General features: G+C 38.7%; 1 protein-coding gene and 1 long non-coding RNA gene across 2 annotated transcripts; one reads left to right on the top strand and one right to left on the bottom strand.

Annotated features, from left to right (window-relative positions):
* Nucleotides 1–9,536: 9,536 nt before the first annotated feature.
* On the bottom strand, nt 9,537–19,048 carry LOC131699474 (uncharacterized). Its single transcript, XR_009308167.1, has 3 exons — nt 18,801–19,048; nt 12,678–12,733; nt 9,537–10,280 (listed from the first exon to the last, which is right to left on the bottom strand). It is a non-coding gene; the product is annotated as an uncharacterized LOC131699474 (long non-coding RNA).
* A 1,291-nt stretch (nt 19,049–20,339) lies between these two features.
* On the top strand, nt 20,340–52,434 carry LOC117408670 (osteoclast-stimulating factor 1-like). Its single transcript, XM_034013867.3, has 10 exons — nt 20,340–20,535; nt 34,917–34,963; nt 35,255–35,305; nt 35,406–35,469; nt 40,239–40,292; nt 40,516–40,623; nt 41,968–42,017; nt 42,107–42,185; nt 48,899–48,997; nt 52,053–52,434. The coding sequence occupies exons 1-10, from the start codon at nt 20,502–20,504 to the stop codon at nt 52,109–52,111; spliced, it is 645 nt and encodes a 214-aa protein (XP_033869758.1). The 5' UTR covers nt 20,340–20,501; the 3' UTR covers nt 52,112–52,434.
* Nucleotides 52,435–72,089: the final 19,655 nt, after the last annotated feature.

Raw genomic sequence — 72,089 nt, 5'->3', positions numbered from 1 at the left:
ATAAATGTATACTGATTGAGAAAAAGAAGCTGCCTGTTGATGACACAGCAGCAGGCGGCCATGGAGAAAGAGGGCCGGCAGATGGACTATAAGGTCCTTCGTACACCATACTGGTGACGTACAGTCCCGGGGAATGATTTAGTTTAGCTAAGGGGGATTTGGGCACCCCAAGAAAGTATTGAGGAACAGGAGAGCGTCAGTAGAGCTAGTACCTCGCAGGTTAGCGGAGTTGGCGAGACACTGTGTAAAGTGTTTTGTTTTCTGTTTAGATTTTCCCTTTTTGATTATGGATTATTATTTCAACACGTACAGTACCCAAGAGGGATACTATTGTTACCACTCTCTAACTCCTGTGTCATCAGTGAACCACCTACACACCCTCACAGGTATTACAGTATTGATCAGCTGTGTCAAGACAGAAGTTTCAATATCTCAATTAAAATCTACAGCAGCATAGTTTACTTTTTCTCAAAGTAGTTACGTTTAAGTGAGTGAATACATCTGTACATACTCCACATGTTTAATAGTCATTAGTAACAACATTGGAAGCCTACTTAACATCAAATAACATACATTTTTTGTATGAAAATACATTTGTAATGGTGTTGCAATACACCTATTTTACTTATCCCATGCCAAAAATAAACCACTCATCTCTGCTCTACCAACTAACCTGTTAGTAAATATATTTATATTTTAAGCAATATACCAAATTATTCTCTAATTGTGTTCATCTTAAAGTATTTGATTTATTTTATACGATAGAATTTATCTCACCACGTTGTTTTGAGCAAATTATAGATCTTAATACAGTAATACTGTGGTAGTATAGCATATTGTGCAACTTTCAGGGTTCTTTTAAAGTTTTAAAATTCTGATTGTCTTTTAAAAAAATACATAAATTGCCTGCCTTTTTATAGTTTTTAGGTGTAGTAACTCTGGTGAAAAAATCCTATAGGAAATCCTACAAGAAATTTGTATAGGAATCCTTCAGAAATTGAAATAAATCCTGTAGGAATCCTTTTGAAAATCATATGGGAATCTTACACAATTCTTATAGGAATCCTATACAATTCTTATAGGAATCTTATACAATTAGTATAGGAATCCTATATAATTCTTATAGGAATATTATACAATTCTTATAGTAATCCTATACATTTATTATAGGAATCCTATACAATTATTATAGGAATCCTATACAATTATTTTATTTCTCCCATGAGATGACCAGCCAGTACTTAAAAGCCATTCGCTTTCATCTTGGTGGATGATTCATACTTTTAAAAAAGCAACTTTAATGTAGTAACTTGTTTGTATTTGTGTTTAACATTTCCCTTTTCTAAGGCTTTCAGATTTAAATCTTCCTTTAAAAAATTGGGTTAAATCTGAACTTGTGGCTACTAGAGGCCTCATTCCAACTCTTAACATTAGCTGTATTTAAGTAACATTATAAAGGTGGTGTTGTTTTACTTGGGTGATCTACTGTTTGTGATTAGTACCAGGTGAGTGTGGTTAAATTGAATAGAGGTTGATTTGCAATTTGATTGGTTTCCACACAGCGTTTTGTAGTTGTGTGATCCCATTGAAGTGCATTGAAACTATTGTACTGCTCAAGTATTGTCTTTAGCTCAGTTTAGTATAATAGACAGCTAGCACCAGCCAACCGAACAGCCTCTCTACCAAAGAGCCAGGAGTCTAGCTGTGGGAGTCCAGTGAGGAGAGACCTGCGAGGAGAGGCTGTTTGAGAAATTCCTAACCTAGCAGCGCTCTGGAAGATGCCAACTACTAGACAGGTCTGTACCCTCCCCCCACCGCTCCTGTTCCCACTACTACTGTACCTATCTGTCTCATCTGTCCTGCTATGACAGTCTCTCACATCCTTGTTATTCTGTCCTCTCACTCCTGTCCTCTCTCTGCCACTGATCCCCTAACCCCTCTAACCTCATCCCTTTGTCTCTCCCCTCCCACACTCTCTGGTGCTCTCTAGAACTGTCATTCTTCTGCTAACAAAGCTGATTTAATCTCTGTCTTTGCCTCCCACCTCTCTCTCGATTTCCTTGCTCTCACTGAAACCTGGCTCTCTCCTGATAATACTAACTCCTGCCCTGTCCTCTCTCTACGTCCTGTCCCATACTCTGTGTCTCACTGGACGGGGAGGTGGAACTGGTCTTCTCTCTCCATGCTTACTTTTTTCTGTCCCCTCTGACCTCTCCTCACTCTCTGTTAACACCTCTGAATTTCATGCTGTCCAACTAACCTCTCCCTGTCAACTCCTGATAATTGTACTGTACCGTCCCCCTGTACCTCTCACTCGCTTTCTCGATGAACTCAATTATCTTCTCTCCTCCCTCCCCTCTCTGTCTACCCAAACTGTCACCGCTTGCATCCAGTTCAAGACTCTTGTACTCGCCTACCAATGCCTTGACCAGACTGCACCCAGCTACCTCCAGACCCTCATCTCTCCCTACATCCCCACCCGACCTCTCCGTTCCAACTGCACTAGAAGAAGACTGGCTGTACCTCCTCTACGCTCCCCTGCCTCCAGAGCTTGCTTCCTCAACACTGGGTGTGACAGGAGATGGTACAAGATGGGCTGCTGTCCTGTGACAGGGTGGCTGGGCGGTGACGTCAGGAAGCAGGAAGCAGGAAGGAAACTGACACCAGTACTGCAGATCAAAATAAATGACGCGGCGCGCCGTTTTATTTTTAAATAACAAAAATAAATAAAAAGTTCAAACAGAAAAAGACTGTGCTCACAGAGCAAAATAAAAATGTTCAAACAAAACAAAATCACGAACACAAAATACTACAAAACAACAAGGTTGAGGCAACTGCTGTCACTGTTCTTGTATTTAATTTTTAAGTTTTGTTTGCTCGCTCTCGCCTCTCGAGAGCGCTGCAGGCTTTTAGGTGACCATCTCCCGATTAGCAACAAATTAATCACTTAATTAATTCCGGAGATGACCACCTTCTGCACGAGGTTTTTAACCTGCTGTGGATGGGGCTTCCCATCCATGCTACTAAATAAGATAAAACACACGGCTACGCCGTCACATATATTTCTAAATAGATACAAATAAACACACAGCGCCTCGCCGTCATAAATACAAATAAATCATAAAACAAACAAACACAAAACAATAATCTGCACAAGGGTGGACGGGGAGACCCCGTTCTAAAAATAAACAAATAAATACATACAGGGCTCCTCGCCCTGTTACAGATCCATTTTATATAATACATATGTTAACCAATTTTCTTACATCTTATTTGCACATCTTACTAGCAACAATATCACCAATCTTCCTTTCCTTGTGTTGAAGATCTTGTGGTTCTTAGTTAGTTTTATACTATATATGGGATTTTGAGATTCTTCAACTACATATGAAAACATTGTTTTTCCTACTTTTGCCTCAGATATGTCATCTTCGCTATCGGATATTCCACATGGTTTTTTACGTCAGTGTCCTCGTCCTAATGATCTGCATGTGTTCGCACACTGGTTTGTTTCACGTTCCAAGCTTTGCATTTCCTTAATCAGTTCTTTTTTTACTTCCTTAAAAAAACACCATAACCAGTGTTCGAATTACTCTTGGACTCTTGAGGGGGTCTGCAATAATATATACCGTAATTAAATATGTATACGACTGTTTTACCTTAATTTTTCTTTTATTTGGGTATGTACCTGTTAACTAGGAACCTGAGTCATGGACCGTGATTATCACTAATCTTGGACTACCTGATGTTAATGTAGGTAAACTAGTACATAGTACTAAAAAAAGGCATTAAGTAAATTAATGCATAATGCTCTTATTACTAAAATTAATCTTGCACTACTAACATGTTACAATATTATACTTATTATTTTTTTAAGTATAAGTTATAATTGTGTATTACTGTAATTTATACTGTAAGTACAACTATGTTCACCATGAATAAAATGCTCGTTGCAGATGAGTCTTGATGCTGTCGATGTATAGCAGAAAGCCACTTGGCATCCAACAACCACACAAAAATAGGTGGTAACAACTCTTCAATTAATAAAGGAAACAGCGTCTGTCTTAGTTTATTTTCAGCGGCTCCGAAGTTGCTATGTGGTTACTATGCGCGTGACCACCAAATTGCCTGGATGTCCGCGCAAGCCTATAGCATGAACAGTAATACCCCAGTTCCCATTCCTGTACTTTACTGTTAAAGAGATTAAGAGGAGGAGTACATTTTTTTTTCTTGATAGTAGGTGTATGTCATTAACACCTTGTTTTATAAAATTTTAAAAAATCTACAAAAAGCAATGTAGCCAAAAGACCACGTGACAATAAATAGATTAGTATACTTCTAGATACTTATAATTACCTAAATATAGCAGCGGATAATTAAAAGTACAATAATACAAAAAACTATACAACAGACAGCATTAATAAATGTGTCACATGAAACATTTACTTAACCTTATTTACAAAGTTTTCGTTCGAGTGACTGACTGGAAATAACAGTTTATCTTAGGATATAAACTGCTTGTCATGCGCACTACAGATCATCCTAGCACAGATGCTGCAGTACAGTTTCTGTGACAGGAGAACATCTTAACTGCTCAATCAAACCATTCATCTGTGTCTGCTACTGTTTCACCAGGTCTCTTTTTGCTGGGATACTATGGAAGAACCAACATTCTCCCTGTCCAAAAAAAGGTAGGCTTGAATATCCTAATTGTTACAAATAAACTAGGTAAAATAAAAATATATACAGTATTTATAATTGTATTTCTATTGTGTTTTTGATCTGACTGGGCAGTTACCGTAAATGGTGTGTAATTAATAGTTAAATGTGTTTATTTTTACAAATGAAATGCTTAATTTAAAACTGACCATTTTAGTATTTATTTATTGTTGTTTAGAATACGTAAAGCACTTATGTTTGGGATGAGTGTAGTTTTACTTCTCCAGTTCGATAGGAAACTATGGGTTAATTTAGATTTATAAAAATATAGAAACATGTTCTTTATTCTAGGCTAGTGTTGTGTGAAATTTAATTACTTTAAATTTAGAAGGAAGTTGATGTGGAGGTAAATAAGACAATTACTTCACAGAGTAATTTCAAAAGGTCCTTTATTATTTCACACACACACAATTACATACACCGATGTTATGATGCAAATAACGATATCCCCAACGGGACACAACCCAAAACTGATCCTTAGTTGTGTCTCATTGAAGAGACAGCCATCCGCACAAACCTACAGTGTTACATACAAAGGTTATATTAATCACAGATCAATACAACCCATGAGACGCAACTGAACTAATTCTTACCCTTCCAAGCAGATCGGGAGAGCCCCTCGACTCTGGTAAGAGAAAGCAGCTGTCTCCAAAAATACCGAGCAGGACTGCGCAAATCCTCACGGCTGACTCTCATCAGAGTAGGGGAGGAACCCGTTCTTTTATAGCTTACCAAGTTAGGCTTCTGCGTGCGAGAGAGTAATTGGCCAGATCACTTTCTCGAGGCTTGCCCTATTTATCATTTCTGTGAGCCATCCCTTTCCCATAACATTCTGAGAAAAACAAGTTAGATAAGCAGTACAAAAACAAGTTAGATGAGCAGTACAAAAACAAGTTAGAAAAACAAGTTGTATAAGCAGTACAGGTTATTACAGGGCAAGGGCACAGATGGACTCGAACGCATTTCTAGAACTTTCTAGAACACTTTTTTTTTATTTCAGCTAGATTTATCAGGAAAAAAATGAATATATCAGAAGGCCATACAAAAGGTAGATATACTCTAATACTGAATCATTAAGTTTTCATATGTCTGAATTGTGTTTGTGCCATTGGAGAATACATAGGAGAATATATAGCATAGTTCTGAATTAAAATGTTTAAATTGACTAGTTGTGAATGTCAGAATGTGTAACATTTCATATTTGTTTTTGCAGAGTACTAGAGCATGATGCATTTCAATTGTCTTCAACAACAATGTGGCGAAGAAAGAAGGAGTCTAGAATGGTGAATCCTGATGAACATTTCTCTGAAGTAAGCATATAAACATTTATTCACTGGCCAGCCAGTTGTACAGATCTAGATCTATCATGAATCTTAATATTTTATGTGTAAATCATATACCGAAGATTTTTTTTTTTATTAATGGGTGGTTGAAGATGGATCCATGTCTTCAAGTATGGAACTAGATGACAGGGTATAAACACAATTGTTTTGTTATTTAACTTTCAACATTATTCTCACCATAAGCAACAGGTTTTTTTTTGTTTTTTTTATAGATATACTCTGTGCTACACTGCAGATGTATAGTGTAAGTACATTTAGGGCAGCAGTGTGGAGTAATGGTTAGGGCTCTGGACTCTTGACCGGAGGGTCGAGGGTTCAATCCCAGGTGGGGACACTGCTGCTGTACTCTTGAGCAAGGTACTTTACCTAGATTGCTCTAGTAAAAACCCAACTGTATAAATGGGTAATTGTATATAAAAAATAATGTAATTGTATGTAAAAATAATGTGATATCTTGTAACAATTATAAGGATTAAAAAATCCTCATTTAAATGCATGAAACTCTGAGGCACTGACACAACAAAATGTGAAAAAAGTTCAAGGGGGTGTAGACTTTCTATAGGCACTGTGTGTGTGTATGTATATATATATATATATATATATATATATATATATATATATATATATATAATGTAAACAATCCAGTAGCGTGGTGCTGCTGACCACTGATTTCCCGTTCCCACCAACTGGCACAGACTCGATACGTTTGCAGGCAAGTATGTTTTATTTACAATATTTACACAATAAAGCAGTTTCTGCTAAAGGCTAATGCCCTGTACGGGCCACTGACTAACTCACTTCTTCAACCCTCTAAGCTACTTCAAGGCTACTACACTTCTACAGGCTTTGGCCTGTGCACGATCCACTTAGGTGGGACCGAGTCCACTGGAGCGAACCACACTGGCCACTGTAGCCGTGGAGACAGGAGAGTAGTACAGAGATTCCTTCCGCCGAAGTGAGTCAGTCCACAGGTAAGAACAGGGCCAGCTCTCTTCCTTAGAGCTGTCCTGGATCACAGGTATGTACAGGGTAGGCTCCTTCTGCTGGAGTAGTCCTGTAACACAGGTGAACACAGAGCTGGCTCCCCCTTGCTGGAGTAACTCTGCAACACAGGTAAGTATAAGACAGACTCCCTCTGCTGGAATAGTTCCGCCACACAGGCAAGTATACAACAGACTCCCTCTGCTGGAGTGGTCCTGTAACACCGGTAAGTCCAAGACAGACTCCCTCTGCTGGAGTAGTCCTGTAACACAGGTAAGTACAAGACAGGCTTCCTCTGCTGGAGCAATCCTGCAACACAGGTAAGTATAAAACAGACTCCCTCTGCTGGAGTAGTCCTGTAACACAGGTAAGTACAAGACAGGCTTCCTCTGCTGGAGCAATCCTGCAACACAGGTAAGTACAAGACAGGCTCCCTCTGCTGGAGTAGTCCTGTAACACAGGTAAGTGCAAGACAGGCTCCCTCTGCTGGAGCAATCCTGCAACACAGGTAAGTACAAGACAGGCTCCCTCTGCTGGAGTAGTCCTGTAACACAGGTAAGTACAAGACAGGCTCCCTCTGCTGGAGTTGTCCTGGAACAAAGGTAAGTGCAGGTTGGATCCCTTTTAGAGAAGAATCCCAGGAACACAATTGAGATGACCCCAGATGTCCAGAGAAGTAACCCAGATAAAACAAGTTATATCCGAGCTGTGGGGAGGAACCCCTGCAGCCAACTCCTGGTCGTCCTCAGAAACAAATTGTGTCCCAGCTAAAAGCAAGTGTCCACTTTTCCTGTGTAAAGCGTATGCAATGTGTCTTGTATCTGTATTACAAAAAACAATGTCTTGCACATCCCGACTAATAAATCCATTCTTTCTGGTAGTTATTCACTGTTTCTGCAGTGCGTGAATAATCCAATACATTTTCTGGTCGTACGTATAAAACTAAACACAACGCGGAATACTGCGGACCTCTTTTAAATTGCTGAGAAGTAAATTAAACTTCAACTAGCACCACGACAAAAGAAAAATAAATAAACTTACACAAAACCAAAAGGCTACCTCACCAAGAGGAAAATCGTACACCGTTTATACTAAATACTATATTCTAAATACAAATGATCACTTTACCTTACGTTGTTCTAACAACACACTCGAAATTGCAGGCTTCTTCTCTGCAGAACAATAGGGCGCTGTTCCCCACGATCATACAACGCCCTGAAGGTTCTGCCCTGCTTCCTTATGAACCCAGAAACCCCTCCCAATCAGTTTGTAGCACTGTTGCTACATATGTGGGTGTAATTTTCACTCACCTGTCTCTTTAAGTAAAGGCAGTAGCCTGGCCAGGCCAACCTAAAAAAACTACATTTCCCAGTATCCATTTCTTTCTTTCTTTCACCCCATTGGTCCATTCAAAATTTCATCCACCAATCCTCTCACACAGTCAATCTTCACCTGTCTCTTATTTCTCTAATTGTGGGGGGTTGAGAGTGTGTTTTTTTCCTGTAGCTAGCACCTTGGTGTGAGAGTCTGTCTACCTTTTGAAAACCTAATCTTTATACTGTTAGCTAGATATTATTCTTTAGCCTTTGTTTTTCTTTTTGTCTGCTGCTTTAGTTTATTGTCTAGTTACTGTTTTTTGCTTAATTAGGTGGGGTAGTTTCTTTTGTGTTTTTTGCTGGAGTGTGTGGTTGTATGTTTTTGTGCATCTGTTCTGGACTGTTTGCAACCTCAGTTTTCATCAAACATCCATTTCATCGCTCTCAATGTTTTTCATCTCCTGAAGACCTCTACATCATCGTTCACATTCATCCCAAGTAATTAACTGGACTTCCATACCGGTTTGGTGAGCTCTTTCCATTGACTGTGTCATCGTGTTTGTTTTTTTTCTTTTGTTACTTTTTGGGACTTCATTACTATTTTGTTGATTTATATTTTGTGTTGCATTGTTTATTCATTCCGTATATTAATCATCCTCCGTGTCAGTAATTGTTAAATTGTTGTGGTTATATTCTTAAGCTCTGCTGTGTATCTTCATTTATAATCTGTTTTCCTGGGTTTGTTTGCACTTTATTCTCTTCCTTGTCACTCTGTCCCTAATTGAGTTGGTTTCTTCTGTCATTGTTTAGTCTTATTCTTTTTGTCAAGCTTTGTGTTCTTTGGAATAAACCAGAGTTTGTGTAGTTAAATTGACGCATTGTGACGACCCTGTTTTACTGTCAGTCACCCTTACTGACTTATTTAGTTTTAATTATTTGGCCAGTAGTATCTCCTAAGGGAGGACAGTACAGTTGCCTATCAACTGTGTAGGGTGACCGTTACAAGTTGTCACTCGGATTTCTGGGTTGTGTAGTTTCTCCCCTAGCACCGACATTTCTTAAAGGCGACACTACCCTTTCCTCACTATATATATATATATATATATATATATATATATATATATATATATATAATCAGTAAAATCAATAACTGGTTACTGCACCTCACCAACCGAGTACAGTATGGTTTATACAATTGTGTGCACTGTGAAAAAGATGATGAAGCTTCTAAGTCAGAAGACACTGGATGAGACAATCTACTGCAAGGCAAAGTAAATTATCTGGAGAAGGGTCTAGGAGACATGCACATACCCTCAATTTCTTATGTGTCATAGGCAAGATGTTAGATTTTTCTTGGTTGGAAGATCTTCTGGTTGAATCGGGGTGTTTATGCAGAAAACACTGCTGCCAGTCTTCTAGAAGGAAACATATATAGCTGACGCATCCATGCTCACAAGTTGGTCATGCAGGTAATGGAGTGGTTGTCCTGGCAGTCATTCTGCAGCAGTAAGTCACAGCCTATTCAGTTCTTGGAATACATAGCTATGGTGCACATTCTCCTGGATTTCATCCGAGCAGAGAGAGATGGCAACTGGAGCCTCCATCTGAATACAGCTGCTGCCTTGCTTCCCTATGTCTTTGTTTTCCATCTGCAAAACTATTTCCCGGTAGCTCACTTTCTACGTTAGTGATATGCAATTCCTTCCTGAGACTACAGATGAGGTATACGTTCGGTTTCAGGAAGGCCATCATGCCATATCCAGATCAGGAAAGCCTTTCTCTGGTGTTTGCATTGACATGGCCCTTGAACAGTCAGTAAAACAGGATACCAAGTCACCAGGAGGAATCATAGGCATCTCCCAGCAATCCAAGGCTCTGAACAAGTGGCTCCTGACCTTGCACCAAAGATCAGCTACTGTCACTGCAATGAAGCAAATGAGCGACATGAAAGGTGATGATGAATCACAACGAGGCTGGATTTCAAAGGATAAGCCATGATGAAAAAGATGTCCAGCAACTGTACTCTGCAGTCAATGCCCTGATGAGGAACCCTTTTGAACTACAGGAAAACTTTGTACCTCTTAGCAACATTGCAACTGGTATAGCACTCAAGGAGGAGGATGCCTTCAGACTGCTGAGTGCTAAACAGTTGAGAGGAAGCTTGCAACATATTTGTTGAAACCAGGCTTACACAACAGGTCAGCGTCTGTGTTTGATCTCATCAAGAAAACGAGGCTACCTACATTTGCTAATATTAACCAACCAATATGAGGAACGAGAAGACAAAGATGATCAATGCTGATAGGGAGCTCTTGAGCAGATTGCTGATTGCTGCCAGAAAAAGAAAGATTGCGCTCCCTCACATGAGCTGTCCGCTGTTCCCCGCTCACTCCTCTCACCTGGGTTCATACCGCAAAACAGACAAGAGTGCTCTGATGGCTAAACTAGAAAATATTTTTGCAGAAGACATCATCAAAACACTGCCAAACACCAACAAGGCCCCTGTTACAGCATATATAATAGATGCCAGGGAGGTAGTTCAAGTTCAAAAGCCAGCAGTGAATACTACTTTTGGAGTGTATGTTGAGGCATATACAGATATCAATAATTTTTCAAATCTCTCTTCTACCTTGAAAATATTGCTCGTGGTAGGTGATACAAGTTTATTTGTGACAATGGTGAAGTATTGTTCTGGCTTTGTGCTGGCCCTCGGCGACAGCTCTGGAATCGTGTTAGCTATCTATTAATTCAGAAGACAAGACAATTGCAGACAAACAAAACACTCACGGTACGTTTATAGTTGTACAACTGGGGTCTCTCACAGTCCTTCTAGGTTCAGTGCATAAACCAAGCAAAGGAACAGATTGTGATTCTCAGCCCCCTTTTATGCCGTCACACATGACCCCTTAGTAAATGAGTACAACCGCCTCTCCAATCTACAGCTGCCATGACGTTTCCCTTCCGGGTCAATGTGTTAATGCAACGGAGTCCTGCCCCCTTTCTAACTGGCCGACTACCCTTGAACCCTGGGAAAGAACTGTCAGGCCAGCCCGTCCAGGGAACTCTGTTCTCGCTGCTTAGCACCCTCACAGGTCGGGGGGGGGGGGTAGAGATTTACAGCCAAGAATCATTGTATTTCTGTCACATGTACCCATCCTAGAAGGATGTATTAGGACCTTGTCTGTCCCAAAAACACAGAAATAATTAATTATCTGCCGGGGGTTGAGCCTTTACAAGATTTAAAGCTCTTTTTGAATTCAGATGGTAGACTACTTAGAGAAATTGAAGAATACACCTTGAAAAAAAACAAACAAACATGACTCTCCCATTAGACCATATTAAAGTTGATGAGGACACGCATACTTGAATTGCAGTGGGTGTCTCATCTGTTGCTATGAAATTTAAACATCTTGGAAGTTTAGGCAAAAGATGAATGTACTGTTGCAAACAACCCGACATATATGAAACTGACTAAAACCCTTCTTGTATAGATTAAATTATTTATATAATGTGTGTGTATGCATGCCACAGTTTTTATGCCTCATTGAAGGAATGAATTGTATTCCATCTCTAAACATCTATATCCCAAATGTCTATTTGTACATACAATTTACCACTGTATTAATATTCTGTTGCTTTCCTGTTTTACTGTCTTTCAGGGACATTTCAGTTCAGGCATTTGCTTCACTCCAATACTAAATTATAGGAATTGAATGGCATTAACAATTTAGCAGTTTTGTAAAATTGCATATTCTTACAGATGTATTCCACATTTATTTTTCTATAAACAGTGTTACCTGATTCAACACTTCAACACTGATTGTTAATCCAATGTTTAATTTATTATACCTATATTTACTAAATACACACCATAAATTGTAGTACACCACTCATTTAGCAAGTGTGAATAATCCATACTAATTGTATGTAATTGTATTATTATGCTTGTTTGCTTTTCTTGCTATGTAAGTGTATACAGTGTATATTAAAGAGTTAGAAAAATGAAAGTTTTATAGAAACTTGTACCTGCTGTTGATTTAATAATAAAACAAAATAAACAGCACACTTAACTTGCCAACATCTTTGCTATTCACCTTCTCCTTTAAAAGTTCTCCTGAGCTGTGTGGGGAAGCAGCACAAAGGAATATCCACTAGAAACCCTCCCCAGGGCATCAGATGATTCGAGGGCATTTGCCCAGCCCCTCCCACCTTTCACCTCCCAAGCTCCTCCCTTCTCATACACCAGCCCACCCCAAAAATACATCTGCTACAATAACTACATGGCATTTTATGGGGATGATGGCGAACATTACCTTACCTTGGTTGGTGCTCTTTTTTTGCCTTTCATAGGCATCTTAAGGTTTGCTGTTATTCCTGTAACAAACACAAACAGATTAAGTGCTACCCTTATTCAAGTTACCATGGTAATACCCTTGTAAACTGTGGTAAAACCCAGTATACCATAGTAAATCATTGTAAATCACAGAAAGTCAGAGTAAACCATGGTAAATGATAGTATAGCATATTAAAGTAAGGTAAAATATGGTAAATCATGGTAAGAGAAATACATACTGAAAATGGTTATTTACCATAGCCCACAGTCTGTGTGGAGTGAGGCATGTGAGTAATAATGGATTGTCCAGACAGTAATTTGTGTGTAAAAGAATAAATAGTTTTATTATTTTTCTTTACACAACAAAAATAATCAAAAATTAAAAAGAACGGCGTGAGGGAGGGGGTGCTGGAGTAATAATCAAAACAGAGAAGTAGAAACGTCCTTAATCGTCTTCACAGTGTTCCCCAGACATAAAACAAAAAGAACACAAACAGAAAAGAAATTATCAGTGCAGTTTCCATTCGTATCTCCAGAAATTCAAAACAAACCGCCACCAAACTTTCGTTCTCCCTCCGCCCGTTACTCTGCCTATTTTCTCTCAGGACCAACCCCGAACACAGTAGTACGTTCCCTTTTGTATGCAACGTCCCGCCTCTGTAGTCAGTGGAACACCAATCCCCAACTGACAAGTGTCCTTATAACTTGACTCCAATGACTGGAATTTACATACTTGTACTTCCGCCCCTCACCAAGGTGCCGCCCCTCATAAAGATGACTTTCGTCATGGTCACGAGACCTTGGTAAGGGAAGTCCTGAGTTGGTTTGATGCCTTCTACTGTCGGGAGGCTGAATTACAGACCGAAACCCCTTTGACTCATCACAGAAGTATTTAATTCATATTTCATCATTCAGTGTACTGTAATTAATGCAAAATGAGAAATAAGTCACACCTTTTGGGCATACCTTTCATCTTTATTTTTTCAGTTGTGTTCTAGTTTTTAAACATTTTACAGTCTCTATTACTATTTTGTTAATGTAAATGTTTCTTATTTTTTGATTTTGCAATTTTAGTTTTCATTAACTGGAAAAATGCAGTGAATCACCGTATTCATTCTGCAATCATTGTATTAGCAGCTCTCCTATAAAGGGTGTCTGTCTACAGAATTTGGGGGTATTTCAACATCCGAAGCTGTTTACCCAAAAATCTCTGGGCCAAGTCTTGTGTACATATACACACATACATGTTTTCTTTTTGTGGGGATCTGACTTAAAGAAAGTTTTTGTTTTTCTTTGTATACAGCAACTCAACTTGAAAAATCTTAATAATCTTGGCAACTTAAAAAAAAAAAAAAGAATTTAAATGCTGAAACTGAAAAAACAGAAATGGTACCATACACTAGTGTCTAGGGCAAGTACTGGATATACAGATGACCCTTTAAATGTTTAATATTTAACAAAGATTACAACATAAATCATAATAATATGTTAAAATACATACAAGTTCAACATGTTGTACTCACCCCAAAACTAAAAGTTTCATTATTCTAGTTCAAATTTTGGCAGTTGTATTACGTTCAGATTGTCATTATGTTCTAAAAGAAAGGATTTACTCGTAACCATATTGACTCATATTGCAAAAATTTCAGAACATTTAGTAACATGTACAGGAAATGAAAGCAAGTTGTCTTCAACATACGTATCATAAAGTTGCATTTTGGATTTGCTTACTTTCAGTTTATGTACTAACAAATGACATACAGTATGTGTACATATGCAGTGTGCTTCACAAGTGCAGTATGGCTTTAACACAATAAGTTGGTCTATGCTTACAAATGATCCATCAGCCAAAGTGGCACGAGAGTCATTGCGTTTAAATTGTGTACAGTATGAATTTGATGTATATAACTTCCCATTCAGAACATACCTGTTATACTTTTCACAATCCCTTCTCTTTATTTCACCATTCAGTAAAGTTTCAAGTGCTAGGACTTAATTCACACTTAAAATACAAGATGAAGGGCATCCAAGTGCAATTTTCCTCTACACAATTTACATGTGTCAGCATTTGATCATTTCCACTCACCCAACAGTACAAATCATTTACTCTTTCTGGGGCATCTGGCATACGCCTCTTTACAAAAACAATTACCTTCTTGTATGCAAATAAATGCTTAAATATCTGAAGTGGTACACATTGTGTACCATGGAACATCTTTAAGAGTTTACCATTGGCATCCCCAAAAATAAATGCAGAATTACACCACAAAGGACCCCATTGCTTAACACTTGGAAACAAGTGGGTTAAAAGATTATATAACATTATATGACACGTATTCTGGTCCATAAAGATTAGCAACATCCACAACAAATTTGATGCAAGGAAGTTCAGCTTTGTGTATTTCTTCATTTGAAATCTCACAGCCTAAATGTATATGTACTGCATTAACAAACAGTAGCCAATGCTTGTAAAAAGGCAATGGTAACATTTTTCTGAGGACAAAGGGAGAATAAAACAACGGAAAAGCTTGCCATTCATTTGCTTTCCAAAAGTGTCTAAACTCAATTGGTCGTGGAGTTATTGATAAGAGCTGCCTATTTATGTCATCAAATTTGTTCCCTATATAAAAATATTTGTCATGATTGCAAGAATCACATATTACATATACAAATGGTCTTACTACTCCTTGTAAAACACAGTGCATGTACTCAGGGTTGAAGCCTTTAACAACAACAAACAGTGCAAGTAGCATGAAACTATTGGGGCCTTTCACCCATAACAGGTTGACCTACTGTAAATGCATCTTTAGCATGTCTAATCACAGCATTGTGAGTTTTCTCTGGAGGAACCGGGTCTTGCAAGGGGTATGTTCGCACTGTTGCATGCCCTTTAGGAACAACTACCCCTGGATGATAGCAATCGCCACAGCCATACGTACCATTAAACTGTTCTGAAGCATTGCCCTGGCAACGGAGTCACAACAACAAAGTATGATAGCACAACGAATAATATGTTCTAAGTATTCATTAGTCATCCAAATACACACACACACAAACAAAAAAAATAAATAAATACGTACATCAGTCATGAAATGCAGATAAAGTGTATAACCTTCTGCAGTATATATGCACTGTAAACATAAGAACATAAGACAGTTTACAAACGAGAGGAGGCCATTCAGCCCATCTTGCTCATTTGGTTGTTAGTAGCTTATTGATCCCAGAATCTCATCAAGTAGCTTCTTGAAGGATCCCAGGGTGTCAGCTTCAACAACATTACTGCTATTTTCTGTTCTGAATGCCCCTTTATCTAATCTCCATTTGTGACCCCTGGTCCTTGTTTCTTTTTTCAGGTCAAAAAAGTCCCCTGGGTCGACACTGTCAATACCTTTTAGAATTTTGAATGCTTGAATCAGATCACCGCGTAGTCTTCTTTGTTCAAGACTGAATAGATTAGATTCTAATACTAATAGAGTATGAGGTGAAGTCGCATGTGTGCCCGCAGGACGTGGAACTAGACATCTCCCCTCACCATACTGGAATCTGGGAGCTAACACATTTTTACTGGTTTGTGCTTTCTTAGAGTATTCCGCCCTGTGGCAGGGCAGCAGAAAAGCCCTGCACATAATTAGGGGGCAGGACAAAGCCCTGCATGTAAATTAAATGTGTTGTTTGTTTAGCACTGGTGAATGTATTGTTATGATTTTAAATGTATTTTGATGTATTGATGTAATGGGAGAATGTATTATGATTTGTTGTATTTAAATGCATTGTGTGGTTTGTGCGTTGGTGGTGGTTGGCAGGGATGGGCTTAATTCCTATCCCTGCCAAAAACATGTGAGAATGTGGCTGGAGCCGTTTATTGAATTATTGTTTGAGTGTTGTAATTATTGTTAGGTGCACGTGTATATAACCTGGGGCCGTACTTTGAAAGTCTTCTTAGGACAAAACTTAAGAAAGTTCATAAGAAAATAGTTAAGATCTTCCTAAGATTGTTCTTAAGTTCAACTGTTCAATTTTTCATACGATCTTAAATTTAATCTTAAGAACTTCTTAAATATTGTCTTAAGAAAGAAAAAAATCCTGAGTAATAGGGAGGCTGGTAAACTGCGTTGGAACAAAAAACTATCATGACCCAACTCCCATCAGCAGCACAGAGCTTTATTTTTTAACTGACCGAAAATCATGCTTCTACCTCAGGAATCTGCTCGGTTATCTTTCCTTAGAATTACGGCTTCTGAAAACGGAGATAAGCCCTGTGACTAGATCACGGTCTTCTTAAGGGTAAACAGTCCTTAAAGACTGAAAACCTTGCAAAAAGTTTATAAGTTGCAATACTTTAAATAAAACATTCATACACATCTCATCAATATGTAATACAAATTGCATACATATTTTCATTAATTGATATTAAGGATATCATAAATAATCCTTAAAACAATTAACTTGTTAGTTATAGCATGAATTAGGTCTATATTAATGGATATGAAATCTTAAAATACCAGCATACCCATAATGAAAAACAACTGTATTTGGGAATTCATAAGATTCACAATAATATAAAAAAATATGTAAAAATACTCAAAATATTTAAAAAAATATATATTTACATTTCTTTATTAAACTATTAAAACATTAAAACCTTGGCATGTATATTCTTCTGCATACCTGCCAAGAGCTTATTTTAAGACAAGGGTTTAGTTTTCTTAAAGACAATTTTAAAGAAAAAAAATGTAATGTCATTTTGAAGATTACCAATTTTTTTGAAGTTTGTTCTTAAGAAAAAAAAGATAAGTAAAAAGTTAAGAAAATTCCTAAGGATTTTTTTTTTGAGAATAGCAGTTTTTCTTAGTTTTTTTCTTAAGTCCAAAGGCAAGAAAAAAGTTGGATTTAAGAAGATTGGTTTTCTTAAGAACGTTTCAAGAATACGGCCCCAGGGCTGGCAATGGAACATGAAACAAGCAATGTGATTGGTCAAGCTAGGTTCCAGCTGTCTGTATATCGGACGGATAATACATATTTGAAATCACTGCGCTGCCTCACAGAATGTAAAGTATCAGTAGCCATCTTGTTTACAGTTACAGATGTACAGAAACTATAATACTGAGTGATCAATTACCAGCAACCCCCCCCCCCCCCCCCCCAAAAAAAAAAGTAGTAAGTAGACATGGCGATTTGGATGAACTGGAATACATCAACAGGAAGAAAACAAAAATCGCTCTTTGTACTCACTCACCCCGACTGTCATTTCCAATTATGTCTTTTTAGCTGTTTGTAAACACAAAAAGACACGTATCCACCCCTCTGCGACACAGACCTTGAAAAATGACTGAATTCCGAGACGCCATTATTATTATTTTTTTTTACTTCATTTCTGCAGAAACAGCGTCTTGCACTCACAGAAAAAAAAATAATTCAGTGCCGTCTCAACTCCGCCTCCTGGTGGATCTTTTCAATGGCAATGTAAGATTCAACACATCAAAAATAAATATATTTACTTACTTTTGCATGTTTCATTAAATCAATTTACTCAGATTAACTTAGTGTGTAGTTCAACGTTATATATGGTACTACTTTTGTGGTCCCTTTATTGGCATAAGGATATAAAAAAAAATAACAATTTTGTTTTGCCTTAAAAATTACTTCTGCTTTTTTTTTTTTTTTTTTTTGTCAATTCTGGCTTGTGATTGGTTAAAACATCGTCATAGGAGCAAAAGTAGATTTAACTATCGCCCTCACATCCTTAGACCACCGGGCAATAGTCTCCATCTGTCATGCGGTCCAGTGGTTAAAGAAATGGGCTTGTAACTAGGTCCACGGTTCAAATCCCACCTCAGCCACGGACTCATTGTGTGACCCTGAGCAAGTCACTTAACCTCCTTGTGCTCCTTCTTTCAGGTGAGACGTAGTTGTAAGTGACTCTGCAGCTGATGCATAGTTCACACACCCGAGTCTCTGTAAGTTACCTCGGATAAAGGCGTCTGCTAAATAAACAATCATCGACCACGCGGTAGAGCCGCATCGAGAGGGCTCATCGCTATTAGAAAACGTTGTGTTTCTTTATTTTGTTTTAAAACAAAACAAACAAAAAAAAAAAACTATATTTACCTTGAACTTCTGCTATTTCGCCGGGTAACCTTCCGCTGAGGAATAGTCCCTAACATAATTAGAATAGAAAAACGACACACATATAGAAAACGTTATTATTATTCAAATTATTATTATTTGGCTAACATATTTATTTATTGGGGTCTTACTCTTTCTTATTATAATTTAACTGGACATGTACAATTGTTGAACAGTCCATGTAGTATTGAGTCGGACTCAAAACTTGTTGTTGGAGGCGGGGCGTCATTCAAGCTGGCAGGGAGTTGATTGGCTGGTGCGGAAAGAACTGAAGCAGGGTTGGCAGTTTGATTGGCTGGTTAAGGGAGGGCGTTGTTTAGATTCTACTGATGACAGAATTGTGGACCAATCGTATCTTTCCTGTTGATTTGCTGTCCAGTAGCTGCGAATTGAGCCTTCATTACGGTGTCTGATTGCTGATTGGCTGTTCGCATTCAATCGTTTTCTGTCTATTGCCTATTTAGCGTGGTGAAAGTTCTGCGCTGATGATGACCTCATAATCGAAAGGAATAGAGAAATCACCAAATACAACATTTACCCGCTAGATGCTTTCAAAACAAGCCAAACCTGGCTGGAAAAACACCAACCTGGCACCACTGATCAAGGGGGAGTAGCCTTAAAGTCGTTACCAATGTTCAATGTACAAATAAAACGCGAATTCATATAATTTGTTTCTATATTGGGGTTCTGGTACTTTAGGATTTAGGAAGTTACACCCCTGCAGGCAGGCGAGTTTAAGTAGTACTCTAATCTTTAGTTGTGTGTGTGTGTCTATATATATATATATATATATATATATATATATATATATATATATATATATATATATATATATAATCATTTAATTTGAATTGAAGGGCATATGATGTCTTGTCTTGTGAATTTAATATCACATGCGCCTTATTGTGGATATTTATAAATTATCAATGCTTAAATGCTACATTGCCAGAGCTTTTTTTTGTGTTCATACATACATTGTACAAATAGCTCTGTATATACATATACACATGGGAGGGTTCATACGCAAAAACACCCATCATATAATAGACGTATATATCCCCCCAACTCAACACCACACGACCATTATGACAGTAAAAATAGACATAATGAAGCGTTCTTACCTTTGTATAAGTTAGTGATGAGCAAATGTGCCCGGTGCACAAAGTTTTCACTACCTCTACTGTGCAGAATATACATACTGTATATATATGGGTGAATATCGGGACTTTCTTCCTATGCATCGGGACGCGGGACATTTTTTGCTAGGAAATCGGTACTGTCCCGACCATATAGGAACCTTTGGCATGTATGTCCCGAATGCGTATTTATTTAACGGCAGTATCTCTAGTATATTACTGTTTGACCTTTTTTTAGAATGTATTTTAATATACAAAGCAATGTAAAATTACAGCTCCACCACGATCTGTGGAATAGAAATTAATTTACTCTGTTAGATACACTGTTCAAATAACCTGATTTTTTTTTTTTTTTTTTTTTGCATGGCCCAGCATGCATAGCGTTCACCACAACTCTTCCTTATTACGAACTGCTGAACCAGCTGCTCGGATTCAACTTCCTCATTTATTTATCTATCTTACACAGTGGGGAAACAAATCTTTTAACTGTAGAAAATCTGCCTTCGTAATTTTGTTTTCGGTTGTTTGAGGCATTTATTTCGACAAGATGTCCAAGCCGCCACCCAAGCCAGCGAAGCCAGGTAAACCAATTAAATCTCCAAACAAACTACCGCAGGAATTCTAATCTTAATAATACTACACTTTAGTACATTGATAACGTTCTGGTTAATCCTGACTCCTATCACTGAGTTTATCAAACAAAAAAGGCCTTGTATTTTAATAAAATAACGTGGAGTGCTTACTTCATTTATTTGAATTGAATTTTGACGTTTGTTAATTAACACTATTTCAATTTGATTTTGATGGGTTAAGCTGCTGACTTCCTGATTTATTATATTTAAAAATCGTGATAAAGTTTTAATTTAGTTTTAATTTTTTAGTTTGCATTGCATTCTGTGTTGGGGTGGGTGTTGCCGCTCGTGCTGCAGTTGAATGAAGTCAAGATCTATATAATTAACAAACATGCATACCGAGTTTGTTTCTGCATCGTCGTAATTAGACTGAAAGTGAGTTTGTTTTTCTAAAGTAAAGCTTTAGAGCCTCTGTTGGCACATTGAATGTAATACCTAGTAGTACCAGCGTATTATTTTAAATACACCCTCAATTGGCACAGTGTTTTATATTTGATTTAAAACTTGTTCTAAATCAGCAGTTGATTTCCAACAACATCCACAAGTAGGATTGCAACATCCACAAGTAGGTGCACAATAAGGTGGTTCTATACAGGCCTACAATGGGTTGTTGTTGCTAGAGTGATCTCCATTGTATTTTAGGTCGTGAACAACGAACGTTTCGTTTAAATTAAAGGGTCAATTTTGTTTAAATTAAGCTATAATGTAGAAACGGTGTTTGTTTTCACAGTATTCTATTTTGGTTATTAAATACAATACATTATTAACGATTTGCATAAATTGCCCTTTGGAAACATGATGTGACGTTTAAGGACAACACGTTTTACTGTTTGTTGCTGAAATACAAAATTCCAGTTACAGAGAGTCATAAATCGGGGATAGTTCAGAGTTGCCAACCTTTTTGTTTTTACTGATATCATTTATCTCAGATAATAAAATCCATTATAAAATAGGCTATTTTTATGTACTTGCATTTCTTTAGGTCTTATTTACTACTTATGGTCATACATGGACACATTTGCAGACTGGATCATTTGCTTCCTTGGTCTGGAGCTGGTGCTGCTATTACCAGCAGTCTTGATAGTCAGAATTCGAGGCAGAATGTCTGTAGACAGTTCATATCTTACGTCTTTTTACAAGATTCATCTGAGAAAATACTCCTTCTAATTCTGTAGCACTGTGTGGCAAAGCCAACATACTAATGGCAAACTTGGCAAGTGTAGGAAAACGTGGCTCTTTGCTAGGAGTATTCATCAGCCGCCAGATCCTGTCCAAGATCTGTCAAGTCAGTCATTTGGTACTGCAATTTAATTTCTAGGCTATCCAACATACTTCCAAGAACGATTTGCAGGAAAAGCTTTGCAAGCTGGACGATGTCTCCTGAGCTCGCTGTGCTTTGGCTACTTGGTTAAAGAACGCGTATTCTAATTTCAGCACAGTATTGTTAATTGGTATTCTTCTTTTGATACTTTTCACTGCCATCACATACGTCATTTGGTATATGTAATTCGAGCTGATTGGGAAAGCCGCAAATCAATAAAAAATATACCATACCGTATTTAGATCAAAAATCATACATTTTTTGTTGTTTACTGGTAGGGTTCAAATTTGACTTTTTTTTTTTTTTTTTTGACCGTCTGTAAATTTACAGAATTTTAGAAACTATTTTGAGCAAGTCAGTACTTGCCAAATGTGTCTTTGAGTTGACACAGCTAAGCTTTATTCCTGCACATTGTGCCTACCAGGTGCTCTACTTTTGCTGGTTAGTATTTTGAAGAAAAGAAATCCTAGCAAGGTAATGAAGCACATTCAGTCCTCAATCTGCAAAACAAATGTTTATAACTGGTTATATTTGTACATTTGCAAAAATCCAAAATTTTAAATCAGAGTGTTACTGCGTGGAAAAATGACATGAAAAAACATAGGAACTTTTTGATCGCTTAGACTTTCAAATTCTGAAAGAACCAGCTGAAGTTCCAGTTTCCTGAGATTTCAGGAAGTACTCTGATCTAATAATAAATAGTGTGTGCACTCAAGCCTTGGGTCACAACAAAATAAACCTCTTACCTTTTGCTGCTTTTATCTTCTAGCTTTGTCCTTACTAACAGTGTCTGCTCTAGAAATTTCAGCAAATAGTACAGAGAGAAGACCATCATTTCTTAAATATTTACCTTTGTAGTATTTGTTGACTTTACACATACAGGGTAATTTCTGTTCAAATAACCATATTTGTGAAAATAAATCCCTAAGTGACCACCATATATTTTATTGCTGGGACGAACACCAGACTTTCATGTTAGGATATTGGCTCATAATTTATATATTTGTTCCGATATTCGTTTGTTTTTCAAAAAGTAATGAGGGTGTGGCAGTAGCCCCTGTGTGGGCCTTTGTTTTACAGCAAGACCTTACAAAATGTAACATATTAAAGAAGAAAAATGTCCCTGGAGTAAAGAATATGTTGTGTAGGACTTACTTAATCCCAGCGAATTAACTACAAAACAAAGGATGCCAAATGGCAGTTCAATGTACATATATAAATGTTGCAGAAACTACATTGCTTGGGTGGCTAAAAGACGAAGAAAAACGAAGTGTTTTTCTTGATAAGATTGACTCCAAAGAGGTCTGCTCTAGGAAAAAATAAAAGCGCTGCGCTAAAGACAATGAATTAGACTCTGCTTTATTGCTTGGTTTCTGCAGGAATGTAAACAGGGCGGGGACATGAAAGCATATAGGAGGTGCCCACATCAGAGCGAGCAGAGCCGAGTGAGACAAGCTGCTTTGTGAATGTGCTGCTGTGAAAGTGCAAGATTGTTGTTTTTAGTGTGGCCCAGGCTAATGAGCCGGGAATAATCGTCCCAATAAACCATGGATTTGAGTACCAGCAAATTGTTTGTGTCGCCTTCCTTCAATTTCCATCGTATGCTACAAAATCATTTCGGGAACAAAAATAACACACTCCTAATTTTGGACCCTGACAGCCGCATTATAACAGGGTAGCACTGTATGCAATTTGTAGTGTTTTTACAGTGTAGAAATCTTTTATCTTCAGAATTAATGGCTCGGTAGCAAATAGGATGTGGTTAGGAGACATAGAGATTGTTTGATCATGTGTAGATGCAGTTACCAAATTAATGACTTTGTTGATAAACCACAAGCTCAGATCTACTAGTCAAGGGTGTCGATGCAAATCAAATTTAAGGCAACGACATAGTCATTGTAAATGCATAGCAATGGCAGAGCCATAAACTTTGATTTAATTTATGCCCATATTTTCAATTCAGTGTGAAATTCAGTATTTTATATATATATATATATATATATATATATATATATATATATATATATATATATATATATATATATATATATATATAATTTTTTTTTTTTTTTTTTTTTTTTTACCACGACAAATGGAAAACTCAACCAGTAAGAGTCCTAACTATTAATGCTTGGTTTAAGTTCAGTTGAAAAACAAATGAGCCAGTGCCTATTTAACTATGCAGGGAATAATGGAAGATGACTTCTTACTGAGCAGGTTGAGTCATTTCAGGTTTTACTATGAGACTTAATTTCATGTTACTTGTATCAAAGTGTGGTGTGTCTAATTAATCTCATATGTGTAATTCAACTCATACTAAATGCTGGACTGACTCAAACAGATATGCAAAGGGTCTTAAATTATGTCATATTAGACTAGTGCTTCAAAGAAGGGGCTTTGTTGAAAAAATATAATCGCTTGCGAGTCACTGCAAGCATTTGAGATGGAAACATCGGCATAGTTATAAACCTTTGAAAGTAACGAGGCATAGGGTCAGAGCTATTTTTGCCTGTTGTTTTTTATTTATTTTTTTCACAGTTAGATTTGTGGCTATAACTAACTGTAAAGGTTACAGGTACATGTCATACATTAAATTAATCTGCACACACTAGGCTTCCATAAAAAAAGTGAAATAGTCTGAGACTCGCCCTGTTAAGTACAGATAACAAAAACCACAGAAAAGGAAAAAAAAAACATTTACTGTTTGTAAAAAAATATTTTAGCATGGCCAGCTCATCTGACCACAGTAGGGATTCAGGGAAACACATGCTTATGGATTAGGGAGTGGTTAACATATAGAAAACAGAAAGTACTGATTAGAGGAGAAGCCAGTGGAGTACCACAGAGATCAGTATTAGGTCCTCTGCTCTTCCTAATCTACATTAATGACTCAGATTCTGGTATAGTAAGCAAACTTGTTGTTTTTGCAGACGACACAAAAATAGGAGGAGTGGCAAACACCACTGCAGCAGCAATGGTCACTCAAAATAATCTAGACAGCATTCAGAACTGGGCAAACACGTGGCAAATTACATTTAATACTGAAAAGTGTAAGGTACTGCATGCAAGCAATAAAAATGTGCATTTCATACAACAGGAAATGGTTGGGAGTTCCACGCTGCCTCAGCAGAGTGAGACTTTCTGGTAAAGGAATACTGCAGCTACCAGTCTCCGCTCTAACCGAGGAGTTTAAGTGCGCCAACGTCAGACTGGAAATGACATTAGTAGAGTCACGTGACAAATGCGTAAGGGAGGCAGCACCTGTGTTGAAAACTGGAAGAAAGTGGGCGGCAAAGAAAGCTGTGGAGGATGCAAAGGCTGCCCTTCGAATTGGTGAGATCATGGGGCAAGTTCAGCATGGAAGAGGGGGTCTTGGTCTAAGTTCAGCTCCTCCTACATGGCACAAGGCAGCCCCAGCTCAACGGAGGAAGATGGTAGTCAACGAGGTGCAAAAGCAGGAGGAGAGGATGAGGTGCATAAAGGCCATTTCCCAAGCCAAGCAGGGAAAATGGATGAGGTGGGAGTGTGAAACAACGCAAGATTGGCTGGCAAGACCTATGGTCAATGGAACACAGCAGGATCAGTTTCCTCATCAGGTCAACATATGGTATTCTCCCATCACCACAGAACCTAAACCTCTGGGTAGGAGAGGATCCCTCATGCCCTTTGTGTTCATCACCTGCAACATTAAGGCACATTTTGACAGGATGTAAGGTGGCTGTTAGCCAAGGAATCACCGTCGAGCCCTCTTGAGGTGTCGTGGGCTAGTTGGTGAAACACCGAGGATGGAAGGTGCCCACTTGAAGACCCCAGAGATGTACCCTACTTAGCTCAATCCAGACGGTTGTCATGCTGATGCGCTGGGGGAGACCGCACTGTGGTTGATCCCCGGAGCCAGCATCACAGTCGTTGTGTGTGCTGAGGCGCTGGGGAGGCAATAAGCTGATCCCTGGAGCCAGCATTACACTTCAGCCATCAACACCAGACAGAAGGATATCTACATCATCATATGGAAGGAAACGCAAATGGATGGAGACACAGATGGATCACATTAGTTTACTGTAAAGCTACATCTTAGTTGGTGCTTATATTGGCGAGAGCCGAGTTCAAATCAGCTTGAAGTTTCAATATCTACTCTCGTGTAATGGAAATCCATATGGGAGATACTGAAATAGAAGAAGGAATCTATGAAAAAGACCTAGGAGTTTATATTACTCAGAAATGTCTTTATTTAGACAATGTGGGGAAGCTCATCTAGAATATTGTGTTCAGTTCTGGTCACCTCGCTACAAAAAGGATATTGCTGTTCTAGAAAGAGTGCAAAGAAGAGCGACCAGAATTATTCCGGGTTTTAAAGGCATGTCATATGCAGACAGCCTAAAATAATTGAATCTATTCAGTCTTGAACAAAGAAGACTACGCGGCGATCTGATTCAAGCATTCAGAATTCTAAAAGGTATTGACAATGTCGACCCAAGGGACTTTTTTGACCTGAAAAATGAAACAAGGACCAGGGGTCACTAATGGAGATTAGATAATGGGGCATTCAGAACAGAAAATAACTCCCCAGTAATGTTGTTGAAGCTGACACCCTGGGATCCTTCAAGAAGCTGCCTGATAAGATTCTCAGATCAATAAGCTACTAACAACCAAATGAGCAAGATGGGCCAAATGGCCTCCTCTCAATATGTAAACTTATGTTCTTAATGAATCTTCAACATGTAGGGAATAAATAATAATAATAATAATAATAATAATAATAATAATAATAATAAATTATCAAATTAAAATCCTAAATTAAAATGTATTATTTTGATGAAGTATTACCGTAAAAATCCTTTTATAGGTCGCACTGGTGTAAAAGTCGTTCCCCCCCACTTTCTGAGACTTCAGTTTTAGAAGAACACCAATTGATTTTTTTCCCTACATACTCATTAATAATTGAGTGTTTTTCATTTTTAGTTATCTATTCAGTTTTTCAAAATTTCTAAAATTTAAAAAGTAATCATTGACAGCATAAAATCAAGTTATATATCCCATATCACATCTGTTTCAACCTATTTGATTTTAGCTTATCAAGTACCCACTGCGTTACACTGACATGTAGAACAAGTTACAGTATGTATTAAAGTCAATCAGAGTACTCCATTCAAACAAAATGTTTTCTACATTGGGTCATAAACGCTTTCCTCTTATCAGCTCATTTTTCTTTGGCCATTTTAAATTTGTCTTCGTTTCGTCTCCAGTCACGTACTGTTTTTCAGCATTGTGATGTATTTAGGCAAATTCGACCGCGCAATTTCAAACATGTCGAGTAACATTTTTTTTTTCTTTCTTACTGTTCTATTTTAACCAGTCTCAGTCACCTGCATTACTTCGATTTTGATCCTATATTATATTAGATTTTGATCCTAGTGTAAAAAAAAAAGGTATGCACATGAAATAAAACAAAAAGAAAAAAACGTGGGGAGTCTAGCCCTAGTTGTCTGTTTATAATTTACAGGAAACATTTGCCTTAAATAAATAAATGAATACTAATCCTACTGTCTCTCCATTCACTATCTTTATATACAGTGTATATATATGTGTGTGTGTGTTGGGGGATGGGCTCACATCACTGCTTGCTTCTGCGTGCCCACTTTGTTAAAGAATCACCTGCACTACAGCTGTGTGAACAAGGCTAAAGCAGGCTCTATCTGCGACGGGGGATCGGGGGCGATGAATCAGTGATAAAAATATTAATCAATGACAGCAACATTCACGATTAATCGATGAATTAGAATAATCGTTGCAGCACTATACTAGACCATACAAATATGTAGACTAGATGAAGTGTGGGAGTGTGTACTGTACAGCATGTTAATCCTTTCCCCTTTTATTGACCACATTTTGAATTGAATATGTTGCAACTGATAATGGAAACCTACTGGAGCAATCAAACTAATTATTACTTTTCAAACGCTACAAAACAGCCTGCAAAGTCAACTTCAAATTTCTTTGCTTTTTATAGCTATAAACACTAGACTAGAATGATTTGGGTGGGATAAAATCTCCAAGGAAAACAAAAGCACTTTTTGAGACAAGTAAACGCTTCTAGGGGTGTGCTAATTGCATGTATTGGCTACTTTAGGTAGTTTTAAGTTGGGATTTTTAACTGAAATAAACAAATACATTAGTATTTGCTTTCTTTTTGACATGTTGCATATTGAGTTAATTTTCAATGTGACTGCAATCTTTATTTAAAAGCAATTCTTATAAAAATAACTATTTATATTACCTTTCTTTCATAGTGTTAATCTAAAAAGCTGAGTAACATTGAAAGAGCCATACAGAACTTTTTTTTTTTTTTGTCATATGGTGTCCAATTACTTTACATACCCTATAGCAACAGAGATTCAAACAGTGAAGAACCAAGGGAGGTTTAATAGAACAAGCACAGAGTAGCCTTTAATGAATACATCTGTATTTTAGCCTTTAAGTTCCCATACTATCCAACACTATTACTTTACTCTGCAGTACCAGTCCTCGAATGCTACCCCCCCCATACAATACAGTAAAGTGCGCATTGCTGCATTCTAGGTTCAAGCAACTATTCAGAATTCCGTCATAGCTAACGAAAATCTTGCTCTCCGATTGGCTGTCCGCTATACTTTTGAAAGCAACTGTGACGGAGTGTACATTCCCTCTCGCCTAGATGGCGCTGTAACCGCGCTAGAGGAGTTGAGTTCAGACAGCGTCCAGTGATTTAAGGTTGGGATTAAACAGAGGCCATGTTGGGGAGGGCAGTAACTACACAATGATTATTAAAAACACCTGGGGTGCATTCAATAGGCAGAGCGCTCCAGAGCATTACATGGCGCTTTCTATTGAACGACCTGCACGCCGAGAGCGCTTTGTAACATCTTCCCTGCGCTTTTCTGCAAGTTCAAATTGTCAATGAGAGAACAAAAAACAGCAATAAAAAAATCAAGTTGAACTTAAAATACACATTTCTAATCATGTCTAGTCACACTGTCGGTGAGGTTCCCCACAAAAAGTTAATAAAACATTAAAAATATTACTGTCTTACCTTAATATGTCTTGACAGCAACCGGATTAGAGGAAAAAAAACTCTAACGGGGAACACAAGAATAACTATTTACAAGTCCAACGTAACAAAGTCTGTGCTCTCTCCAGAGCTTATCTTCTGTTTTTATTCAGAAATATTATGGCATCCACATTCTCCGGTTCACAAGCATCCCTGCTTTGCTGAACACACGCTCGCTCGGGACCGATGTTGCATACTTAACATGCTCTTTGCCAAGGCTGCTAGGTTGGGAAAGCGTGTCTGGTTATTTTTTCCCACCAAATCAGGGGATCTTTGCTGATGTTTAATGGAGTTTCAGAAGCATACATCGTAAATCTGTTGTTGGACTAAGGTTTTCTTGGAAGTAGTGTGTATTTCTTGCCGTCCACGAAGTAACAATTCCATTGCTTGTTCGGTCTTCGTTTTCTTTTTAACAGGTGAGTCCTCTGTGCTGCACTCACTCGTACAGACACAAGTTCTGTCATTTTCGAGGTTGTCCTCCACCAGCCTCACTAATTTGGAAGACAGTGCTTCAGACACGTGGGCTTTGGCCTGTACGGATAGGAAATCCCAATGGTGAAATCGTGGGGTCAAGATATGACACACAAAGCAGTGACATAACCTCCTGATTTGGGTCATTCAGCTGATGTAAACAAAATCGGCGAGACAAATTACGCACTAGCTTATCTCTCAAACTCCATTTAACTGGAATTAGCAAATCAGTTGATTAAAGAAGACGGTGTCTCCTCTTCATCAGGAACCTCAGTCAGTCTGTGTTTTATCCCTGTTGCAAGTGGGTATAAAGAACTGGCCGTTCTTGTTCGAATGTTCCAGTTCGAATGGCTGTAGTATAGTATATCAGCCATTAGCTTTGTTAGATCTAAAGTAGCTGTGTCAGACTTTTTGGTCAAATCTAGGTTTGACAAAACAGCAGTAACTGGCCATTTTAATTCAAGAAGGCATTCAAACATATAATAAACTGTGTTCCACCTTGTTTGTACGTCCTGTATTAACTTGAGTGGTGCTTTTTCTGTGTTCAGCATTTCTGTTTGTTTCCTATTTATTATTATTTAAAGAAACCAAAGGAAAGGTAAGGAATAAGAGTGTAGCTTTAAAATTTGCTGGTCTTAATAAAAAAAAACAGTCCTATTAATGAACTGTGTTTTTTGTTTTTTTTCCCCACACCATCGATTCAATGGGTTGATGCATTGTCCCAGCCCTATGCTACACACACCATAACAATCAAACACATTTGATTTGGGTTCAAACAGCATTCAATACAATCAGTGTCCTTTATCAGTGCAAAGCACACAATATCTCAGTCCCGCGAACCAGTTCAGCAAGATATTGTATAAAGTAAGTTTTTCGGTCATGAAACAATAGATCCACGAGCAGAGATGAAGAAAACGATGTATCGCTGTAGAAAGGCATCAAGTGAACTCACAAAAATAAAACAATCCAACCACTTGCAGAAATGCACAATGGTAAAAATAATCCAAGAAAAAGTAGATATCAAAAAGGTTATGCAAATGGCTTAATGAGTTATTTGCAGGACCAGTACGTAATACGCAGATATAATTCTAATGACAAACCCAGCAAAATAATTTGTCACTATATAAATGTAACTTTTCAAATTTCCCTCTCTAAAACACAGAGAAGCCAGCAATCATTCTCCTCCTCAAGGGACCATGATGTAACTCTCTTTCCGGCTCTCTCCCCTGCAACAAAACCACAGAGTTTATATAGGTTGTTAAAACTGACATGCTCTTTGCCTCCTGGTGGCGGAGATTAAATATTACCGCACATTAATACAATACACAATAATCAACAGGCATACAAAAAGAACATAGAATTAGCTCTGGGCAGTAGACATAAATGCATTTAGTCTTTCCATAATTACTTTATATTCTCATTGGCTATACCCCCCCCCACCTCAGGTGTTGGTAAAGGGGAGACCACCCTGTAGTCTACTGACTTCAGGGAATCATCAAAGCTTACTTTGTAATTTATTGGACCTTGCTTGAATAGTGGCAGGACCTTTACATGTTGCAGCTAGTTTAGCCATAAAACCTTTACTAGCATCATTGCTGGCATCGGTTTGTACCCGAAATTGATCATTTGGATGTCACAAGACAGGTGCAGAGACCAAAGCAGCTTTCAGATCTTTGAATGCCTCTTGGCACTCCTGGTTCCATTCCCAAATGGCATCTTTGCTTTTCAGGGCACTGATCGGAGCAGCCCGTTCAGCAAACCTGGGTATATACCGGTGGTACCACCCGGCCACACCCAGGAAGTGCTGGACCTTCTTCAATGACTTGGGAACAGGAAACTGTTGAATAGCTTCAATCTTCTGGACATCTGTAGCTATGCATTCAGCAGACTCCTGCTGTCCAAGAAACACAATGCTCTTCTGCATAAAATGACACTTCTTCTTAAGATTAAGAGTGAGATTGGCTCGTTTCAATCTTTGTAACACAGCATCCAGATCTTTTAGATGTACTTCAGTTTTGTAATAGACAATGACATCGTCAATATAAACAACACAGATCTTTCTTCTCGCATCTGCCAACACGATCTCCATTAAACGTTGGAAAGTAACTGGCATTCTTTAAACCAAACGGCACGACAGTAAATCCGAACAAACCTTCGGATGTAGCAAAAGCAGTTTCTTCCATACTAGCAGGATCCTTGGGAACTTGTCAATATCCACTCTTGAGATCTAATGTGCTAAACGCTGCTGCTCCCTCTAGTGACCCCAATATTTCCCAGGGTTGGGATCAATTCCGAATGTGTTGGTAAACTCCAATTCAATTCAAGAATTTGAATTTGAATTTGAATTGAAAAAATCTTCAGGATTTGGAATTGGAATGAAAGGAATATGATTTATTTCAATGAAATTCCACTCATTTTAAAAGGGTCGAATGCCACATTTATTTTATACATCACTATAAACAATACTGATTGCAACAGCATAAATATATACTTTCAAATACTGTATCTTAAGCATGGCTCAAAGCTTTCAAAACTTAGTTTTTTGCATTTTTGTAATGAGATGTTTAAGAGCTACAGTAGTCCTTAATTATTTGTTGTTCTTTATTCATCTGTTATTTAATCCTTTAGTTTTTCACTTCTATGTTACATGCCACTCATTTTTTAAACTTTTAAAAATGAGTGGCATGTAACAACATAATCTTCTGACAAGAATGATTTTCCAAACGCCATTTTAAACTAGATCCAGGACGTGATGGATGTTCGAACCACTTTCCACCTATTTTTAGCGGTCCCTTTAAGCGCTGTATTCAGTCACTAGTAACTGGGAATCTGACAGAGGCCGCAATGTTAAACTCTTCACAATGTTCAATATAAGAAAGTAGATCTTTATCGCCACCAACTTCTCCATAGCAAGGAAAGTCTAATTTTATGGGCAATTTACGATGGTGTGCAAAGTGGCAATCTGTACTGACTGCACTTTCTTGTCTAGGGGTCGTGACTGTGATACTAGATACAATGCTGTCACCACCTTTACTACCAGGTGATGCAAAACTTAGACTACTTCTAGTCTTTTTAACTGCTACTATTTTCCCATCTAAAATGCTAAATTTAGCTTCAAGCTGTCTGTCCCTGTGCATTAAACAGTCAACCATATGTTTTTAATTCATTAAGGGATAATTCACACTTCTGTTCTACTCTAGCACATTTCCTTTCGATATGGTACCGTAGTAAATCTTCCTAGTGGATATTGCTCACCATCAATTCATTTTCCATTCTACCTATGCAGCTACTCAGCTGTTCAATTACATCCTGCAACTCCCTGATATCAGATGTCCTAATTAACTCAACTTCTGTAGGAGGAGGTGGAAACTCTTGGGGAGAAATATTTTGATCATCTTCACTATCTTCGTTATATCAATACAATTCATCCAAACTTGTAACCAAATCGCTTATGGAATCCTGTCTGGTCACAAACAGTTCGGCTGTAAAATCTAAAGGCAAAATCACAGTGGAATCATCCTCAGTTGTAGTGGATGCCATAATAACAAACTATTCGGTTCCCCGTACGGGCCACCAATGTAACAATCTTCCCTGCGCTTTTTGCCAGTTCAAATTGTCAACGAGAGAACAAAAAGAAAGAAAAAAAAACATTAAGGAATATTCTGTACTACATTTAAAAAGAAAAATAATAGACAAATAGTGCTATGTTAAAGGTGAACTATATGTAACACTGTTATATATATATATATATATATCGTTTTGCTATTTCTGTGAGATTAGGCTTCACAGTGTATCGCGGCTGAAAGACTGAAAGAGCACAGCAGTATAGTCTACACCAAAAACTTGAAACCCTTTCTTTTGTAGCAGAAAGGGGATGTTAGAATAAGAGAACTTTACTAAAATGAGGTACTTTTGCAGTGTTACATTTCTATCTAACCAAGAGCACATTTACAAACAAAATGATATAAGTATTATAAAAAAACTGTATAAATGGGTAATTGTATGTAAAAATATGATATCTTGTAACAATTGTAAGTCGCCCTGGATAAGGGCGTCAGCTAAGAAATAATAATAATAATAATAATAATAATAATAATAATAATAATAATAATAACAATAATAATATTGGAGAGAAAAACAAGCAAACAGGAGTAGGCAGATGCAGGAGCTCATGGAAATGCAGAAGGTTGCAAAACAAAGAAACTAACTGCTAAAGTCATTCACAGATGTATTCAAAGAATCATTGAAGAAAAAATGTATTTGGAAAGTGTATTTTGTATTTTATTTGTTGTATAAAAATGTTCCTGGGTTCAAGAATTATTGAACAAACTGATCTATTTTTTGGGGGAAAAAATGTATTTTATTTTGCTGTACAACAATACTTACATACAATAGAAACATCCTAATAGCATGTGTAAACTGCACTGTAGCCACCTGTAAATAAAACATGCAATATGCAACAATCACAGTACTGAGGAACAATGCTCTCAACGTAGTTGTTAATCCGTACAGGACTCTTGCATGTGTTTGAATTCACTGCCGCTAAAGCCATGGTGTTGGCTCTCGATGCAAGTGCAATGGAGGCATTAAACAGCAATCTTCCAAAAATTAATCCAGAAATAACTTGTGCTGTGTTTTCTGCCGTCTTGAAAGTTCTGTCTTCATAACACACTGTTCAGTAACTTTTTTATGTTACATAGCGCCATAGCAGTGTGCTCTGCCTGTTGATCGCAGCCCTGGGGATAATTGGTTAATAGGAAAACCCATTTCAGCTGGGTAGTTTTGGAATTGGCAGTGTTGCTGCGTGAGGAGATGTATGTGAAGGGGAATGGCTGGTGATTCTGAACTTCAGTTTGTTAATGTTTTGCGACCCTGCTTTTAGAGTTGTGATTTTTAGACTTGGTTAACTTTGGATTGTAGGGAGAACAGATTAGTGTTTCCCATACTTAGTTTAGGGATGGTAGTAGTGGTATGAGAATTGCCACAAGGTAACGTTTAATTTAGGGTTTGAAATAAGAGCTAATTTGTTTTCTCCTTTTTTGTGTGTGTTTTATTTTCACTTAGAGGCAGTAGCCCACATTTGAAATTCTAATAAGTGCCTAAGAGTGCTGAAACCAGTTTGTCTGTCTTGACTACTGTGTCCATTCCTGAAGTAAATAAACTGGCAGAGCGGTCCCTGTTACGCTACTAGAAGGAGGTGCTTTGTTACATACCCTCTTGAGACAAAGTTTTTTTTATATATTAAAAGCAAGTCTTTTTTGACATAATGGGGATCTTCAAATATTTTAATTGGGTGTTAATTCAAACTTAAAGCCGTTATTTATAAATAAAAAAATATATATAATTCAAGATTGTTGTCTCAAGTTCACACTAATTCTAGATGCAAAGTCAAAATATAGTTGAAAAGGCTAAAATTACATCAGATTTCATTGCATTTCTTTTGTTTTTCAGGACAGGTCAAAGTATTCAGAGCCCTGTATACATTTGAACCAAGAACTGTGAGTACATTTTAGTGCATTTTTATCTGGAATTAAGGAATAATTTTCTAGTTTTGAAAACAGTATATTAAAATGTCAGCTTTTTTCAGCATATTTCCTTTATTATGCAAAACAATCCAATATGAGTTTGTAAACCCACATAGTCCTAGATACAGACTTTACCAGTATTTGCTGAATTGTCATTATAGGGATTCACATCTTTTCTGATGAAAAGAACCAGTCATAGTGCCAGACACTTTTTAATATTGCTAATCTTTTTTTTTTCCTTTTTTTTTTCTTGCTTGCTTGCAGCCTGATGAATTGTATTTTGATGAAGGAGACATCTTGTACATTTCAGATACGGTGAGTCATTAATATTTGTTTTTAATGTTCTGATGTTGTCCTCTTTACTTTTAAGGTTTGTATTCAGTGCATTTTTAATGATGTTTCTTTTTATTTTTAGAGTGATAGCAACTGGTGGAAAGGGACCTGTAAAGGCAGGACAGGCCTAATTCCAAGCAATTACGGTAGGTAGATAAATTTATCCTGAAGTCACTCCTTTATGCTTTTAAAATGACAGCTCAGAAAACATTACAAAAATGTATCCTGAAGTCACTCCTTTATGCTTTTAAAATGACAGCTCAGCAAACATTACAAAAAAATACATAACGTGATGTCATTGATTACCCCACCCCGAAATAGAATGAAAGATGCTGCTGACCTTTGACTGCTAGTATTGTGCCGATTTGTCCAGTGACGGAATGGGACTGCAAATCGGCCCTGGCATTTTAAAGTGCACCAGCCCACGTTGAAGCTGACGATACTTACCAAGAATAAAATGAGGAATTTGCGTTCTGACAGAGAATTACATAAGACGATTAGCAAATTTCAATTACTGAACTAAAAAAAGGCTATCTTGTGATGGGACTGTTTTACTGTTTGCTGTAAATATACATAAACCACAGGAGACCTACAGACATATTTGGAATACAGTGTACGATGGCTTTGCTTATTTATGTCAGTAACCTAATATGATGTTATTGCAGACATTTTAGGAGGTAATATCCAAGGTAATATTAACATGCTTTTACATGTAAGACAGAGATGCCAAGGGTTGGCTGTCCTACCTGCAGGGCAGCAGTATGGAGTAGTAGTTAGGGCTCTGGACTCTTGACCAGAGGATCGTGGTTTAAATCCCAGGTGGGGGACGCTGCAGCTGTACCGCTGCAAGGTACTTTACGTAGATTGCTCCAGTAAAAACCCAACTGTATAAATGGGTAATTGTATGTAAAAATAATGTGATATCTTGTAACAATTGTAAGTCGCCCTGGATAAGGGCGTCTGCTAAGAAATAAATAAATAAATAATAATAATAATAATAATAATAATAATAATAATAATAATAATAATAATAATAAAGAATGAGATTCACAGCCCCAAAAAGTAAGATTCAAGGCCAGAGACTTCCCAGATGGTGTGTTAGGTCATTGCTTAAGACAGGGACTCTCATCTTTGGTCCTTGGTGACATCCAATAATCCAAGTTTTTAATCCAACCAGTACTTAATAGTTTGTTTTAAAGTGTACACTGATTAATATTGCATGAATCACTTCAATCAGCTAAATTAATTAATATTTAACCCTCTAATACAGTAATACGATACAGTTTGCCAGCACATGCTACGTAAAAACAGAATTTAATTTATATCTTCCCATGACAATTGCCAAACTTAATTTTGTGGTCCTATGTCGGACCTGGTCCGACATTGCAATTTTTCCTTTCCGGTCCAATGTCGGACCCTGTCCGACATCTTCAAAAAGATGTAAAAAAACAAGTCTAGTCGTTTTTTTCTCCGGAAAAAGCAGAGAAACCCATTCAGTTGCCGAGTGAGACCGATAGGAGCCGAGAGAAGCCGAAAAAAAAAAAAGTCTATCTCATGAATACAGATAGCCAGCCCCGACACCAAATAGGTAACACGGACATAAACAAACAAGATAGCTGTTTCTGCATCCAGCGCTCAAAGAATATCACAGACATTTGCAGGGCTTTTTTTAGATGTTATAGTAATAAAATAATGACTTGGATCGCATTATTGAGGAGTTTGGTGATAAAACGAGTGATCAAGAGATGATTTATCGGTATGTACTATTAAGAGTTATTTGAAAAATATAGCGAACAAGGGGTGGGGCTGGGCTGGAAATGCAGTACTGATTGTCCTGTTGATGTGCAGTGCCTTTTAAACCTGTTTTACTGTGAAAAAAAAATACTTTTAAACGGCACGTGTGAAAATAAATTGGACCTGACCCACCTGAGACATGCTGAATAAATGGACTGCAAAGGTTTAAATAATATACATAATAAGAAAAGTGTGTACTTACTGTTCATAAGCCTCTTCTCTCACGTGATTAAGAAAATATTCTGTTGTAGAAAGGTATAATCCTTATGCAGCTGTATTTTCTTTATGATGCAGTAGCAATATTACAACCTTGGCAAAACCGAACATGCAACGCACTTGTTTTGTTTAGCATTGGGACAAATACGCAGCTTCAATTAATTTATTTTCTGTTCACGTCACAGAATTTGTAAATGACAGTATAGAAACTACCATGCAAATGAAACCACTGCATTAATGAGGTGTGGAATAAATAAACACTCATTATTGTCTTCAAATTAGTGTTCAGACTATTTTCTTGTAGGGATCAGCTGTTTGCACAAAATCTCACCCGGAGTTTATGCTGCGTAGTCCGATCCTGGGTTTATGCACCTGTGCGACTGTTTTAAATGTGGTGTTCTAGAGTTAGAAATTTACTTAGTTTGCTATCCGACATCAGTTGGGTTTTTACTGGAGCAATCTAGGTAAAGTACCTTGCTCAAGGGTACAGCAGCAGTGTCCCCCACCGGGGATTGAACCCACGACCCTCCGGTCAAGAGTCCAGAGCCCTAACCACCACTCCACACTGCTGCCCATACAGATGAACTTACTTTCTACCTTCACTACTATACTGTTCTGTGATTTTTTCTTCTTTCTACTAACTTTGTTTCATGAAGTAAAAGGACTACCCTCAAACAATAAACAGTTATAAATGTGTTGCTCCGTCTATAGGCCAAGGCAACATAATATAAAGGAGGACCTATGGATCAGCCTACTGCTGGCTCTCTTTGAGGTCTGCACTCACATTAGATGCTAAATCACCTAATTCTGCCAATTGTTGCTCAATAACAGGAATAGTTGCCACACGATCAAGAATATCTGTCACAGGATGAGGAATATCATTTACTTTTTCATTCGCATCACGATTCCCAAGTTGAAGTTGATGATGATGGTTGAGAAGGGCCGGGACCACTAAACAAATCAGTTATTTGAACACTTTTCGTTTATTTGATTTATCCATGTTTCTAACAGGGAGTGCAGGCCTACTAATTTTGACGTCCAGCTTTTTTTTTTTTTTTGAATATGTCAACACATGATGACCCAGCATTCTGCACTGATTGGCTCAGGATTAGGGAGAAGCCACACATGAATGTGTGTGTATTGCGGTGTTTTGTAAATAAAGTTGCTGAGAGGGAACTCCCCTCAGTTTGTATTTAATTGCATTATTTTAGGTGAGTTATTAATGTAGTAAGTCATTTTTAAGTCTTTTCTATTTGATTAATCTACACGTACCCAATAGCAAAAGCAAAAAAAAGACGTTTTTTCCATATTTTTTTTTTTCCCCCTCATGATCACTGGCCCACTAACGCACCTGCCCCTCTGGCATTTGCCAGAGCTGCCAGATGTCCAGTCTGGGCCTGCATTTGTGGGTGTGAGAAATGCAAAAAAATAAGATATTCAGAATTATTTCAAATGAATATGACTAAAGAGCATGCAGATCTTTGGTGGTATTCTCAATAATACTGCTTAATTAATTTATATTAAATAGATAATTGAAATAGTCATGGTTTTATTATTTATTTATTTATTTATTTATTTATTTATTTATTTATTTATTTATTGACTTACACTGTTTAGCAAACGCAGGCTTGATATTACACATAGCTTATTTGATTCCTATTAGTCTTTACTGAGAAGTATTTTTACCAAGTTGGTTTATGTAGCAGGGTGGGCTGTGTTGGTGTAAATAATTGTGGGATTATGTGTATACATGTGTAATGGGGAACCTGACCTGAGGAGAAGCAGTGTGTGATGATTACCAGCTGCTGATTCCTAGCCAGCAGGGGGGCGTGGTCCAGCAGAGCATCATGAATAAAAGGGTCCCGATTAATACACCTCGGGGCTGCTGAAAAGCCATAGGGATCAAAGTGTTGCAGTTGCAAAACCATTGGGCTGCCTGTGCTGCTGAAGGACTGCGTTTCAGGGGTCGGACGTTGGTATGGGGTCGTCCTGGGAGAAGGAAGCCACAGCGACCATGTGTATATAACAAGGTTGGAGTTGGGTGAACTGCCTGAGGGACAGGGAGTTAGTTTCGGGATAGTAGATCCCACCCAGTACAGCAGACAGGTGTGTGGGAGCTCCATTATTAGTGGAATAGCACTCGCTGTATTCACAACACCTTTTGATTGTAGTTTTTGTACTTTGTTTATATTGCCTTTTGTACGCCAAGCCATATGTCCCACGCGAGTTACCATTGTTGGTAGCATCACGTGAGGTTCCTGTGTGTGTCTGTCTGTAAATAAAACCTGCGAGCCTGCGGTGTGTGTCAATCCCAACCTTCCGTCCTCCTGTCAATCAAGCAGATAACACGCACACATGTCTCTCTACTGTTACAGTATTGTAAAGTTCATCTACTTTACAATAAAATAGTCTGGACAAAGATTGTCAAAACCAACAAAGTCTTTATTGTGGAAACAGCTGAGAGCAAAATAGTTTTGAATACAGCAACAAGTGCCATCTCCTCAGTGGCTTCAGAGTAGATGTTATTATCCCAGCCATGGTGTCAGAGTAGATGTTTCTCTGAGCACTCCTCTGGCATCAGATATGTATTATCGTCAGCGAGATGGTATGTCTGAGAGTATGTTAAGTTTCACAGTGGGAAAGATCTGTTGAGTGTAAGCAAATACCATATAAGTCTCTCAATATTAAACTGATGTTAAAGTAATCCACAGCCCTTTTCCAACTAGGTGGAGCCATAAGAGTACCATTGATTTATATAGATGTTTTAAATATGTAGCTGGAAGGCTAAGATTGTATTGACTACTGCAACATCTGCACTAGGACACTCTTGTGGAAGAGACTGTGCTATCTGTGGGATTCATTCTAGTCAAATAATAATTAATAAATTGTTGTTTTTAAACCCTAGTTGCAGAGCAGGCAGAATCAATAGACAATCCAATGCACGAAGCTGCCAAAAGAGGTTGGTCATTTTTCAATTTTTTTTATTTTTATTTTATTTTAAACTCCATAACAATAATTGTAACATGTAGCCTACTGTATGTAGCTCAACATGTCTGTCAGTATAAACGAATACAAAATATTCAACAGCATACCGATACATGTTTCTAGTAGTTAAGTGGATAATTACAGGTACTGTAATTTTTGTAAGTAAGTATCATCCAACTGTGTCCTACTGATTTCAGGTAACCTGAGCTGGTTAAGAGAGTGTTTGGATAACGGAGTTGGCATAAATGGTCTTGACAAAGCTGGAAATACTGCTCTTTATTGGGGGTGTCATGGTGGGCACAAAGGTAAGGAGTTTTGATTGATATTATCCATTTTGTAATCCACACAGTTGTTTAGAACAATGTAAATTCTACAAAACAGCTGTAGTTTATTGTTTAACTCAAATTATTTAAAAAATAAATAAGAAAGTTACTCTGTTTCTTTGCTGGTAAGAAATTCCTTTTAAGAGAGTTCGTAAGCCCCTTTCACACTGGCATGCTCTACCTGGGTCCGAACCTACCCGGGTCAGGACCTGGTGTCATGCGGTTTAGGTACACGATTTCACACAGCTTTTGATAAAGCAGCGTTAGAGCGAGTACACAATACACATATCAATGTCCCAGAAGCAGCTTGTTACTGATGCTTCCATCCAAGCTTCTCTGGATTGAATTGTCTGCCTAAATGTTAGTTAGAGCGAATGTTTCTACATCTCTGCTGCAATCTGGCTCATGCTGTGTCTCAATCAACAAAAATACGCCTAAAATGAAATGTTCCTTGCGGAAGGCGTGGCTGTTTTTTATTGCGTCGGCTCACAAATGGCTGTCATGCATTTTGTCTCGCTCAACCTGGGTCGAAGTATATCGACACACGCCCCGAGGTGGATCGCTGGGACCTGGATCAACCTGGGTAAGGGATTGTAACCCAGGTGTGCCAGTATGAAAGGGGCTTTAGAGTGAACTGAGAATAGCTCACTTTTTTGTTTTGTCCTTTTTTTTGCAATTTAATTGCTCATAACTTTATTCTAGTAAATGCATTATTAGATTCTACAGCCTAAACTTCATAGTTGTAGGTGTAAAGTTAATAATATTTATATATATATTTTATATATATATATATATATATATATATATATATATATATATATATATATATATATATATATATATATATATATATATATATATATGGATTTGAATGTTCAATGTAACAGATGTAAAACTTTTTTGTTTTCAGTCTTTTGTTAAGCTTTCTGTTTCATTTCTGGACAAAGTTTAAGGTTTGCTCCCTTGCTTATGTTGTATCCGATGTTTCTTGTCACCAACACACATCTTTTTGCTTAATGCATGTCTCTCTTCTGGCTGTACTGCATTGTACTTGCTATAGTGTAGTTCTGCCTTAGTCAATATTGTTTTGTAGTGGTAGTGTATATAGAAGCAAGGTGTTTTTCTGTAGGTTAGAAAGCTTTAGGTTCAATCATGCTCATTCAACATGACATTATCTGTTAACCATACAAGCATAATAAGTGTTGTGATGTTTGATGTGTCCCAAGTGCTATAAAAGTAGAGAGGAAATTAAAAATTGTTTGTTTTACTTATAAAATAGTGAATAACTTTGCATTTATAAGCTTTGTTTTTATTGTATTTTTATAGATGTAGTGGAGGTGTTACTTGGACAAGCTAACATTGAACTTAATCAACAGGTATGAACTTTATCAAAATTTTTGAGAGAACTTTTGTAATGGATTTTCATACTAAATAAAAAGGAACTTTAATTATCATTTGTCTGCAGAATAAGCTTGGAGACACACCTTTGCATGCTGCTGCATGGAAGGGCTACTCGGATATTGTAGAGATGTTGCTCAACAAAGGTGAGTATTTTAAAATACAGTACTGGACTACTGTTTTCAAACCAGTAGATGGGGCTAGATGTCAGTTGACCTAATAGGTCTAATATTTGGTGTCTTAACATTTTGGAATGTTACTATAAAGTTGGTTTTGGCCCAAAATGTATATTTACATTAGTTTTACCCAGAGAAATTATATATTTTTTACAAAGCTTGATTAAAGGGGTTTTAGTGCATAAATAAAGTAGGCTGCTCACAAGCCAAAGAAAAAAAAAAATGATCTAGAAGGCCAGACGTGAAATAATAAAAAAAACCTCACCGTTATGGAAACTCACCGAAACTTATAGATATGGAAATCAAATTATGCTGATTTTTAAGACATATTTTTTGCAGTTGTATCCAATAAGGTAGTTACAAATTGTATTATTTGGACTAGATCAGTATTTTGCTGCATGTCTCTCTTAAATTGCCACATGCAGGTAAGCTTTTGACCATTCATTATATATATATATATATATATATATATATATAATTAACAATCCTTTAATCTATAAATTATTAGATTTATTGTAAACCCTGATGTCGATGTCATACAGTGATCTAAAATTTCTTTGTATCAGATAGTTTATCAGATGAAGTGACGTTACATTAAGATTTACAACATTCAAGTATGCCTCTCACGGAAACTGTAAAAACCAGTAAATAAACTGCATACAAAATGACCGAAAAAGTAAACCAAACCGAAAGATTTATACCCTGCTCAACTGAGAGCAGAGATAAATTCAACAAGAATGTACAAATAAAGCAAGGAGAATCTTTGCAGACATAACAATAATTAAACCATATCAAACTACCATTGGTGAGACCCAGCAAATTAGCCTGATTTCCTCGATGGAGACTCACGCACTCCTGGTCAATTTTATACAGTATGTCCCGAATACCAATCTAATTTTCTCAAAGGAATAGTAGACGGTGACAGATACTACAAATCTCCTATTATCCTTGAAAATGGGCCAGAATTATACTGAAAAAATAAATAATAATAATTCTATATAGTAGAACCTAAGTGTTACGAACACCAAACCTCCGAACTGACCGGTCAGTCAAACACCCAACTGTCAGCTGGAAGTATGCAGTCACTCAACCATGCGTCATAAAGGCGGCAGAATTACTGTACCAACAAATGTATCCAGACAAAGGTGAAGCAGATTTCAAAGCAAGTAGGGGTAATTTTACTAGGAACATCTTAGTTTTAACAAAGCAGTTTTTTTTTTTTTTTTTTTTTTCAAGCCAAAGGAGGCTGAATGACTGAGCAATAATGCATGTTTCCCTGGATGTTTAAATCTGTGCTTTCGCTACAGTTACAGTTTCAATGGTAACTTGAATTTCGCTTTTTTCCCTTTTCATAGAACCGTTTTAAAGCCTTTAGAATCATAACAATAGGAGTATTGCATTACTGTGCAGTATCCTTGTATTTGTCCAATTTGAGGAAGTAGATAGCAGGTGTATACGTTTATTAAAACCATTGAAAACTCATATTTAGAGTTACGGACATTTCACATTTATGAACAAACTCCATTCCGAAGGTGTTCGTAAGTCTGAGGTTCTACTGTGTATACAGCTATGGCCAAATGTTTTATATCACCTAGAATTTTAGAATTGAGACATAATTAAGAGAAATAAAAAATATATGAACATAATGTAGGTCTTTGTAATCAAAGAAACTACAAAATGATATCGCAAAAGTCTACCGGAAGCCATAATAGTCGAAATGTATTTTTGTTTACGACTGGAAGTCGGCCTGGATAAGGGCGTCCTAATATGTCATGTTAGATTTCGAAATCTCACATTTTTCAATATTTGTCAGTTTTTTAAGTATATGTAAAACTATAAAGCGGTATGAAATTCAATATGTTAACATTATTCAGCAGGTTTCATTCAGCCTTTATGAAGCAAAAGTAGTTAATTCTATAGGGTGATGCAACATAAACAAATTCATCATAGGCTGTTCTGGTGATATCTACTTCAAGTGCATTATACTGGTCATGCATCTCAGTACTGCAAGACTTGAGCATCTAATGTGCTCCAGATAAGGTTTTGGGCCACTGAGTAATTTACTCTTCAATTTAAACACTGAGTTAAATGTATTTTGGGTGAGTAAAATATAACATTACCTTGAGGTCATGAGTACTTTTCAATAATTACTGTATATATGGCTTTCCTTATTTTCCACCTGAAGAGCATCCTACCGTGTCTTTTTCACAGCCATTTATTCCTGCCTTAATAATATAATTGTCCGGAAAGTTGCTACTGTCAATGTAGTTAGCTACTGCCGTCACAGATCTCACCCCACTAGTACTGTTACAGTTTTTATAGTTGTTAAACTTGTACCGATACTGCACTAATGCAATTAAAGAAACAATACCTCTGTATTTCTTATTGAGTGCCTTGCTATAGCAATGTAAAGCATCCTGACTCTACAAACACAGAATATTGCATTTATTATACAGATTTACCTTTCACAAATTCAGTTGACAAATAGGTAAATTGGTAGGTTACATAGGTTGAGGGGGACTAAGAGGGTGCTGAGAAATCCTGAGGCTCAATAATGCAGAATTATTGGTCATGTGCTTTAGGCAATTTCCAGGTAGGCTAGTTCTCCTGGCATTTCTATTATCCATTTTCTAGCGATCCCATGCATATATTCACAATTGGCTGGATCTAACAAAGTAAAAGCAGCTTGATAATATGCAAACTCAATTTAATCTGTAAAATACCCAGTACGCTGGATCGCTACTGCTGCTACTGATGATAATGATGGTGATGATAATAATAATTGAAACACCGGCCAGTGCCAGGGCTGACTACATGTCATTGCCTTGCTGTTTACAGTATTCATTGAGGTGTTCTAACAGTGGTTTGTTATAATAATGTGAATTGCCTAAGTTGGAATCAACAACAGCAGTTGGGGTCCCTAAAATATTAGGTTTAAATTGTATTTTTCTAAAAAAAACAAACAAACAAACAAAAAATACATATAAATAATTGTAATTTAGAATTTTTATTCAACAAAGGCACCTTAGTAAACGCTCCTACAGATCGATCAATCACCTGTTGCACCTCGTTACTGAACGATAAGTGAGCGACTGATGTACCGCGTGCTGAGAAACTGACATTGACAGCACCCGACAGGATGACAGAGGAAAAATTCTCAGCTGTGTCACCTTGCCAACCATGAAGCTCCGCCTGAAATTGACACAGATGACACAAACAAAGTGTTTATTTGATTGTTCATTACATGTGTTGCTATTTACAAAAGTGCTGGCTGGTTTGTGGAGTTGGGGATTACAGACTGTGAGTGATTAAATAACTATGAATTACTACCAACAATAATGAATGTACTCACGTACGTACACACACTCTCTCTTCACTACGGTCCCAATTTAAAGACAGGTACATTTCATTGTAGCACTCAAGATGAAATTGTTAGCTAGGTGGCTGCATTTTTTATATTTTTAATTAGCAGTGGGAGAAAACCACTTCAGCAAGTACAGTACAATCTGCGAAAACTAATGGACGCTGAATCTGCTAGGTTGGATACTAATGAGAGCATAAAAAGTACAAAAGAAAAACAAGGGGGGACTTTGTCAAATGAATTTGAATATGTGAAGGATTGGCTTCTGGTTTGTCGGAGCCGCCAGTGAATTATTTACTTTTTAAACTCTGCAGTTCTGATTGTGTGCCCTTTCGTAAACGAGGCCCTTTATCTCTGAACGCTAGAGCGAGTGTGGCATAATGCAGATTTAATGGGAGTAGGTCCGATAATTAAATTAACAGTTTTGCTTAGGGATGCACCGAATCCAAGTTTTTGGGATTCGAATACCGAATCTACAAAAATTATCAAGAAAACTGAAGGAAACTTGAATGTAAAACAGACTGGCAGCTACTTACAAGTGATGCACACAATCTGTAGTTTTGAGCCTTTTAATTAATAGTATTTTTATTACTGAATGAAAATATATCCCTTTATAAGTTTTCAGTTTGAAACTTACACAATTTACCGCTAGCCCCCTATCCCCACAATAGAAACTTCAAAATAAAGAACCGTTTACCTTTACAAGGAAAGCTGCATCTTTGCCCTCTATTTTCTTCAATAACGTTTCAACCTGTGTCACCTGATCTGAGATCTATGAGGAAAAAATTAAAACCCGCTGCTTTGGTCAGTCAGTTAGCATCGGGACTAGTGAAAATTGCTGTAATGTCTCTAACTGTCTATGTATTTTTGTTTGTTGTATTTATGTTGCCTCTTGGCCAGGTCGGCATTTTAAATGAGAACTTGTTCTCAGTGTCTTTACCTGGTTAAATAAAGGTTCTACAACGCAACAAAATATGGAGTTGATGTTTTGGATCAGATTATATGGAAGTATTCCGTGAAAGCTAGCTCCCGACAGTGGTCTGTTCAGGTGTTTTACAATGTATTGGATCTAGCAGCCATCAACTCCTGCGTACTTTACAAAGAATGCACAGAGAAGAATTTACCAAGGAGAGAATATATTTTACAGTTAGCACAGGAACTTCACAAGAAGCATTTGGAACAGAGGGAGACTGCCAAGCGTGTACCCACAGCTGAAGCTGGCAACCCCGCTGAGAGCCACAAGAGACACCAATGCCAGGTTGGCAAATGCAATAAAAATAAAACTTCGGACAGCTGTTCCCTGTGCAGAAAGGCGATGTGTTGATTGTGAATACACTTTTGTCGTAAAAAAGAAATAAATATATATATATATTTTTTTATAACTTCTTGTGCTGTGCGCTTCTGTAAAATGTTTTTTTTTCTAAGTTGATGTATCTACGTTGTTCAGTTGCTTTTGCTCATCTGATAATAAACCGATTGCTGCTGAAAAGTTAATGTACTGCTATCGTTTCAGTTTTATAAATAGGTATGTTGTAAACCAATGTCTGTTCAGATTTTTTATTTATTTACATTTTCTTGTTTTGATTTGTAAAATAAATGTGTGTGTGTGTATATATACAGTGTGTGTGTGTGTGTGTGTGTGTATATATATATATATATATATATATATATATATATATATAATATGCATGCATGCTTCAGTTGTTCATTATTATTATTATTATTATTATTATTAATTATTTCTTAGTAGACGCCCTTATCCAGGGCGACTTACAGTTGTTACAAGATATCACATTATTTTTACATACAATTACCCATTTATACAGTTGGGTTTTTACTGGAGCAATCTAGGTAAAGTACCTTGCTCAAGGGTACAGCAGCAGTGTCCCCCACCTGGGATTGAACCCACGACCCTCCGGTCAAGAGTCCAGAGCCCTGGAGAGTAGTGGACTCCACACTACTGCCCTATATTTGTGACGCCGTCAATAAAAAACAAAACTAATTACATCCGACTGTTTCTCCTTTCGTTATACTATTTACAGTGTTTTGAATACAGCCGTCAGAAACACAGCTTCTAGGTATGAGTATATCTCCGGTCCTTCTAGTGTTAATGCGTGTTCAGTAAGTACATATTGTACATTTTATGCTGAAATAAACCCAGTTTTGTAGGATTGCAATTACTGAAACCGTAACTTCACAACAGCAAGGTTTGCTTGGTTTCTTAGAGCTTCTTAATTGTAAAAAAACAAAATAAATAAAAAATAGAGGTACAATATTTTTTTTATACAATATTTTTTAAATTTATTTTAACATTTGCTTCTCTATACACAGCCGTTAGTACTTCAGTTTGCCTCCCTACTGTTTAACAAAGTTAAGCACCTATGATTGAGGCACAAAATTCTTTGCCCATTGCTTCTGACATTGATTAAAACACTAAATTGTTGTACTGCTTTTAGAATGAAACACTCACCTATAGATATCAAAACTGACTTGTGTAACTGAAAAACAAAGGTTACTGGTCCAGAGCGTATCTATAAAAGTGAGTATAATTTAGATTTTTGTTATTATACAGTTAAATAAACTGTTAATGCAAAAGCTTTATTTTTACAGTTGGTTATTAGTTCTCAACATTGAAAATTGTCAAACTAGGTCATTAGGTCTTTTGAAAATTGTCAAAATGGCCTTTAAAGTCCTTGAAATTTGCAGCAGAAAAACTGTATGAACCCTGTATTTACGACATCTGATTGAGTTAAGCAAAGATTGTGTATGATTTTTGCGGCTGAGGTTTTATAAAATGTAATATGTGAATTGGGCATACATGTAAAAGTTTTAATCAGTAACATTTCAAAAACTGTTTAACGAGCCTCATGTGAAATTTATTGGGTTGATCCTTCTGGTAAAATGACAAGTTGTAAGAAGTAATTTCTGAATTTCTTTTCTACAGTCAAGTTCAAATTTGCTTCTGAAAGTGGTCCAAAATGGCTGAGACTGCATCTGAGAGCATGTACAACCCCAGACCTTTGCCCAAAAGATTGTTTTTGCCCCAGAAGTTTGTCAAAATGATCATTGGCCACTTTCACCCATGAAATAAGGATGCTAAAATTCATTTTTTCAAAACAGAAAACAGGAACCCAGCTAAAAAAAGAACTTGTGACTCCATTCGATTTTTGGTTATATTACACAGTCATTTCCTGTTTCTGTTTTAACACCATCATCAGTTTTGACATTTGCTAGTCTATTGTGGTGAAATTAAATTAAATTATTTAAAACCTATTCCAATTCCTAATTTAAAGATTGTTGTGTTTTTTTTTGTTTTTTTTAGGTCCGAGAACAGATATATTAAACAATGAGAAGAAACTGGCCCTAGATATGGCTACAAATGCACAGTGTGCATCCCTGCTTAAAAGGAAACAAGGATCAAGTAAGTATCACTACTGGAGCATTCTTTAGCACTGTATCTGATGGTTTCTGCACAGGCTTAATACCACACAGATATCCGAGGAACCCTTTCAGTTCACTGCCTCCTCCTCTCCTGTGCTATGTGTAGTAATGGTTCCAAACCCTTTCAGTTCACTGCCTCCTCCTCCTCTCCTGTGCTATGTGTAGTGATGGTTCCAAACCCTTTCAGTTCACTGCCTCCTCCTCTCTGGTGCTATGTATAGTAATGGTTCCAAACCCTTTCAGTTCACTGCCTCCTCCTCCTCTCTGGTGCTATGTGTAGTGATGGTTCCAAACCCTTTCAGTTCACTGCCTCCTCCTCTCTGGTGCTATGTATAGTAATGGTTCCAAACCCTTTCAGTTCACTGCCTCCTCCTCTCTGGTGCTATGTATAGTAATGGTTCCAAACCCTTTCAGTTCACTGCCTCCTCCTCCTCTCTGGTGCTATGTGTAGTGATGGTTCCAAACCCTTTCAGTTCACTGCCTCCTCCTCTCTGGTGCTATGTATAGTAATGGTTCCAAACCCTTTCAGTTCACTGCCTCCTCCTCCTCTCTGGTGCTATGTGTAGTGATGGTTCCAAACCCTTTCAGTTCACTGCCTCCTCCTCTCTGGTGCTATGTATAGTAATGGTTCCAAACCCTTTCAGTTCACTGCCTCCTCCTCTCTGGTGCTATGTATAGTAATGGTTCCAAACCCTTTCAGTTCACTGCCTCCTCCTCCTCTCTGGTGCTATGTGTAGTGATGGTTCCAAACCCTTTCAGTTCACTGCCTCCTCCTCTCTGGTGCTATGTATAGTAATGGTTCCAAACCCTTTCAGTTCACTGCCTCCTCCTCTCTGGTGCTATGTATAGTAATGGTTCCAAACCCTTTCAGTTCACTGCCTCCTCCTCCTCTCCTGTGCTATGTGTAGTGATGGTTCCAAACCCTTTCAGTTCACTGCCTCCTCCTCTCTGGTGCTATGTATAGTAATGGTTCCAAACCCTTTCAGTTCACTGCCTCCTCCTCCTCTCTGGTGCTATGTGTAGTGATGGTTCCAAACCCTTTCAGTTCACTGCCTCCTCCTCTCTGGTGCTATGTATAGTAATGGTTCCAAACCCTTTCAGTTCACTGCCTCCTCCTCTCTGGTGCTATGTATAGTAATGGTTCCAAACCCTTTCAGTTCACTGCCTCCTCCTCTCTGGTGCTATGTATAGTAATGGTTCCAAACCCTTTCAGTTCACTGCCTCCTCCTCCTCTCTGGTGCTATGTGTAGTGATGGTTCCAAACCCTTTCAGTTCACTGCCTCCTCCTCTCTGGTGCTATGTATAGTAATGGTTCCAAACCCTTTCAGTTCACTGCCTCCTCCTCCTCTCTGGTGCTATGTGTAGTGATGGTTCCAAACCCTTTCAGTTCACTGCCTCCTCCTCTCTGGTGCTATGTATAGTAATGGTTCCAAACCCTTTCAGTTCACTGCCTCCTCCTCTCTGGTGCTATGTATAGTAATGGTTCCAAACCCTTTCAGTTCACTGCCTCCTCCTCCTCTCTGGTGCTATGTGTAGTGATGGTTCCAAACCCTTTCAGTTCACTGCCTCCTCCTCTCTGGTGCTATGTATAGTAATGGTTCCAAACCCTTTCAGTTCACTGCCTCCTCCTCTCTGGTGCTATGTATAGTAATGGTTCCAAACCCTTTCAGTTCACTGCCTCCTCCTCCTCTCCTGTGCTATGTGTAGTGATGGTTCCAAACCCTTTCAGTTCACTGCCTCCTCCTCTCTGGTGCTATGTATAGTAATGGTTCCAAACCCTTTCAGTTCACTGCCTCCTCCTCCTCTCTGGTGCTATGTGTAGTGATGGTTCCAAACCCTTTCAGTTCACTGCCTCCTCCTCTCTGGTGCTATGTATAGTAATGGTTCCAAACCCTTTCAGTTCACTGCCTCCTCCTCTCTGGTGCTATGTATAGTAATGGTTCCAAACCCTTTCAGTTCACTGCCTCCTCCTCTCTGGTGCTATGTATAGTAATGGTTCCAAACCCTTTCAGTTCACTGCCTCCTCCTCCTCTCTGGTGCTATGTGTAGTGATGGTTCCAAACCCTTTCAGTTCACTGCCTCCTCCTCTCTGGTGCTATGTATAGTAATGGTTCCAAACCCTTTCAGTTCACTGCCTCCTCCTCCTCTCTGGTGCTATGTGTAGTGATGGTTCCAAAGCTGAACCGAGCAGTTCTCCAGAGATACACTGCCTTGCCTTAGAATTCAAAATATATGTTAATTTAATCAATTCTTACATGACCTCAGTGTCTTATGGTGAAAGTGCTCTGAACATATTATTAATTTTAGATGTACCTGATTTTAAATGTCTTCCATATACTGAACTACTTAGTCCACAGCAACTGTACAGAAAGATCAGCATAAGCTTACTGTATTTCTCTGCTGGCACAGGAGCAACACTATTCATTCCACTCATGATAAAATGTCTGAGTTCTTGGAACAAAAGGATAGGACTAAGTAGTTCAGTATATGGAAATGATTTACAATCAGGTACATCTAATTTTAGAATTAGATTCATACATTTAATAATGTCTAATGGAGCACTGTATCATTGTCAATGTATGTAATTTAGTCAGGTGTTAGAAAGTGTAATATTGAGTCCTTCTGGACACAGTCTTAATGAACATCTTGCTGTCTAAAGAACTGGCAGCTATATATTGTTTGAACACAGCACATTGCGTGATCGTGTAGCTGTTTTGTGGAATTAAGTTGACAATTGTATCTTTAGGGACAAAAGCAAGAGTAGGCCAGATAGTTAGTTATTTTTATTTTATTTTATAAAAACATCAGTCCCTTCCAAATGGACAGCTTCCTAAACAAAAGCCAGAGGATTGTTTTTTAAAGATCTGACATCTATTGATGTCATGTTATTTTTTCTTCATGTAGTTCTGCTAGTTATATCGGTTAAATGCACTACACCACTGAATGAAAATATCTGAAACATCTGTATTAATATCTGTTTTAAGTAGTACATGTTATGGATAGTTGAATTATTATTATTTTTTTTATCTTAATAGATATCATACGGACTGCAAGCAATGCAGAAGAATACTTGGATGATGAAGACTCAGATTAAATGGCACCTTTCATGACATTGCTGTGTTTTATAAACAAATAATGCATTCTAAAGTTTAAAACTTTATTTTTAATTTTTTTGCTTTGAGCAACATGGTAATTACATGTTAAAATGCTTTTCCAATATGTATGTAAAAAGATAATGTAGGGTCCAGATTTGTCATTTCCAAATTACAATGACTGTTAACAAGAGAAAAAGAAAAAAAAAAACTTTGCTACAGCCTGTACTGCCTTAATTAAAACTGTTTGTATATATTCTTACAAAATAAATTAAATTGTTCCATTAATAATCAGGCATTTAAAAAAATAAACATTTCAAGCCTTTGTGTCCGAGTCTTTAAACTAGTGCATGTAAAAATGTGGAAAGAAAGGATTGTTGTAATTGATGTAAATTGTCTGTGGGCCTGGTTTATGTAGGAGTAGTCTGTGGGACAGAAAACAGAACCAATCAATAGTACACATGAGAATAGTAAGCCTGTATTTTAGTGAAAACACTGTGAACAATCATCAATACAGTCCTGAACATTCTTTGTTATTAATCAATTAGATTCTAATTCTCCCAAAGCCCAATGTAGCATTTTGGCATCTAAAGCTGGAGAAGTTAAGTTCTAAAGTCACTTCTTTCATACATCTTAGAATTATAAATTTATATTCACCTGCAAAATAAGTGGTTTTCCAACAGGAAATCAATGACTCACTTCTAAAATTTACATCTCTGCTGTTTGCAGCTAATATTCCACATCAGTTCTACCATACACAGTATTGTGTGAGTACATTTTGTCATTGTAATATTGTACCTCTAACATGCATTCTCTTTTTTTTTCAGTGAGTACAGTTTTTAGTGAACGAGTGCAGTCTTTCAGAACAGGAACTTAACTCCCATCATGCATAACACTATGTAACACAATTTTTGTTCCTGGGTAGTAAGTGTTATTTCCTAATTGCTTATGCCTCAAAAGTATAGAAAAGCAAAGTTTGTGGGGAATAATAGCCATTTTCTATACTTTTGAGGCATAAGCAATTAGGAAATAACACTTACCACCCAGGAACAACGGTGTAATCCTTAAAATGTACTTTATTTACTTTTCTTAATAGTATAAAGTGAGTCTATTTAGGTTACAGTGGTGTCTAGCCAAATTCGATTTACTTGTATTGCTGCAGTGCCCAGCAATCCAATTGTACACTTTTCAGCAAAAATATAATTTATTTTGTGCCTACTTCCTGTTCTTTTTTCATAGTTAATTTATTATTATTCTCACAATAAGCATATTAGTATAACATTCAATTTGTTCATTGTTACTTCAAAGCCAATACTTTTGTGTTTTAAAGTTTTATACATCCTGTCCAAAGTACTGCTGTTATAGATGGCATATGATATCTGAAATTCCAGCACGTTATTCAAGTGTGCATTGTATTAATAATTCATTCACACAGCTGGTCTGCAGATCAAACCATGTGGGGCACTTTTGTCTTCTCATTAGCCCAAGGCTAGATACAATAATTTTAACTCCATACGATCGGAAAGACGAATAGTCTATCGACAGGCGCAGTGTCCCCCACTGGGGTTGAACACACAACGCTCTGGTCAGGAGTCCAGAGCCCTAACCACTACTCCACATTGCTGCCCTTTGTACAGCACAGCTCATTTCAGAGGCAACTCTCTACATTATACCAAAACACACACATGGGTTGTAGTCTAAACATTGCAGGCTTCCTCATAACCTGAGTCATACAGAGTCTTGTAATTTGATTCTTGTTTGCATTGATTGTGCTCATTTGAATTTGTGTCTTTATTATTATTACATGCCCCCTTCTTGACCAGGAGAGGGATCCAGTTTATCCCCTTAGCAAAACAATTGCTGGGCTTCCATGTCTGTTCAGCATAAGAAGTAGCAACAGGTTTTATTATAGTCAAGTTGTACAAGTTGAATGGATCAACACAACAGGCGAGTACTGCGGAGCGAGATGCAAATGCCGTCATATACCCCGTCATATTACTAAAACTTTTACATTTTTTTATTTCAATAATACTTTTTAGGATCTAACGGTAACTTAAATACTGAAATGTACACAAATCTGCACTCAAATCCTAATTAAAAAATAAAAAATTAACACTACTTTTATCCTTTTACATGCTTTACAAACAGTTCACAAACCATGTTTGCTTTTGTGTACAAGGTTCTTGAACTAAAAAACATCTCCATGTAAGTAGAAGATTTATTTTTTTGTATTGAGGCATTATTTAGAGTATTGGAAATACCCACAAAGTGCACCGCTGGGATAATGAAGCCTGAAGGCAACCAGACCACAGATGGAATTCTGAGCAAACCCCATTACTCATAAAATATTGAGGGAAATGTTTGTATTCATTAGCAACAAAAAATAGTGCTGCATAAAATCACGAGAAAAAGATTACATTTCAACTTTAAATGTTTTTCTTTTTTTTAACATATCCATTTTCTCGTTATGTCAAATGCCCTCGCCTTCAGCTTGGGACATTTAAAGGCACAAGGAATTTGCCTGTTAAAGGTTATGTATAGTTCATGTATCTAACTACCCCCGGGGTAAGACTATCTTGCACTTAACTACACTGTATCCTGTAAACTACTCATTGCAGTTCAATAAAGATACAGAGGCACAGTAATATTTTGTCAGTAGGTGGCAATGTGTTACCTTAACACTAAGTGACACAGAGCTCTATATGCAATCATGCAAGGACAGAGCTCTCCTTTGATTGCTTAATGGAAACAGGAAATCTTATCTTGTTTTTAAAATAAAATTCCAAATACAAAACAGATACACATTTTATTTTTTTAAGTTTGTATTTTGTTTCAACTGGGGCCACTCACATGTTATGAAACTTTATCTATAACAATATATGGTGGCTGCTTTTGAAACGTTGTGTGTTATATGGCACTGTCTCATGTTCAAGAGGAATTTTGAAACTTTTGTTACTTATACGGTGTATATCAAAGTTGCCAAAAACAATATTTGTTTAATGGACGGCCAAACTCCAAATACAGGCCAGCTGCCAAGGTAATGCAAATATTTTGTATCCATATAAACTGCCAAAACAATTATTTATTTTAGTGAGAGATGCATTATATTATCTAAATTTTTTAATGTTTTATTTATTTTCAGAATATTTGCTGGAACAGATACTAAGCATGGCAAATAAGGGTCTAAGCAGAAGCAACAGCAGAGAATCATACAGAACACAGGATATTAAAGAGATACAACATGAAATATGAGGAATGCAGATGATATAAAGTATAAAGTGACTCTCAAAAGTATTCACCCCCCTTGGACTTTTCCACATTTTATTGTGTTACAACATGGAATCAAAATGGATTTAATTAGGAGTTTTTGCACTGATCAACACCAAAAAAGTCCATAATGTCAAAGTGAAAAATAAAATCTACAGATTGTTCTAAATTAATTACAAATATAAAACAGAAAATAATTGATTGCATAAGTATTCACCCCTTTGCTATGACACACCTAAATAAGATCTGACACAACCAATTGTCTTTAGAAGTCACATAATTAGTTGAATGGAGTCCACCTGTGTGCAATTAAGTTGTTTCACATGATTTCAGGTTAAATACACCTGTCTCTGGGAGGTCCCACAGTTGGTTAGTACATTTCCTAACAAAAACTACACCATGAAGACGAAGGAACATTCAAAGCAAATCTGGAATAAGGTTCTTCAAAAGCACCAATCAGGGGTAGGATATAAGAACATTTCCAAGGCAATGAATATCCCCCGGAGCACAGTAAAGTTAATTATTAAGAAATAGAGAGAATATGGCACAACTGTAAATCTGTCTAGAACAGGCCGTCCTCAAAAACGGAGTATCCGGGCACTAGTCAGGGAGGCCACCAAGAGGCCTATGGCAACTCTAAAGGAGTTACAGTCTTCCACGGCTGAGCTGGGAGACACTGTGCATACGGCAACAATAGCCCGGGTGCTTCACAAAACTGGCCTTTATGGGAGAGTGGCAAAAAGAAAGCCATTGTTCAAAAAAACTCACATCAAATCTCGGCTAGAGTTTGCCAGAAGGCATGTGGGAGACTCTGAGACCAAGTGGAAGAAGATTCTATGGTCTGATGAGACCAAAATAGAGCTTTTTGGCCTCAACGCTAAGCGCTATGTTTGGCGCAAGCCTAACACCGTATATCATCCTGAGAACACCATCCCTACTGTGAAGCATGTTGGTGGCAGCATCATGCTATGGGGATGCTTCTCTGCGTCAGGGCCTGGAAAGCTCGTGAAGATAGGGGGCAAAATGGATGCAGCAAAGTACAGAGAAATCCTGGAGGACAACCTGCTGAAGTCTGCAAGAGACCTGGGACTTGGGAGGAGATTCATCTTCCAGCAGGACAATGACCCCAAACATACAGCCAAAGCCACACTGGAGTGGCTTAAAAACAAAAAGGTCAATGTCCTGGAGTGGTCCAGTCAATGCCCGGACCTCAATCCAATTGAGAATATGTTGAAAGAGTTGAAAATTGCTGTTCACCAAAGGTCCCCATCCAACTTGACAGAGCTTGATCAATTATTTTCTGTTTTGTATTTGTAATTAATTTAGAACAATTTGTAGATTTTATTTTTCACTTTGACATTATGGACTTTTTTTGTGTTGATCAGTGGCAAAAACTGCTAATTAAATCCATTTTGATTCCATGTTGTAACACAATAAAATGTGGAAAAGTCCAAGGGGGTTGAATACTTTTGAGAGCCACTGTACATTTAATATATTTATTTGTACTGCTGTTGTGAAGTAAAGGTGTGTGTGATAGTATTTAAAGATATCTGGTTAACAGTATGATGGTGTGAGGCACTTAAGTGTTACTTATATATATAAAATCAGTTCATTAATCTCATTATCCAGTAGCCAGGTTCACAATTAGGTGTTGGTATAAGTGACTGAAGTTAAACCCTATAGCAAACAATAAACTTCCTCTAAGTTACAATCTTATTTAAATTTTACTTGGCATTGTGAATTGTAAGTAACTCTAAATCTTTAGCTGGCACTCACAATTGAAATGGTCCTGTATTTCATTTGTAAATGTGTTTTCTAAGGTTACATTTTATTATTGCATTTTGGATCAAATACTTTAGATGTATCATTTATTGTTGAATGTTCAAGGTTTGGTGAGGAGAAGTTACTTGGTGCCAGCTTTAGATAAAATGTTGTGTACAATTAGCAAATATCTTTGATTCCATTAAATTGGTGATATACAGACGTGCTCAAATTTGTTGGTACCCTTACAGCTCATTGAAATAATGCTTCATTCCTCCTGAAAAGTGATGAAATTAAAAGCTATTTTATCATGTATACTTGCATGCCTTTGGTATGTCATAGAATAAAGCAAAGAAGCTGTGAAAAGAGATGAATTATTGCTTATTCTACAAAGATATTCTAAAATGGCCTGGACACATTTGTTGGTACCCCTTAGAAAAGATAATAAATAATTGGATTATAGTGATATTTCAAACTAATTAGTTTCTTTAATTGGTATCACACATGTCTCCAATCTTGTAATCAGTCATTCAGCCTATTTAAATGGAGAAAAGTAATCACTGTGCTGTTTGGTATCATTGTGTGCACCACACTGAACATGGACCAGAGAAAGCAAAGGAGAGAGTTGTCTGAGGAGATCAGAAAGAAAATAATAGACAAGCATGGCAAAGGCTACAAGACCATCTCCAAGCAGCTTGATGTTCCTATGACAACAGTTGCAAATATTATTAAGAAGTTTAAGGTCCATGGAACTGTAGCCAACCTCCCTGGGCGCGGCCGCAGGAGGAAAATCAACCCCAGATTGAACAGAAGGATAGTGCGAATGGTAGAAAAAGAACCAAGGATAACTGCCAAAGAGATACAAGCTGAACTCCAAGGTGAAGGTACGTCAGTTTCTGATCGCACCATCCGTTGCTTTTTGAGCGAAAGTGGGCTCCATGGAAGAAGACCCAGGAGGACTCCACTTTTGAAAGAAAAACATAAAAAAGCCAGACTGGAATTTGCTAAAATGCATATTGACAAGCCACAATCCTTCTGGCAGAATGTCCTTTGGACAGATGAGTCAAAATTGGAGCTTTTTGGCAAGTCACATCAGCTCTATGTTCACAGATGAAAAAATGAAGCTTTCAAAGAAAAGAACACCATACCTACAGTGAAACATGGAGGAGGCTCGGTTATGTTTTGGGGCTGCGTTGCTGCGCCTGGCACAGGGTGCCTTGAATCTGTGCAGGGCACAATGAAATCTCAAGACTATCAAGGCATTCTGGAGCGAAACGTACTGCCCAGTGTCAGAAAGCTCTGTCTCAGTCGCAGGTCATGGGTCCTCCAACAGGATAATGACCCAAAACACACAGCTAAAAGCACCCAAGAATGGATAAGAACAAAACATTGGACTATTCTGAAGTGGCCTTCTATGAGTCCTGATCTGAATCCTATCAAACATCTATGGAAAGAGCTGAAACTTGCAGTCTGGAGAAGGCACCCATCAAACCTGAGACAGCTGGAGCAGTTTGCTCAGGAAGAGTGGGCCAAACTACCTGTTATCAGGTGCAGAAGTCTCATTATTATTATTATTATTATTATTATTATTTATTTCTTAGCAGACGCCCTTATCCAGGGCGACTTACAATTGTTACAAGATATCACATTATACATTATTTCACATTATTTTTACATACAATTATCCATTTAAACAGTTGGATTTTTACTGGAGCAATCTAGGTAAAGTACCTTGCTCAAGGGTACAACAGCAGTGTCCCCCACTGGGGATTGAACCCACAACCCTCTGGTCAAGAGTCCAGAGCCCTAACCACTACTCCACACTGCTCATTGAGAGCTACAGAAAACTTTTGATTGCAGTGATTGCCTCTAAAGGTTGTGCAACAAAATATTAGGTTAGCGGTCCCATCATTTTTGTCCATGCCATTTTCATTTGTTTTATTATTTACAATATTATGTTGAATAAAAAATCAAAAGCAAAGTCTGATTTCGATTAAATATGGAATAAACAATGGTGGATGCCAATTACTTTTGTCAGTTTCAAGTTATTTCAGAGAAAATTGTGCATTCTTCGTTTTTTGTGGAGGGATACCAACAAATTTGAGCACGTCTGTAATTGCATTAATAAAAAAATACAGTTAAAGTTCAATAAGACCAAAGTATATTCCCTTTGTTTTGCATTCTTTCACACCCTTCCCACACTCTACTTCACCAGAAAGTTCAGTATGTTGACCATCCTATTTGTTTACATCCTCAAATATATTAAGAATCTTTAAAAGGACAGAAATAACTTTCCCTTAAAAACCTGCTTGCCACTATGTCACGTTCTAAGACAAGTTACTACTAGTAGTGTCTGCAATTACTTTCAACAGTTATACCACTAACATTTATAGGAAATGTGTAACATTTAAAAAAAACACATGTGTGGAAACTACACTTACCTGGCATGTTTAAGAAAATATGAAGCTAAAAAGTAATATTAATGAGTTAAATTTCCTTGCCGCAGTTTGCCTCACGTAAGGCTGTTCTGCCACAGTTAAGTACTTTGTAATTTCGAACACCATATGGTTCAGTAATAAAGAAGCCGGAAACACACAGGGTGTAAACAGTGGGGTTTCTTGAAGGTTAATCCTTTCAGCGACAGCTCCTAATTAATGTTTGGTTGTTTATTTACTTTATTCCAACCAGGCAGTGTGAATAAACAGAACTGGAGGAGAGGGCTCAGCAAAACAATGGTTGGGCTTTCATACAGACTGTTCACATGTCTGTTCACATAAAAAGTAACAGGTTTTATCATATTACAGTATTACAATTTTAATGTTGTAGTTACTGTAGCAGGACTTGATGTTTTAGATATCCAATTAAAAGATAATTAATTGTATGTAATAGTTTAATTCAGCAGTCTTAGTTACAAATTTCTCCCAAACGAGCTCAAGATCAGGAGTAAACAATTGCACAATAAAACACACAACACTGTTAAATCTTTTATAACTTTTATAAAATACGGTACAACAGTAGAAAAGAAGATTAATATCAAAATAGCATAAATCAGCACATTAATCTCAGTAAGAAATAATGTTCTTCAGTGTAATATAACTATATGTGGAAGCAATACATTATTTGTCTATAATTTGTCTTTTCTGTAAGAACTATATTCTTAAGTCAGTAAATTGTAATAATATGACTATGTCAGTAGGCTTGAGTAAAACTATTTGAGTAAATATATGGAGTCAGTAAATGCATGAATATAAATATAAATGGTACGACGGGGATCTAAAGGACACAGTTCGTGTGGAGAAGTTAGACAACAAGCAGCGGAAGGGTTGAAGAGCATAGACAGCAGCGCTTTACCAGGCAAACTAAAACTCTGGAGCTTTCAGTTTGGTCTACTGCCGAGGTTGCTGTGGCCACTGACTGTGTACGAGATGTCTTTGACAACAGTAGAGAAGCTGGAAGTTTAATCAGTTCATACGTAAGGAAATGGTTGGGAGTTTCACGCTGCCTCAGCAGAGTGGGACTTTATGGTAAAGGAATACTGCAACTACAAGTCACTGCTCTAACCGAGGAGTTTAAGTGCACCAAGGATCGACTGGAAATAACATTAGTAGATTCACACGACAAATGCGTAAGGGAGGCAGCACCTGTGCTGAAAACTGGAAGAAAGCTGTCGGCAAAGAAAGCCGTGGAAGATGCAAAGGTTGCCCTTCGAATCGGTGATATGAAGAAAAGGTGTTAAAACCAAGCCTCGCCCAGGACAATTGGAAGCTGCTCGAGACTGGAAAATGCTGGCAGATGTTGGTCAACGGCTTATTTTTCCACCTGACATTGTCTTGTGGTCTGGATCAGCACACCTTGTTCATCTGGTAGAGTTAACAGTGCCATGGGAGGATTCGGTGGATGAGGTGTATGAGAGGAAGAAACTTCGGTATGCTCAGCTAGCCTCTGAAGCAGAACAGCGAGGATGGAGAGTCCGGGTTTACCCAGTGGAGGTGGGTTGTCGAGGATTTGTGGCACACTCTACAACCCAGTTTCTCAGAGATGTCGGGTTCAGTGGCCAAGAGTTGTGTTGCACAGTGAAGAACTTATCTGAAGCAGCAGAAAGGAGCAGCAACTGGCTGTGGTTGAGATGGAAAGATTTGGGCTGGGGATGTCAAGCACAATAGAAAGAAAGCAACGCTGATGTACAGGTGAGTAAACTAGGCTGAGCTGAGTGGGGGACGGAGGGGGGTGATGCTGGGATGCCAGAATCACCGTCGAGCCCTCTTGAGGTGTCGTGGGCTAGTCGACGAAACACAGAGGACAGAAGGTGCCCACTTGATGACCCCAGAGATGTACCCTACTTCGCTCAATCCAGACAGTTGTCATGCTGATGTGCTGGGGGGACTGACCTGTGGTTGATCCCCGGAGCCAGCATCGCAGCCTTTGTGTGTGCTGATGCTCTGGGGAGGCAAAATAAGCTGATCCCTGGAACCAGCATTACACTTCATCCATTATTATTAGATGGAAAGAAATGCAAATGGATGGAGATGCAGGTGGATCACGTTAGTTTACTGTTAAGCTACGTCTTACTTGGTGCTTATCTTGGCAAGAGCCGAGTCAAATCAGCATGAAGTTTTAACATCTACTCTCATGTAATGGAAATCAAATCAGTGGATTCTAATGAACAGAATATTACAAAATTGTACTTCATTCTTTATCAATCTGTTGTTAAAAATCTAAATGCTTTAATTTGAATCTAGGCATAAAAATATTTTAACACCCATACATTTGTTCTTTAAGAGAGAATCCAGCACCCTTATACAACGCAATAGCCCTGTATGTTATTGACTTTTCTGTTTAGTTATTAAGTTAGTAGCCACTGAACACTTACAGTATTATAAGAACATTTTATATGCATGCAAATGTGTGAAGGTGAAAGTGTACATTGTACATAAAGTGTGGGAGGAGTCTGACAACATTAAATACATTTAGGCAAATTCCATGACAATGATTTCGATCACATTCCTAGTGGATCTGTGTGCCCTTGTACGCCTGTTCTTTGTTCTTGTGTAGATAAGACACAAGTGTTAAAAGCCAAGGAAACTTTATTGTAATATTAATATGCTGTTTTCTATACCACAATTTCAGTTGTATAATTCAAAAAAAATCTACAGTAGAAGTCAGCTGTCATAATGTACGTATGCAGTATTCAAATAGGCTACAGTTGCATTGATAATTTCTTGGTAGTAACATTACACTTCGTGCAAATAACATTTCATATCATTCCATAAGGTTACAAATGATTAAAACAAGTGAATAAATCTCCTTCATAACCACTAGTATAGAAAGACTAAAATATTTGCATAATACAACTATTGAATTATCTAGGTTCTGTAAGAAATGAACTCTGGTCCTGTACACTCTCTCTCTCTCTGTATCGTCAGCCGCGGTCTGTTAAATTTCTGTTTCAAGGTGAGGTATATACCATTTTGTTAATTAAAACCCTCCTTTTCCAAGTGCAAATTAACACGGATTTGCTTTTAAATTCCCACGCAAACAAAAGAAATAGTCGCAAGAAGCACTGCTCGACATTATTTCATAAATCAACATAATATCGAAAATCACATTAGGATGATTATTTAATAATTAAATAGGCATAACGACCGCTTGAAAATGCCCAAATCAATGTTACATACCGATTTCTTGATTAACAGTGGAGTTATCATTTACAGCCTTTTGAAAATCCTGCCCTGATCTCAACTAAAATAACAAGTCAAATGAAAAAATAAACTGCCCCATGAAAAACACCTCCTTGAAACAAGGACAGGAAGACTGAATTTAAAGACTGTAGCACAAGAAGTAACACACACACACACACACACACACACACACACACACACACACAAAATGGCTATTCTTGCAAGACAGACAAGTTCCAAAAAAACACAAGAAAGTCTAAAAACACAGAATGACAATCAGCTCCACTGTTTCAGAGATTGTATCACACTGGCCCCTCCTCCTTCCCCCCTGGATTCACTCTCTATGTCTACATAGATTGACAGTCATCACCATCCTATTGGAGCCAGGAGCTGATTCAGTGCAAAAGTATTTGTGCATTACTCATTCAGAATGGCCATGCTCGTTACGAATGCTAGTATATGCTCAGACTCTGGCAGAACCCTACCCTGTTGCTATAATGTTTTTAAAAAAGTGATGATCTTTACATTTTCCATAACTTTCTAAAGAAACTAATTTCAAAGTTTTGTTTCGATATATATAATAAAGTTTGCTATTCTCAGCATTCTGGTATAGTTGCAAGTAGGAAAACTTTATTTAATTATTCTGATACAGTACACAGTACACTGAAATGTCTGTCTACTTCTTACATTATTACCTCAGAATTCTTATTGTGAGTTTTAAAATTATGGATGAATATTTAATACTTCAAATCATAATGTAAATAATTCGGCCAGATTCGCAAAGCTTTTTAATCCACATTGTCATTTTTTATTATTATTTTTTTAATATAAATTTAGTTGTTGCCAAATATTTTTTTATTATTTTCTCCCAATTTGGAATGGCCAATTATTTTTAGACTCAGCTCACCGCTACCACCCCTGCACTGACTCGGGTGGGCGAAGACGAACACACGCTGTCCTCCAAAGCGTGTGCCGTCAGCCGACTGCTTCTTTACACACTGCAGACTCACCATGCAGCCACCCATAGCTGCAGCGTCGGAGGACAATGCAGCCCTGGGCAGCTTACAGGCAAGCCCTCAGTGGTCGCTGGTGGGTGGTGAGCCGAGGACATCCTGGCCGACCTAGCCCTCCCTCCCCCCGGGCAGCGCTCGGCCAATTGAGCGCCACCCCCTGGAAGCTCCTGTCTTCGGTCGGCAAAGGAATAGCCTGGACTCGAACTCGCGACGTCCAAAGTATAGGGCACATCCTGCACTCCACGCGGACTGCCTTTACTGGATGCGCCACTCAGGAGCCCCAACACATTGTCATTTTTTGAAGGAAGAAGACCAAATACAATTATAAAACAAATAAGAAAGAAATACATGTAAGCCACTAAATTAGTTGTTTATTTCTGGTTTAGTAACTTTATCGGGTGACTTTTTCCTTTCTCAAAAACATGCTCCTGACAATTAAGAGTAAATACCTTTAAAAATCAATTAATTCCAGGGAAAGGTGGAAGTCGGCCATCTAGAAAGGGGGCGGAGCCACAGTATACCAAGTCATCTCCCCAGACGGGAGTCGATGTGGCATTCGCGGATTGGAGGAAAAGCGATTGCACTCGCTAACCAAGGGGGGCGTGGCTGAAGCTACAAAAGTAAATGTGGCCGAGCGAACTGCTCCTTTTTTATGGTTGCGAGACAACCGCTGAAGGACTGTGATATAACTGTAGTGTTTAGTGTTTGTTTGTTTTATCATACTAATAGTAAACTTTTGTTCTTTTTAGACGGCTAACACGTACCGGGAGCTGTCGCTAAAGGCCAGCACCAACCCAGCCAGCACTGCACTACTGTTCACTAATAAATTGTATTTCACCGCTTGCATGTTAGCATTCACTCTGGACTTGTGATCATGTTTGCGTTGTGTGTGTGTTTATTATTTCAGGACTGTGTATTGCCAGGGATTATTATTTATTGTCACCAAATGATCCAGATTATAAAAACAAATAAATGATTGCTTGGACTGTAAACTTTGTTGTCTGTCATATGTTTAAGCAGTGCATCACATCTACACCTGCGCACTGCAAACCACTTTGCCACATGTGGTGTCAGAACATGGGACAGACCGCACTACATTTTCAGTGCTGCTGGAGGCGCTGGATAGCAGACGGGAGGTTGAGGAGAGAGGAGAGGTACATGGCTCTGACTGAGAGGGTTGGGATCGCAATGGGGCCAAGTGCACTGACAGGACCGGCCCCGAAGGCGAAGGCACAAAAAATGACTGTGGAGGATGACCCAGAGGCATACCTGGTTGCGTTTGAGCGGTTGGCTACCACAGTGTTATGGCCTCAAGAGTTCTGGGCTAGCCAGTTATGGTCCTGTCTGATCGGGGAAGCCAAGGCAGTCTACCAGGCCATGACGGACGCTGAAGCCAAGGATTTCGAGGACCGACCTACTCACCGCAGAGCAGAATAGGACCGGCTCCTCTCCCCGTTCCACCTCTACCAGTGACCGGACCGAGACCTCCAAGACCACCGACCCCAATAGGCAACCTTACCTCCCCACCATGGAGGCAAAGGTTGTCCCCCAGCTGGGGTAGATATGCTGCCCCTGCCCAGCTGCCTTATCAGCAGCAAGACAGATACGTAACCTCAGCTCCCTCTGCCCCTCCTACCGGACACATGGGATCGAAGTGTGGACCTAGCGTGGGAACAGAAAAATGATTCCACGCTGGTGCACACATGGGGACAGGTCCGGTCTATTGAAGGTAAGGATGTTGGTAAGGTAAGGCTTCCCCGATCAGACAGTATATCCACATTTCATTATAAAAGGGCAATTATTATATAGGGTGAACCCTGCCACTGGCACAGGACAGCTTGTAACACTATTAATGATTCCTCAGTCTTATCAGACCGAGGTCTTGAGGTTTGCGCATGATATCCCTTTTTTGGTATTCCTTGGAGTCGATAAAACTAGGGAACACATATTGGCCTGATTTTATTGGGTAGGACTTTATAAGTATGTGTCGAAATATGTAGCCACATGCCCAGACTGCCACTGAGTGGCCACTGACAATTATTTCCACCTTCTTTGAACGCATTGCGATGGACATTGTAGGCCCTTTTTCTAGCTTCTGATTCTGGGTATATGCATATATCGATTGATCATGGAACGAACTTCTTGTCCCAAAGGTTATAGCAAGTATACAAAATACTAAAAATACGTACCACCTGAACCTCTGTTTATCATACACAGATGGATGGTTTGGTGGAACGTTTTAATCAGACCTTAAAGCAGATGCTGAGACGTTTTGTGATTCAAGAGCAAAAACATTGGGCAATGCTTCTTCCCTACCTCCTTTTTGCAGTGAGAGAGGTCCTGCAGAGTTCGACAGGGTGCTCCCCCTTCGAGTTCTTGTATGGCCGACAGCATCGCAGTATCCTCAATCTGGTGTGAGAGGGGTGGGAGGAGCACAAAGGCTCGTCCAAACATGTAGTGAAGCATGTGCTCCTACTTAGAGATCGCCTGGATTTGGTCGGTCGATTATTGATGATCTGTCCTTAAATTTTACAGAGCTTTGATTACATTTTGGTGAATCGATGCATTGAATTAGTACCCAGTTTTAAGTCTCCTGTTGCAGGTTTGCATTAAAACCTTGTGTGCGTGTGCGGCTAGTAGTGTTAGTACGGTAGATTTGCGTGTTGCTAGGATACACACTTCAAGTATACATGTTGGATAAGAGAAATCAGAAGTAGGCCAAGTATTCACGTTTTTATTTATTTATTTATTTAAAAATTAAGGCAACACATTTTTCTTTTCATCTATTAAATCTACCCATTACCTTTTGTTTTAAAGCATGTTGTGTTTTATAGAAAATATTATAGAAATATTATAGAAAAAGAAGCTGAATTTAGTACGATAGTTACATTAGTCAGGGTTTGTGAGATTAATTCAAACGTCGCGTCGCGAGGGAGAAGGAAAAGCGGCATATGAGGGACGCACAAGCACTGTCTAACCCAGAGGGTAGCGGTGTGAACTTACACCCTCAAGGACCCTTGTGCCTACAGAAGGCAAGGCAGGATGTACCACATTAAGACGGTAGAACCTGGAGAAGGTATACGGCATAGCCCAGCTAGCTGCAGTACAAATATCAGACATCGAGGCACCTCTGAAGAGGGCCCAAGATGTAGCCAACCCTCTAGTGGAGTGTGCGGCTACCCTACCAGGTGGGGGCAACCCAGCACTATTATATGCACAATCCACAATCCAATGTGACAGACGCTGCTTAGAGAGGGGCTGTCCTAGTGTCCATGTCCGGTGACATGAAGAGCTGGTCAGATTGACGCAGAGCTCTTGTCCTATGCACGTAGCATCTCAATGCCCACACTGGGCAGAGGAAATTTAATCTCTCATCCTCCGTGGAAGCAAATGGAGGTGGATGGAAGGACTCCAGTTCCACAGGCCGATTAACGTGGAAGGCTGTGATCACCTTGGGGAGGAAAGCAGGGTTGGTGCGCCTGCAGCTCACTGACCCGCTTAGTGGAGGTGATAGCCAAGAGGAAGGCTGTCTTCATAGACAGGTACTTCGACTCTATGGAGTGTATGGGCCTTCGTGAGAGCCTCACAAGTACAACATTGAGGCTCCATTCGGGGAGAATACTCCTCCTAGGAGGGCGTAATCGCCAAGCGCCTTTAAGAAAATAGGTAGCCAAAAAATGCGTGCCCAGAGACATTGAATCTACGGGGGCATGGCAAGCAGAGATAGCTGCTAAATACACCTTCAAGGTGGAAGCATCAAGCAGTTCTTGCAGAAACGGTAAGATGACCGGCATAGGGCAAGATATGGGGTCATGGCTTCTAGCCAGATACCAAGCCTGGAAATACCTCCACTTATATGTGTACAGGACCTAGAGGAGTCTGCCCTAGAGCTCTGCAACGTACCCACAACCACATCTGATAGCCCTAGGGTTAACCAGCAGTCCCTTTCAGGGGCCAGACCCATAGCCGGGTGCCAAAGGAGATCCAAGCGTAGTGGAATCTCCCAGGGCTGGCCCGTGCAACAGCTGGCACATGGTCGAAAACCAGACTCTCCTGGGCCACTTGGGGGCCACTAGGAGAAACAACGCTTTCTCTAACTGGACCTTTTCAAGAAATGCCGGGAGTAGCTATATAGGCGAGAAAGTGTACAAAAACGCTTTGGGCCATTCATGCACTAGGGCATCTACACCAAGTGGACTGCCTAAGCGGTGGAGGGAGTACCATAGGGGGCAATGTGTCATCTCTGATCTGCGCCTTCCCGAACCGTTCCCAAATGTGCTCCACTATCTGAGGGTGGAGTTGCCACTCTGACGGATGCGGTCCGCTGCCCAGTTCATTGCACCGGGAATGTGCGTTGCCTGTAGGGACAGCAAGTTCCTCTGAGCCCATTTTAATAGCCTGAAGGCTATGCGATGCAACCCCGGGGACCGTAGGCCACCCTGGTGGTTGACATAGGCCACCACTGTTGTGTTGTCCGTCCAGATCAACACATGTGTGCCGCTCAGCACTGGGAGAAAGTGGTGGAGAGCAAGGGATACCGCTTGCAACTCCAGCATGTTTATGTGCAGGGATGTCCAGTGGTACGGCTAGGATCTGCATACTCCTCTGCCTTCCCAGACTGCACCCCAACCCAAGTTGGAGGTGTCTGTCATCACCAATTGGCAGTTCAACACTACTCCCATTCGCACACCTTCGTGCAGGTGAGAGGAAGTCCTCGAACCAGCATAGGGCTGCCGAGCACGTGTGATACACAGTCAGCCGACGGTGTCTGTCGCGTTTGGCATTGAGGTGGAACACATTGAGCCACGCTTGTAGAGGGTGCAGCGAAGCAGACCCAGCTGAATGGCTGATGTGGCTGCGGCCATCAGACCCAATAGTTTCTGGCACAATAGGAGGTTGACCTGTGATCCCTGTTGAAACAGGGAGAGGTAACCTTGGATAGCTGCAACTCTGTCGTCCGACAGGTATGCGAGCATCGTAATGGAATCCAGCCGGAGCCCCAAGTACGTAGTGCACTGCACCGGTGTAAGCCGACTATTTGCATCGTTGATGGTGAGGCCAGATGCTCTGTCACAACCGCCGTGTGGGCCAGTGCTCCCTCCTGCGACTGGGAACAGATCAACCAGTCATCAAGATTGTTTAATACTCTGATCCCCTGCCGCTGCAGGGGAGCCAGGATAGCATCCACGCACTTTGAAAATGTACAAGGAGCTAAGGAAAGGCCGAATGGCAGCACAGCAAACTCATAAACGCTTCCCTCTGGACGAATAGGAACGTGAATGTATGCGTCCCGTAAGTCCAGGGTGGTAAACCAGTCGCCCGGCCGACAGACTGGAGGATGTGATGGTGTGTCAGCATTTGGAACCTCCTTTCTTTTAAGAACCCGTTGAGGAGCCTCAGGTCTAAGATTGAGCGAAACCCACCGTCCTTCTTGGGTACCAGAAAATACCTCGAATAGTACCCTTCTCCGTGGGAGGAGGGGTCTACGAGACGAATGTCTCACTTGCACAGCAAGGCGGCCACTTCCTTCTGAAGTACAGAGGCCTGGAGAGGGTATGTCACAAAAGTATTCGTGATGCCTCAAAAGGGAGGAGGTCCCAAGCAGAACTGAAGTGTATAAACATTTTGCACGGTGCCAAACACCTAGGAGTCTGAGGTGCAAGTGCGCCAGTACTGCAGCTGTTGTGCCGAAAAGGGGCCAGCCTTCAGGGGCCCTGCTCAGGCTGCCAAGGCTGGCAGGGCAGTTTGGGGTGGCTGTTTAGGGTGCTGGCCCTGAAAACGCTTCCTGTGACGCTGGTGTGTGGACTGGCCACAGCCTGCGTTCCCTGCCAGTTGGGCCCGGTTGCTTGCTGCTGATGTAAAGGATGCCTTAGGTCACCCAGCAGAGCCATGGGGACTGGAACTGTTCTGGTGACAGTCCGCGTCTGAGAAGCTTTCCAGCGGCTTGACCTGCCCCAGGTGCGGGGAGGGAGCAACGCGGCCACCTGCCAGGAAACCTTGTGTTCCTGGTGGGATTTCTGTTGGATCTCCTCCACGGCTGGCCCAAAGGTATGTCCTGGGGATAGAGACGCATCAAGGAGCACGGCCTTATCCGCATCAGGAACTCTGGCTTGTGACAGCCACAGCTGTCTATGAGCCACAATCAAGCTAGCCAGGCTCCAGCCAAGAGCTTGCCCTTGGAGACCGGAGATCTGCAGCAGTGTGCTGGACAGGAGACTCCATGGCCACCGGCTTGTGTTATTCTGACGTTATATTTTTTTTTAAAAAACTCATATAAAGCACTACTTAAAAAAATGAAAAACTATAACAAAAGAAACTAGTGTATAAACAGGTATATGTACATACAAAACTGTAAAAACGAAATTAGTTTGTTTTAAAGTAACATAAAAAAAGAAAAGAACTAAATTCCCATTATGTAATGTGAATGCGCTTTCAGGGAAACAGACCAAAGTATCACCTAAGTAGCACAATCCACATAGATGTAATGCTTCTCAACTTTTCCTGTGCATTTACCACATACTGCTCTTTCACATTGGGCACAGATAGCAGAAGTATTATTTTTATTGCACAGCTACCTGGCATCGTTTTTTCTTGCGTGTGTCACTGGGTGCAGCACTGAATCCAGGTTGAGCTACATTTGCCTGCTGCTTTGCAGTTTCCTCATCAAAATGTTTCTGCCGAAGCTCTGTGGCTAGCTTCAAGATGACATCTCCCCTACTGATATTTTCCCCGGTGCACTCCTTGTACAAAATGAAGGAATTGATGGCTGCCAGGTCCAGTACATTGACGAGCCACCTGGTCTAAAACGTCCACGCCGTACTTTGTGTCATTGTAGAAATCCACAGTCTCCGTTTTTTTTTCTTCTCAACAGTCACGATGGCAACTGATGTATGAAGAGAGTTAAGAAGAATTACATTATTTCTCGGCTTGCACTTAGCGTAGCACAATCATTGTGTTTCTAAATTGTACTGGAGTTCAGCTGTGGTTGCATGTTTTGTGCAGATATTGGAAGCTCTTTTCTTGCTTTGTTCACTGTTCCAACCAGGCTGTTTTTTTTTTCAACTCTTTTGCCAATCATCATTTTGTATCCAATGTGCCTCTGCTACAATGCAGTGTTGAGTGTGGTGTAGCATTCGCATATCGATCAACAAGTGAAAAGCACTGAGAGTGTTATCGATGTTGCGTTTGGCGTATGGTGTGGGACCTGAGGTTTCAGTCAAAAGATTTTGTGCAGCCCGTCTTCCCACAGCGTCAACACTGGGATTTATAATTTCCCAAATAGTGCCATCCTTCCCAGTCTCCTGAATGCCTATTCATGCTTGCGATGCTGCAGGAGACGATACAGGCAAAGCGGCTGGCTGCAGAGGTAAGCTCAGTGGGGGTAGAGATAACAACAGGCTTGTATATAAAAAAGTCATAAATGATAACCGCATAACTTTCAGACATGCAGAGTAATTTCAATTTGAAAACCTCAAACCGCCAAAATGACTGCCATGGCGGTTCTAGTATTAAAAAAGACGATCCTGTTTCTTAATTAGTTGAAAACAGGATATAGTTTCCAGTAAGGGATTGGCCAATGAGAGGAAAGAGGTAAAGGAATGGGAGCAGAGCATACGAGAGAGGGTACACGGGTTGTGGAATTGTTGTTTTTCTTGATTTATAGCTATTGAATGTTTGAAATACATTTCTTAATCGGGTTCTTAGAAAAAGTAAAACGCCAATCAATGGTTAAACAATACTTTAGGTGTGATGTTTGCCTACAAGGCTAACATTTTGGTATGATCGGGTTTGTTGTATCTTAATATATAATAAACTTGATTTTATTGCCAATACTGATAAAAATCCAAACACAGTATAAAGTATGTCTCTGCGAGCTTGCGTGAATTTTTTTTTATCCCACTATATTGCGATATGGAAATTATTATCGATATTGAACGATATATTATATATATATTGTAACACAGCAGGGAGGGGGTTAATATCCTCCCTGCAGAAAACATGTGTGTATGCACATTTTGGTTAATTTGCTTATTGTTTAATTGTTATTCTGTTAATTGTTTTATTGTTAATTATCACCTGCACCTGGCTTTGATTGTAAATTAGAGCCAGGTGCAGGGTTTATAAGGAGAGCAGTCAGTCTGCTCTAGGCTGCTGAGTAGAAGGAGGCAGAAGAGGTGCTCTGTCTCCGAGTAGCCAGAGTTAAAAAGTAAGTGGGGTGTTAAACTTGTGTTTTGTGTAAGTACGGGGAAACAGCTTAGCTG

The sequence above is a fragment of the Acipenser ruthenus genome, chromosome 2, assembly GCF_902713425.1.
Source record: "Acipenser ruthenus chromosome 2, fAciRut3.2 maternal haplotype, whole genome shotgun sequence".
Lineage (NCBI taxonomy): Eukaryota > Metazoa > Chordata > Actinopteri > Acipenseriformes > Acipenseridae > Acipenser > Acipenser ruthenus.
The sequence above is the reverse complement of the archived record's forward strand: the minus strand, read 5'-3'. Positions and strand labels throughout refer to the sequence as shown.

Coding starts and splice junctions, on each gene's coding strand:
- LOC117408670 (XM_034013867.3), top strand. CDS start 20,502: ATGTCCAAGCCGCCACCCAAGCCAGCGAAGCCAG. Junction 20,536..34,916: donor ACCCAAGCCAGCGAAGCCAG/GTAAACCAATTA, acceptor TTTGTTTTTCAG/GACAGGTCAAAGTATTCAGA. Junction 35,306..35,405: donor TCTTGTACATTTCAGATACG/GTGAGTCATTAA, acceptor TTTTATTTTTAG/AGTGATAGCAACTGGTGGAA.